The sequence below is a fragment of the Lepisma saccharinum genome, chromosome 20, assembly GCF_977018435.1.
Source record: "Lepisma saccharinum chromosome 20, izLepSacc3.1, whole genome shotgun sequence".
Taxonomy (NCBI): Eukaryota; Metazoa; Arthropoda; class Insecta; order Zygentoma; family Lepismatidae; genus Lepisma; species Lepisma saccharinum.
In genome coordinates, this window is record NC_139248.1 from 59565299 (window position 1) to 59637387 (window position 72089).

General features: G+C 38.4%; 1 protein-coding gene across 2 annotated transcripts; it reads left to right on the top strand.

Moving 5' to 3' along the window:
- The first annotated feature begins 554 nt into the window (after window positions 1-554).
- On the top strand, window positions 555-56642 carry LOC146003647 (mitochondrial carnitine/acylcarnitine carrier protein-like). Of its 2 annotated transcripts, none has more exons than XM_083141996.1 (6): window positions 555-704; window positions 7291-7405; window positions 15618-15814; window positions 37430-37550; window positions 48429-48611; window positions 56262-56642. In XM_083141996.1, the coding sequence occupies exons 1-6, from the start codon at window positions 702-704 to the stop codon at window positions 56447-56449; spliced, it is 807 nt and encodes a 268-aa protein (XP_082998122.1). In that variant the 5' UTR covers window positions 555-701; the 3' UTR covers window positions 56450-56642. The 2 variants fall into 2 exon arrangements, with proteins under 2 accessions (XP_082998122.1, XP_082998120.1); XM_083141994.1 differs by lacking the exon at window positions 555-704 and adding an exon at window positions 739-959 and having other exon boundaries at window positions 56262-56640.
- Window positions 56643-72089: the final 15447 nt, after the last annotated feature.

The window sequence follows — 72089 nt, forward strand, 5'->3', positions numbered from 1 at the left end:
GGATTTACGTTGTTGAATTCCTTATACAATAAGCTATCCAACGATATATGACACGTATTCCTTAGGAAAAGGACGTAAAGTAGAGTCTTAACTTTAGATCGGAACTAAGTTCCTTCACCTTGCCCATTTCGAACACGCTGATAGATAAGACGATAGGCCTACAACCTACGCCAGCATTCCGCTTGACGGGAAGCGCGCCTGCATGTTCTAACTTGTTACGAAGTTGCAAACTGCACGAAATCGACCGAATAGCGGTGGCGCTGTATGTGAGTAAGGGAAGATTGAAACTCTTGCCTGTAGGAATAACAATGTTGCATGAAACAGCGTGTTTTTCTCTTTTTCACACAAATTATATGCTCTGTTTATTCACTTTGAACATACATTTTTATTGACATTTGTTGGTGAAACCTTCATTAATATTAATTTCCAGGTAGATGTGACATTTTTTTCCTCGGAAATTCATGTGTACGAATAACAATGTTATATACTGTATCAAAAATGCTTCTTATCACAGCAAAATTAAGATCTTGCTAATTGTCCTGCGACGTGCTGTAACTTGAGTCAGCGGACCATTATTATTTGTTTTATAACGAATTTCGAACCTGACTGTCTACCATTACAGCTATTTCATATAGTTTAAACACACACACACATATTAAGCAACATATTGCACTTTGCAGTCTTTGTCTGGTGCAGGACTAATGGTAAGACCCCGGAAAATTAATTTTGTGGTGAAATTGAAAGAAATGAACGAACGAACTATTTATTATCTTTGATGTGTAACATATCGAGAGATTTACGGTTATGAATAGTTGCAAATATATGAATCTACTTATTAATTTGTCGCATATCGTGCCAAGATGAGTGAAAAGCCAGTGAATCCAGCAAAGTACTTCATCTCTGGTGGTTTCGGAGGCGTTTGTACTGTTATTGCAGGTCACCCACTTGACACAATAAAAGTGAGAATTTGAACATATCTAAACTAATACATAAAAGAGCTTTGTTACGTAGGAACATGCACACTTAAAGTTGATATAATTTCTACCATTTATTCCTTACAGGTACATATATTTAAAATTAGCATAAACTAGCCAATGGCATTGCAGGTGCATCTCATCTCAACGCTGACTGATCATACATCTCAAAAATTTCAACCTTTTTTGTTAATCTTTCAGATTTCGCTGTTTTACAAAGCCTGAAATATATTTCAAGATGCAGAAAAAATGAATAAACGAGATGTTTAACACTGATGTGTGACTAGTGTCTGTTCAGTTCCTCATAAGCTTTCACCATTTTTTAAAGAAGCAAATTTCGTTGTACACACAAAAAGACGTGCAAATTTAAAGAATAATGAGAAATTGCGGTAACGTTTCCGATTGTTTTATGATTTCTTCTAGCACAAAGACTAATTATCATAGAATTTTGGAAATCATTGTCACACGAAAGTTGAACCTTCCTTAAAGTAATGAGCACTGTTTGGACTCGAAAAAAGTTATTTATGTTGAAAAAAAACTACTTGAAAATTAGCTTACACACTTCTCATGGACAAGATATTCTTCGTCGACAAGTGACAGTAAATGTCATAGAAGCGTGGGAATGAATGTAGAAGTAAATCGGAACCTTAGTAAATGCATTTAGGGACTTTATGTTAATGCTAAGGGAACCAAACCTAACCTGCCTAACCTAACCACAAAAGCATATATTGAACAAAACCTTAAGTACAGGGCCTTGAATAACGTAGTGTGGAAAACGACCAAAAAAACTGGTTCCCCAGACGGATGAGAAACATAGATGGCAGTGCGATCAATGTCGGTGCTAATTTTCTTATGAAAGTAATGCGGCTTTGTTAGTTTTTGGAATATATTATGTAGATTTGTTTGTCTTGAAAGGGGGTACGTGAATTGATGGAAACAGTTATATTTGTGGAGTGATTTGCAGTCACGAAATGACATTAATTTGGAAAGAAAAGTAAAATAAAATTAATAAATAAATAGCATGCGTAACACAAGAAGAAACATCGCAAAGTGATTCCGGACGTCGTGTTGGATTGTGTACTAGAGTTTTATTTTTCTGTATTGTTAGAATATAAATAGTATCCTGAGAGATATTTCATACCGAGGCGACAAACCACAAGTGTCGCTTGGAAGCGAGCAGTCTGTAATCAATGCAGACTTTCGAACCGTAGGGACACCAGCTCTGACTGCACCGTTTCCTCAAGGAGATTTTATACCAAAGCGACATGCTACAAACCATACGAGGATTTCACACCAAAGCGACACTGGTCCTTCGGTCCAAGGCAACTTTCACACCGAAGCGACACATGTTGCTTGGAAACGAGCCAATCAAGAGCAACATTTCACATTGTAGCGGCATGTCGGGAAGCACAGGCCAGCGTTCGGTTGGTGAAACCCTCAAGCGACAAGTGTCGCATGCCCCTTGTTGCTTTGTTGCGCAATCTCCCTAAAGCAAGACACTCATTGCATTGTGCATGCATGAACAACAAACCACGGCAACATGTTGCAAGCTATTGAGGAAATGGCCCAGTTTGAGCGATGCACAAGCGACAAAGCGACACATGTGACTTATCGTGTCGCCTAGATCTGTTGTAATGTGCGGTTTTTCGTGTCGCCTATCTGTTGTTCGCACAATTAGCAGCGAATGCTTGCCAATAGACTGAAGGCACCATGTCGCTTGTCACTTAGTTGGGAACTCCCCCTGTAGCGCGTCGCTTCGGTCTGAGCACCCTTCCTTTAAGGAGCTTTCCGACCAAAGTAGCAAGAAGTAAGAGCGAATACTCCACATGAACGTGTCATTTGCTGTTTGAACCCTCATGTGCAATGAATGCTAGTTTACAGTCTGGAAGTGTGTGTCACTAGTGTGACAGTGTGAACATCCCGTGTCACTTGGTTTGAAAGTTTCCTTACACTACGAAAGTTTTGTGGGGTTCCCCTTGTCATTTCATGGAATCATCATTATCATCATCGCCGCGATTAGTTTAAAGCGGAAGAAAAGAGACAGTAAATATTAAAAATACAAATGCTTCAGTGTGTGTATCTTTAAAAGGAATGATGATGAAGATAAAAATAATGAACCTAATTCATACACAAAAATTAGTTGCCAAGAGCATTCCACGCATATTTTTTCTCCCGTATTATTAACGAAAGTATGACGATAACAGGACGTGGTCTAGAATGTTCGTTAATAACTTCACGACCACTGTACCAAATATCATAGCAATTATCACATTCATAGAAATGCTTCATGTAAAAGAATCAGACGTTGCAGCGAAAACTCCATTTACTTCCATTATAAGCAGACGAATACTAAGCACCGGGTTCAATACGAGTGCCTCTAGCGGATCATTTTCGAGTGGAACCAGCTAGAGCATGCAGAACTGAGCCGTTTTCCACACTACCTTATTCAAGGTGCTGTACCTTAAGTAATCGCTAAAACTCCGCACTATGTGTTAACAGACATACATCGAAATCGAACCATGTAAAAATTGCATTCGTAACATGATGAAAGCGCAATAGAACTAAAGGAACTTGGGCCGAAATGGCTATCAGCATCACACATTGCAAGACGTCCAATTACTGTCATCAAAACCAACACATCTAACCTAACAATGTAAAATTATATACACCTTAAAATCACACCACATTTCTTGCCAAATAAATCGATCGCATGTCACAAATTTACATGTATACCTTGAAAATATACACTTCCCACTAGTGTGCAGGAGTGAAATGTGTCAAGTGGTACACATTTTGCAAAGCCTGAAATTTATTTCAGGATGCGGAAACCACAAATAAGCTAAATATTTTCCCCTAAGTGTGACTAGTGCATATCCAACTCCTAGTATCCTACACGACTTTTTTTTAAAAAGCACATTTCATTCTACATATGCAAATTTGAGTAATAACATGAAATTACTATCAGTATCAAAACTAACTGCAGTTCGTAGACTTGTAAAATAGTGGGACAATTCGACACTTTTAGCCTTGCAAGCATGCTTCTGAGCTTCACCTGTACAATAAGGGCAACACCAGAAGATAACTAGCCATAGCTGGGTTGCTGATGTTACATCAGTGTGGTCAACTTTCAAGAATTGACACTAATGATTAAACATATATATTATATATACTAAAGCATAACATAAGGTAAAGGTAAGGCCATTTTGGAGGTGATGTGATCAGCTTCATGCTCTGGCCACCTTTACCCCCCAGGGTTGTCTACAGGTACCCATTTGTTTGAGGCTGGGTGAGTCCCGGAGTTACTTTATGTGGGGACAAGGCTGGAAAAATTTAGGCCTTAGGTCACCCACTCCCTACTGACTAGACCAGCGTGGCTCATCAAACCAGTCTCAGGACTAAAAGCAAACACATAACAAGAATTCATCACAAGAAGTTAGCAACAATGTCATAATGTCAGAAATGATAGCACATAAAGTCACTAATTACTCTTCTATAATGCATGTCCGCAAGGTAAAATCTGCACCAGGCATTCACATGAAATGCCATGTCTTCATTAACCATGTAAAATTTTCCACTTTTTCTTGGTTGTGGCCTCCCCGATGGCGCAGTGGTAGCGTCATCACCTTGTAATCCCAGGTTCGATACCCGGTGGAGGCACATAGTGGTTTGTATCCCACTTTAGAAACTGTAGGTCTAGTCCGAATTAGCCTTACTGTGCATAAAGTGGACTTAAAACACCAACTCAGTCAATCAATCAATCTTGGTTGTGCAGACATAGGGTCACCAGCACTGCCTCTAGGTCCTGAAGCAGTGATTAAACACTAGAGTTTGGTTGGATGTGTTTTCGCAATAATTTTTTACGCGAGGTTGGCAACACTGATGAAGTTGAGCATGCGCAGGACCATGCCCTAGTATTCTGTGCTTGCAACAGAGATAGAATTGTCAGAGTGAGGTTACGTACGTGCGAGTAGCAGTAAGGTGAAATGGCTTTTGTAATACAAAATCCCGCCAAATGTGAAGTGAGATCTGTCATACGATTTCTGAATGCCAAAGGACAGTATGCACCTGACATCCATCGGGAATTGTGTGCCATTTATGAACCGACAGTGATGAGTGAAGGAAAGGTCAGGCAATGGTGCAGAGAGTCTTGGGAAGGGCATTCAAATGTCCATGACGATGAGCGTAGCAGAAGGCCTACTGTTCAGACAGATGATCTGGTGGAACGCGTTACTGAGAAAGTGCGTTCCAATCGCCGGTAACAATACCTGAACTCGCCAAAGAGTTTCCAGAAGTGTCTGCAAAAACAGTGCTTCGAATTGTGACTGACAACCTGGGGTATCACAAACTGTGTGCAAGGTGTACCAAAAATACTGACAGACGCTCACAAAGAGAAAAGAAGGACAGCTCCACGTGATTTTTTGGCTCGCTGGGGGGAGGATGGGGAAGACCTCTTTTCACACATAGTGACGGGGGATGAAACGTGGAGTCGAAGCAGCAGTCAATGCAATGGCTGCACTCTTGTTCTCCTAAAGCAAAGAAATTCAAACAAACACCATCACACAAAATCATGGGAACCATGTTTTGGGACCAAAAGGGTTTGATTTTTGTGGAATTCTTGGAACCAGGACGAACAATTACAGCAGAGGTGTATTTCGAAACACTGAATAATCTGCGACGTGCCATCCAAAATCGGCGGAGAGGAATGCTATGTTCTGGAATTTTTCTGATCCATGACAACAACCGCCCACACACAGCTGCTCGTTCAGTTGAGACAATTCAAAGATTTCGATGGGAAACTATTCAATCATCCCCCTTACAGCCCCGACCTTGCCCCCAGCGTTTTCTTTCTATTTCTGCACCTGAAAAAGTGGCTTGCATCGAAGTATTTCAACGACAGTGACGTGCTCAAGACATCAGTTCTGGACTGGCTACATTCTCAGGTGGCAGAGTTTTACGCAGAGGGTATATGTAAGCTTGTGCCACGTTATCAGAAATGTCTGGAGGTTAATGGTGACTACGTCGAAAAATAGCCAAGTTATGTACTTGCTTATCAATCTCAATAAATTTCTTCTATCATTTTCTTGTTTTTTAAAAAATATCGGCCCTTTTTTTTGACATTTTTTCTTCATCATAAGGATAGGATAAGTGAATAGTGGTTATGTGAAATTAAGGAAAAGAGACACTTGGAAAGCAAAATCCATGCTCAGTTATAGTGTGTTGGTTCACTCCTTCATTCCAGGGTAAAAGATTGCAATTATTTTTATTTATGTTCTTTATGGATGTTTTTAATTATTTTTAGCTTGCAGAAATGTGTTACAGTAATTCCTCAGTAATCCCGCAGATATCAGACCAGAGGACTGCCAGATTAACGAAAACGCCGGGTTAGTGTTGTAAAAAAGATTAATAAAAGAAAAACTTACATTTCTGCACTGTAGTACAGTGTATTTGTATTATTCCTTTGAGGGAACAGGTCTAAAAAAGTGTCAATTTTCTTTTGTTTCTTTTCTTGAATTGCGTGTGCAACAATGACGCATACTGATCGCTATACTGAGCCTAGCGTTTACCTCGTGACAAGGTCTTTGACACCGATATGCAGTAACTTGTTTTCCCTTTCACCCTCCCCACTCGCTCTAAACCAGACTACTGGATGGGCCAGAATTGCAAAGTTCCGGTTTGTAGAGGGACCACTGTATTGTGAAATAAAGTACGTCATTACCTTAGCGAGTTACTTTAACCTGAAGCAGAACAGCCTGAAGGCTTCGAGCAAATAAATATACCACCCAACACAACATTCCACAACTACAGCTATAATTTTACATGTTAGGATTGTTAGATTTGGGACCAAAAGTTACCTTAGAAGTGTTCTTTCACAATTTAAGTGTGCATACATATGGTTTTTACTAATAAAAGCAGCGAAAGTACTCTGAGATGGCAGGTTTTAACTTATACAGGTCATACTTTAGCATCAAATATCTGTTATTTGTGTTTTCTGTGTGCTGCAATCCATTTTGTACTACATAAAACATCAAAATCTGTTGATTTAAAATAAAATGAACATAATTCTCAAGGAGGTATAGTGGGTGAACTTGTGACTTAAGTATGAAATCTCCTTATGTGACAGCATCAGTGTAGAGTATTATTATTATTATTATTATTATTATTATTATTATTATTATTATTTTACTTTCACCAAGTTTTAGGTAAAGAAAGCACAGTCTATACACATGTGGTCATTCAATTATTAGGTACCGATATATCTGACACAACAAATGACATGTAGCATTATTTCTATGAGAAACATCTCTTTTCTTTAAAGGTGAGGCTGCAGACAATGCCTAAACCTGAACCTGGACAGCCACCTTTGTTCACGGGCACTTGGGATTGTGCAGCAAAGACTGTGAAGAAGGAAGGAGTTAAAGGATTGTATAAAGGTATTAGTGAACTTATTGCATGCAAAATTAAAAGAATGATATTGTGCAGAGTGTGCCACCAAAAAGTATCCCCAGACTGAAACAATAAGCAAATGGATAATGTATAACTGCTACTTCGTTGTTATCATTATTACAGTTGTTATAATATTTTTTTTTTTTCATAAAGGTTTGGTAACATTCTTGTCATAAGGGTCATTCCACAGAATTTCATCACCAAAAAATAAAAACGGTTGCTCGACCATTTTTTATTTTCTTCATATTTGGTATGTTGAACCCCTTGGAAAAGAGAAGTCAAAAACAGTTTTTAAATTTTTTTTATCTGTTGTGGTTTTTAAGTTACAGGGTGTCGAAAATCGCAAAATTGTGCAGTTTCACGAAAAATCAGCTTTTGCAAAATATTTAATATCTTCATAACGAATGAAGATATTTTAAAAATTCCAAGTTTATTGGAATCTGCATATCTTGCAGTACTAAAAAGTTACATGGTTAAGTTTTGTAATAAAAAGCAAGCTATGATCAGTGTGTCAGAATTGTGTAAAATCACTGAGTTTTGGGTTTTTTTTATTATGAAAGGGGGACAGATAACATGTTAATTTTATGTTGTAGTAGTATGTTAGTTAATTTACCCTAAAAATAAGCAAGTTGTTAACTGCTCCCCTTTCTGAGATACAAGAGCTTAAATATCGGAAAATTATCAAAAAACAGCTTTTTGACCCCCCTGTAACTCAAAAGGGGGAGCAGGTAGGATTACCAAATTTTGAAGATGCTTCACATGTGTGTGCATGTTCAAAATCTCAAAATTTGGTGTTGTTATTCAAACTACTTCTGGAGATACAGGCATTTTCCTTTATGACATTTCAACGTCAATTCGTCATGTCTCCTGGTATAAGAAACAGGAAAAATTCTAAAAATAATGTTCACACCTTAGAGGATGGATTTTTAAGAAATAATGTCACACATTGAATTGACTCACATTAGCTGCAGCAATAACAAGACAATGCTGTATAGAGAATGAAGACTGTATGCTTCATGGTTGTCCTAATTGTCCAGGGACTGAGTTGTTACACCAGTACCTGTGTGAAACCATGGATGTTGACAATGAATTGCTTGATTCACCTGTTAACTACAAACAGTGGACCACAACTGAATGTTGTGAGCTACTGTCTATGTCGGATACTGATGAAGATTTCATAGAAAGGTTAATTAACAAGATTATGAAACTTAGAATGCATCATTATATTGCTAAAAGGCAGTCACAGTGCATAAATGATAGAAAAAGTAATCTCAAACCACATGAATGCATAGTACAAGGAGACTTCTCTGAGAACTTCACCTTCATCCTTCAGGATGAGATTCAATCTTACCATTGGGTAAATGCACAGGCTACAGTTCATCCATTTGTTCTGTATTTTAAAGAGGAAAATGATGCCGATATCACAAACGCAAGCTTCTGCATTATAAGCGACTGTCCGAACCACACAGCTGATACAGTCTATACTTTCCAGAAATATATGATACAGTTTTTAAAGAAAGCTGCTCCAAATGTTCAAAATGTCATTTATTTCTCGGATGGAGCAGCTAGTCAATACAAGAATCGAGAAAATTTCAATAACCTCAGTCACCATTTTGAGGATTTTGGTCTCAATGCTGTGGCATTTCTTCGCCACATCACATGGTAAGGGGCCATGTGATGGAGTCAGTGGAACCGCTAAAAGACTTGTTGCAAAGGCAAGCTTGCAAAGAACACATGAAATGCATATCACCACAACAACAAAAGAAATGTTTACTTTCTACAGAGATAATATACCAGTGGTAAAATATTCATATGTTACTAAAGAAAAGGTTGAAGAAACAGCTGATTTCCTAGCTGAAGGATTTCATTCATCTATTACAATAAAGCATACTCGAGGTTTCCAGTTTTGTCCCTGTTAATAAGACCACTATCAGAATCCGTCAGACATCATTTTCTGCAAACTTCAAAGATATGAGAATTTCTATTGAGGAAGACTGTGGTTGCAATGTATTATTTGAGTCTGTTAAAATAGGCAGCCATGTGGCATGTATTTATGATGGAAAGTGGTGGCTGGGGGTCGTCAAAGATATATGTGAACATGAACTGGACTTCCATGTACACTTTTTTCATCCTTGTTGTCCAAGTACAAGTTTCAAATTATCCAAGGATGACTATGTGTGGGTAAAATCAAAAAACATTTTGAAGGTTTTATCACCATTAGAGGTAACAACACCTTCAGGAAGAGTACATTACATCCAACCAGAGATGAGTGAAGCAATTGAGAGTTGCTTAAATTCAAGACCATGAAATAATAGCCCCCTACTTTGTTAATGAAGAAATATACATTGTTTTTACCATTAGTTATGGCTTATCACAATTTTGTACATTTGCACAACTAAGCCTACCTACTCATCAATAAAAAAACACTATTATACATTTTCTTTTTTGTTTAACAAAATGGTTATTTTATTAAATTGAGATAAGTCCAAGTTGTAGAGTATGAGTGCTTATTGAACTGGCTGATTAAAAAAACACCTAAAATATTAATGTAATTTGTATTATATGTTTTCTTTGTGTCGGAACAGAAAAAAAAATAAAAATATTTGTACTTAAACAAATTTTTTTTGAGTTTTATTTCTCAAGCGATGTAACGAATTGACGTTGAAATGTCATAAAGGAAAATGCCTGTATCTCCATAAGTAGTTTGAATAACAACACCAAATTTTGAGATTTTGAACATGCTCACACATGTGAAGCATCTTCAAAATTTGGTAATCCTACCTGCTCCCCCTTTTGAGTTACAGGGGGGTCAAAAAGCTGTTTTTTGATAATTTTCCGATATTTAAGCTCTTGTATCTCAGAAAGGGGAGCAGTTAACAACTTGCTTATTTTTAGGGTAAATTAACTAACATACTACTACAACATAAAATTAACATGTTATCTGTCCCCCTTTCATAATAAAAAAACCCAAAACTCAGTGATTTTACACAATTTGTTCTGATATTTCCGATACACTGATCATAGCTTGCTTTTTATTACAAAACTTAACCATGTAACTTTTTTAGTACTGCAAGATATGCAGATTCCAATAAACTTGGATTTTTTTAAATATCTTCATTCGTTATGAAGATATTAAATATTTTGCAAAAGCTGATTTTTTGTGAAATTGCGCAATTTTGCGATTTTCGACACCCTGTAACTTAAAAACCACAACAGATAAAAAAAATTAAAAACTGTTTTTGACTTCTCTTTTCTAAGGGGTTCAACATACCAAATATGAAGAAAATCAAAAATGGTCGAGCAACCACCTTGTGATGACATTCTGTGGAATGACCGATAAGAGATGCTTCGCCCTGTTTAAATTAACATTAAAACCTGACATGGAGTACTGTGGAGATGGGCCACTCATTTGTGGCCCTTCCAATATATTTGTATTGCCTTTCCTGCTGTTTTTCTCTAATTGCAACAATGAGGATGAACGATGATTGGATGAAATTGATGAAGGGATACACGCAAAGAATACCCATGCCATGCTGGGATTCGAACTTCATTGGCAAGCTTGAAAATTGGCCACTTAAATCCCATGCGATCAAAGAACTTACCCAGACTACTCGTCTGTCTCCAAACGTGGGAGTCTCGGAAGTGCAAAAAGCAGTGTTGCGACATGCATTGTCCATTTGTAAATGGCATCTTCTGCTGTCAACATTCACTCTTCACTGGCAGTTCAGGGAGACAGGGAATGGGAAACCCTTTCATTTCCTAACTGCCAGCAGACGTTGTCTTAGGCATGCCTTGGACCCTGAACTGTTTCTCCAAGGCATAGTACACCATTATAATTTCCTGTCACTATGACAACGAAACTAACCTGATTGATTCAGAGATCCATTTGACTGTCCCTGCGAAAGGCAAAATAGAATTCCAAGTTGGTTCTTTGATCATGCGTGCTTTAACATCCGTGACCACCAAGCTGGCTAACAGAATAGTCACATGGCTATAAAATACCTATGTTATATTCAACATAAAATCTAATTAATTTTTTTTTTAAAAAAATAGCCATATCTGACACAACTTCAGGTGAAAGAGAAACTTGGACCATAAATGTTTGTGTAAGTCGAGATGATATTGCTAATAATGTAGCTTTGTAGTATACAGAGTGGTCACAAAGTGGACGTGCCCCCCCCCCCCTTATTTTTGGCACTATGGTGGTTATGGTTGAATGCTTGATGTGGACACATACTTGATGGTTTAGGAGTGCCAGAACATCAGTATGGAGACAGTCATTTTCGTAGCACAGCTGAATTCTGCACCATGTTCTGGCACACTTTGCATTGCAAGTGTGTCCATTACCTGAATAAGACCTTTCTCGAGCGGTGGATTGGACGAGGTTCTGAAGGGCCTCCAAGAAGTCCCAGAGGTGGTTCATCAGTGACAGAGTCAGAAATAACCGGTATCGCACAATGCAAGAGTTACGAGCACCTGTGGAAGATGCCTTCTCACTATGACCCCGGTGTATCTCTCCAAAACATTTGCCAGAACATGGCACAGAATTCATGTGTGCTATGAAAATGACCATCTCCATACCAATGTTCCTTTCTCTTAAACTATCAGGCATGTGTTCATAGTAGCAATCAAGTGGTTCAACTTGTATCTTGCAGACAGACACCAGAAAGTACAAATGCCTGGCACTCATCTATCATTTTCAAAATCTGTGCCAATAAAAACTGGTGTTCCTCAGGGATCAATATTGGGGCTATTATTGTTTACTTATACACATCAGACTTATCGAGAGCAATACAAACATGTACATTTCTATGCCGATGACACACAGATATACCTTACCTACCATGCCAATTACACTTTGATGTGATGTTATGGTCCTCAACGATGAATTGCAAAGAATTTCCACTTGGTGTGATTCCAATGGACTGATATTAAATCCCAACAAATCCACATACATGTTACTGGGGAACAGACAAACAATTACGAACGACAAGTATAACGACATGGTCTTGAAAATACGTGGGACATGGATACCGCATAAAACAACATCTAAAAACCTGGGTTTGGTGATTGATAGTTCTCTTACTTGGACAGAACACATCAATGGACTGTGTAGAAAAGCATTCTACTTTCTCAGAAATTTATATAATTATCTAACCAAAAAAGTTAAACTGAAGCTCGCCGAGCTCTTATTGTGGTCACTCTTTGATTACTGTGATATAATTTATGGCCCTGGGGTCTCAGTCAGAGATAAAAGGAAAATTCAGTGATACAAAATTCTTGTATATGATTTGCATTGAATATAAGAAAATATGAACATACCCTGCCTCATTTGAACACAAAGAAAATATTAACAATGGACAGAAGGCATCTGCACTATATCACTTTCATAAACAAAATTTTAAAAGTAAATAAACCAGATTATCTATTCAGAAAAATTAAAATAGGCACTCAAATACACTCCTACTCCACGCGAGGGCATTACAGTACCGCCTCCTTCAAATCATCATTCTCGGTAAATGCAGTATCATCCTGGAATAGATTGCCCGTAACAATAACTAACCAATCATCACCACTTGTTCTTAAATCCAAAGCAAAGGACTATCTACTATGTAAACAGTTTAAATCTAGAAGCACACATGAATAAAAATACATCCCAAAATGGATTAATGTCAGTGTAAGAATTTGATATTACTTCATGTCAAATATTTCTATTCTTGCCTGTCAATGTAAGAATTTGATATTACTTCATGTCAAATATTTCTATTCTTGCACCATCAAACATTAACAAATATGCATTTACGTGTACATATGTGTGTGCTTCTATATACCGGGTGAATCACCTAAAACTTGCACCCCAAATATTTCGTAAACAAAAATAAATATTGAAAAACTGCTTTCCTAGATATACCAGGTGTGCCGGTTAATAATTCTTAATTGATCCGTAAGAAAACAAGTCTATCTGGGGAGAAAGGTAACAAATGCTTTATTCAAAGTATGCGCCATCGCTAGCTATACATTGTGCCCATCTGTCCGTCAAATTGTGTATGCCCTTCCAGAAAAATCATTCACATTTTGAGGTGATCCAGTCAGCAAGCCATTGTTCGACATCTTCGTAATTGTTGAAGTGTTGCTGGAAAAGTGAGCGAGACATCAATGAAAACAAGTGGTAGTCTGAAGGGGCTAAGTCTGGTGAGTATGGCGGGTGGGGCAAGATTCCCAGCCAAGTGCAGAAATGATGTGTATGACGCCTTTTGCTGTGTGTGATGAGGCATTGTCATGCTGCAGAATCACTTTTCCATGTGTTGTCACCCAATCTGGGCACTTTTCAATCAATGCATGGCTCAAATTGATGAATTGTTGACGGTAGCAAACGGCATTCACTGTTTCACCTGGTTTCAGATGCTCATGGTATGCCACACCCTTCTGATCCCACCAAATGCTCAGCATTGTCTTCCTTCGGAAGCGATTCGGTTTTGCGGTCGATGTTGAAGGTTGTCCTGGGTCAACCCATGACTTTTTGCATTTTGGGTTCTCGAAGTAGATCCATTTTTCGTCCCCAGTCACTATCCAATGCAAGAAAGACTTTCTTTCATGCCGAGAAAGCAACACTTCACACACCGTTTTTCGCTTTTCCATTTGTCTGTCGTTCAGATAATGTGGGACCCATTTTCCTGCCTTCTGGATCTTTCCTATGGCATGAAGACGATCAGATATGGTTTGGCAACCAGCATTTAACTTCTTTGCCAGTTGTTGTTGCGTTTGCGTATCGTCTTCGTCCAACAGTGCTTGGAATTTTTTCGGCTGGCCCGGGCGATCTTTGTGTTTCAAGTCCAAATCAACGTACACACGCGTCTTGCGTTAGGACATTGTCATCGTATCCACAAGGATACGATAGCTTTCACTCGCATTTTTCTTTTGATTGAAGAAGAAAAGCAGGATGTCTAATGCTCCTTATTTGGTTTGAAGGTCAAGATGTTTCCCACACAAACCCAATATCACGATCACTCGCACTCGGTTGCACATCCACGGCGTTTTGACAGGTACTGTCCTGGCAACACACTGACATAACAGTTGAGACTGTGCACCAACCCTTGCTTCCAGCACCATCCAGCGACGAAATTAAGAATTATTGATTGGCACATCTGGTAAAGGCATGAGAGGGGCTCATGAAATTAGTGGACATGTTCAACTAGCTAAGGAAGTACGATTTTCAACACAAACTTAGTTTTTTTTTAATGGAAACCCCATTTTATTTTTAGCTCATTTGAAAGTACGGAAAACATCATTAAGAATGGTGTTTGTTACATCGAAATACGTCACCCAGTGTTGTTTGAATTTCAGTGGCATATTCTAAAAAATTGGCTTGGTTTAATGCAACAATTCTTATTTATTTTATACAGTGTGTCATTTTAAGGGCACCCACGGACCAGAGAAAGATATAGAGGACATCAAATTCAAAAACAACTTTTCTCAGTAACATTTTTCTCATTGGCATGTCGTTTCGCTGCTACAGTTGTTAAAAAAGCCCATTTTGCTGCCTGAATGCTGGCAACCCAACACAGCAGTTGATCGCATCTGTGACATCATTTCCTGCTGCAAAACAGTGGACGGCTGTGTTACAAGGAAGACACAAATTATATCTAAAAAATGACAGCCTACCAACTACATTAGGAGCTATAAAATGAAGGTAGGAATGTGTCCAGTAGACCGAACATCCAGGTTAACATGGCCTACCAGCCAGAAGCCCATCAATTATCCCAGGGAAAGAGGGAGGGGAACCAACAATACGAAAAATGATAGAAAAACAACGTATTCAAAATGGAGTGGCAATATCGGATTTTGTCCCTTGACCTACATGTCAAATACTGTATAATTATCATCAAGAACAAATTTTATTGGACTTACAGTTTACATCTGGCTGTTTACGCCCAGCTACATGTCAAATATTTGCAAATCTCATTGCAAGGTTAATATCTACAGGTTTGTATATTCATTTGTTCTGATACATGTGTTGTGGTATTGTGGTGCTGATATTGGAAGTATCCGAGGTTCACGTTCTTAGTAAATTTTAGCCATCACATGCCAATATACGTAATATTAATAGAATAAATGCATCTAACAACCATTATGGAGTGTTCCAGCTCTAAGACAGAAATTCCCCAACTTTGGAATTCATTAATTTCTTTGTGTTTGTAGGAATGGGGGCTCCATTAATTGCTGTTGCTCCAATATTTGCCCTTAGCTTTTTTGGGTTTGGTCTTGGTAAACGTCTCCAGCAACGTGATCCACAGGAAATACTAACCTTGCCACAGCTCTTTGGTGCTGGTGCATTTTCTGGTACGTTTACATCAACGATAATGGCTCCGGGTGAAAGGATCAAGTGTCTTCTGCAGGTAATTTCATGGCAAAATTTGTTTCTAAGTCAATTTTATGCATATATGTGTGAACGGGAATTGAACCTGCAATTTAATGAGCTCCAAACTAGGGATGGCAAAATCTGTAAATGGTAAAAATAGAGAATCCAGAGTTTGGAGGCAATCCAGATTTTGGGACGATTCAGATTTCAGAGGGAATCTTGACATCTGAAAACTGACTTGGTGACAAGGTCTCTTACCGGTGTCCATTGCTCCTTGTATTTGCAATAGACCACATGATATTGCTCCGACTTCATGGCTTCAGAATTTTCCCCACCTCTGGACTTCAATTTTTCTAGCACAATGATGGCTCACCATGAAAATTATTAGTGATTCTGCTGGAAAAAGTAATGTATTTAAATTGCAGGTAAAGCACTGTAAATAGAAAGTTCTAGCTTGTTCCATGCTTGAACTTGAATGTGTTCTGCTGAATAACCAAAACGTAGCATGCCTAGATGATCATGAAATAAGGAGACAAAAGTTAAAATAAAGCACATTAAAAGATTCATTAACAAATTTTACCGGTAAAAAATGTGGACTAATTATTACGATCTTTATTGCCTTCAAAATCCATTTTTCCTCTGGAATCTGTTTTCCCTTCAAAATCCAGATAGGAAATTTTCTGAATCTGGATTCTGGATATTTTTGACCATCCCTATTCTAAACCACTATGATACACAGAGGTCCATATTTCATAGAAAAATAAACTTCATTTAATTGAATGTGTTACATGCTAATTAATAAACTTTAGCTAGACTGTAGCTGGAGTGGTCATCATAGAACACTATGATGCAAGAAATCCTGTGCAAGGCATGGGGATATTATTGCACTTGTCCCATAGTCATTTTAACTGTCTATCATTCATCCTCATTACCACAAATAATCTAACAAGGGAAGTTATCAGACTTCCGAGGACAATAGTCACGAAACTTGAAAACGTGGACAAACATTGGAACAAAGCAACAGATGTAACGTTTGGCATTTTTAAATCATTTGCAACCCCCAGAACAGGGCGTAGAAAGTGGTGTGCATGCCTGCAAGATATGCAGCTAGAAATGGGCAAACAGGTGAGTTTCAAGGCAGTCCAGTGCCAACAGAGACCACGTACCCCATCAGCAAGTTTCACTTATCACACACAGAAGTAATGTGGTGGGAAAATGCAATGCTGCAATCAAAGGTCCTACATCCAACACGAGCAGGTAATGATGGCACTGTACTCGCAGGCAGAAGTATTGCACACATCATGCACAGCAAAGTTAATGTCCAACACATTACAGAGATTGGCTACAACAACATGACTGTGAAAAAGTAGTATCAAGATACTCAGTGATAAACATTTCCATTCCCCACCATTCATGGAACAGTACTAAACTTCAAAATTCTTATTTTCATGTGTTAATATTGCTAATTTGTGAATTTTATTACCCATTTTTCTTTGGGGTGTTAGGTACTCCTCAGACTCCTTGTAGCATTGGAGATATAGGCAATTAGTGAGGCTGTTAGCAAAAAGGTTCTGTAAAGTTCAACAAATAACTGTCCAGCTCTGTTGTCAGTTCTTCACTACTATTTATTGCCAGGGAGGGATTAAACATGACTGCCGGTGTTCCAAGCTATTAAAAACTATAACCTTTAATGTAGGCCAAGACAGTGCAAGAGAACGAACACACTTCTACACAGAGAGATCAAGAGTCAACGTGCATAGTTTTTCACCTGCAGTGCGAATGCAGGACACAGTGAACAAACTATTAAAATCTGTAGAATTTGATATATTCACAGATTCACATAGTGCACTGAAGAAAAAATACATCAACAAGTGCATAAATTAGTGTAAATATTGTATGTATAGATTTTCATTTTCATTCTATTTTTTCTTTTTTTTTCTATGCATAGTATATTATGTTCAACATAATTGGGAGATGTATCCTGTGCTGAACTAATAAATAATAATAATAATCATAATAATAATAGGTATAGGCCTGACAACTCTGCACTGTAAAAAGACATGTCAAGAAACAGCAATATAAGGCCATGGATGTTCCCAAGGTAAAATATTCCGGAGGTAAAATAGTCCCCCATTCGGATCTCCGGGTGGGGACTACTTTGGAAGGTCCCTGGACTAAGGATAAGATCTACATTATGAATAAGGATATTAAATTAGGCACCTGGAATGTTCTGAGCCTTTACCAGCCTGGGGCATTTCAGTGTACAGTTAATGAGATAGTTAAGTATAAATTAGATGTAGTAGCTGTCCTGGAAGTTAGGTGGCCAGGAGAAGGGAATAGTAAAACTAACAATTATACTTTTTTCTATGGTGGTACTGAAAATCATAATTTTGGAACAGGCTTTCTCATAAATAATAGAATTATCTCGGCTCTTAAAACAGTAGAATTTATTAATGATAGGATATCATATGCAGTTTTACAGGGTAGGTGATGTAAAATTATTTTAAACATACATGCTCCAAGGGAAGATAAAGATGATAATACTGAAGATGATTTTTATGCAGAGTTAGAACAGGTCTTTGATAAATGTTCTCAGTATGATATGAAAATTCTGTTAGGTGACTGTAATGCACAAATTGGCAAAGAAGAGACATTTAAACCCACGATTGGTAAAGAAAGTCTTCATGAATTAAGTAATGCTAATGGTATAAGATTGATTACTTTTGCAACGTCAAATAATTTAATTGTGAAAAGTACCACTTTTCAACATAAAGATAAATATACCTGGTCTTCTCCAGATGGTAAAACTCATAATCAGATAGATCATATTCTCATTGATAAGAGAAGGCATACTAGTATAATTGACGTTCGTACACATAGAGGTGCTGACTGTGCCAGTGACCATTATTTAGTAATTGCTAAATTAAGAGAAAGACTCGCAGTGATAAATCATAAGCAACAAAATCTAAAAGTTCTAAAATTTGATACAGGAAAGTTTACTGATGAAAGAATTAAGAAAGATTACCAAATTAAACTGTCAAATAGATTTGATGTTTTGCAGGATTTAAATGATGATGAAAATATAAATGAAACAGACGTAAATAAGAATTGGGAGCACATACGTAATGCAATACAATCAGCAGCTAAAGAAAGTATAGGATACCATAAACCGAGAAAAAGTAAGCCATGGTTTGATAATGAATGTCATAATCTAATAGAAATAAGAAATCAGGCTAGACTTAGGTGGTTAAATAACTCTGATGATACAAATCTAAACAATTATAATAGAATAAAGCGAGAAGTTAACCGCACGTTTAGAAGTAAAAAAAAAGAGATTACTTGAAAAGTAAAATTAACGAAATTGAAACAAACAACAAAAATAAAAATATCAGAGATTTATATAAAGGTGTAAATGAGTTTAGAAAGGGTTGGCAACCTAAAGTAAATTTGATAAAAGATAAAGATGGTGATTTTCTAGCTGACCCAAGCAATATTCTAAATAGATGGAAGAACTACTTTAATGACCTTTTAAATGTTCATGTAGGAGATAAATCAGATGTAAATGAAGTCCACACAGCAGAACCTTTAGTTCCAGAACCTAACTTGACTGAAGTTAAAGATGCTATTAAAAGGCTAAAGAATAACAAAGCACCTGGCATTGATTTAATACCAGCTGAGTTAATTAAATATGGTGGAAATTCATTAATATGTCAAATTCATAAATTAATTTGTTTAATATGGAATAAAGAAGAAATCCCTCAACAGTGGAAAGAATCCATAATTGTTCCTGTGTTTAAAAAAGGTGATAAAATGAACTGCAATAATTACCGTGGAATTTCTCTACTCTCAACAACATATAAAATATTATCTAACATTCTTTTAACAAGACTAACCCCATATGCTAATGAAATTATAGGTGATTATCAATGTGGATTTAAACGTAACAGATCAACTACAGATCAAATTTTTCACATCAGACAGACACTTGAAAAAAAGTGGGAATATAATCAAAATGTCCATCAGCTATTCATTGATTTCAAAAAAGCATATGATTCGGTCAAAAGAGATAAATTATATAATATATTAGTCGAGTTTGGAATACCTAAAAAGCCTGTTAGTATGATAAAAGTATGCACCAGTGAAACAGAAAGTAAAATTCGTGTGGGTATTAATGTGTCTGACAAATTTACAATTCATGATGGGTTAAAACAAGGAGATGAATTATCTCCATTGTTCTTTAATTCTGCCTTAGAATATGCTGTTAGGAAGATTAAAGGAACTAACGAAGGACTAAAATTAAATGATATGACTAAGTTGTTAGCATATGTAGATGATGTAGACTTATTAGGCGATGATATAAATACAATTAAGAATAATGCTAAAATATTTTTCAAAACTGCTAAAGAGATAGGTTTGGAAGTTAACAAAGAGAAAACTAAATATATGCTTACAGGCGGAAACCAAGTGTTAGGTAATAATCAAAATTATTGATAACAACTCGTTTGAACCACTTTCCAAATTCAAATACTTAGGAGTAATATTAACAAGTGAAAATTATATTAAAGACGAAATAAAAAGTAGGCTCAATTCAGGAAATCCATGTTACTTCTCTCTTCATAAACTTGTCTTCTAAGAAACTAAAAGTTAAAATATACAAAACAGTAATTTTGCCTGTAGTATTATATGGGTATGAAACTTGGTCCCTTACATTGAAAGAGGAACACAAATTGAGAATATTTGAAAATAAGATCCTTAGGAAAATCTTTGGACCTAAAAGGGATGAGGAGACAGGTGAGTGGAGAAGGTTACATCATTTAGAACTACATAATTTGTATTCATGTCCAGATATTATTAGAATAATTAAATCAAGAAGACTTAGGTGGGCAGACCATGTGGCACGAACGGGAGAGGAAAGAGGAGTTCACAGGATTCTTGTTGGGAAACCTGATGGTAAGAGACCTATAGGAAGGCCAAGTCGAAGATAGAGGGACAACGTTGAGGTGGACCTAAAGGAAATCGGTAGAGATGGAAAAGAGTATATAGATCTTGCCCAAGATAGGGACAGATGGAAGGCCTGTGTTGCTGCAGCCATGAACCTTCGGGTTTAAGAAGGCTAGAGAGTTAGTTAGTAATAATCATAATAATAAATGTGGCTGCGGTGGCTCAGTCAGTAACGCATCAGACTACCATGCTAAAGGTCCAGGGTTCGATCTGCAGCTGGTTCAAAACCGGGAACTTTTCTAACGTTGGAAGCTGCCCCGGTGCCCACCCAGCGTCGAATGACATGGGTATAGTGGAACCACAAGGAAAACGACTTGCGAGACCTGCGATTCCTGTGCACCGTACCCCCGCAAGTAGGGAAGGGGGAGAGTGGACCATGCTTCCTTATGGCCCGAGGTGGAGGGAAGAAGGGAAAGCTGCATGGGGACTTTACGTCCCAAGGTTTTTTTCCTTGTGGTCGATCTATACCTGGGGGAAACCCTGGGGCTAAAGGTGGTCAGGGGCATGATGCTGATTACATCACCCCACTCACGACCGGGTCAAGAAAGTGTGGGGCGTTACCCCCATACACCTTCATGGCATGGTGCTAAGGGGGATCACTTTACCTTATTTTTTTTTTTAAATCATGATAATAAAAGGCCCCACAGTATAAATACCGTATTTCACTGCATAATCATTGCACCATATTTTTTCAGTCCAAAATTGGTTTGTAACCTTTCATTGCATAATTGTCACAACTGCTCATCAGACAACAAAACTAATGATAGTGATGCAGAATCTTCAGACACGGAAGATTAACCGTAGAACACTACCGTACGTAGAAGTTACGTATGCTTTACGCTCAAATCCCTCCCTTACCTCTCACCTTGCACCCACTCACCCCTCTGTCTAGCAGTGCCTCGAGTAGTTTGTCAGATGTGAGACAGCACTGTGGTAAGGAGGGTGCAAGCGCTGAACGTCTTGATTTTGTTTGTTATGATGTGCACTGTATGTAAATTTTACATAGCTCTAGTAAAACGAGAAAAATCTGTCACGTAATTTTGACATTTGTAAATTCGATTTTGATAGATTTTGAAAAGGTTGGCCGCGGTGGCTCAGTCGTTAACGTGTCTGACTACCATGCAAAAGGTCCCGGGTTCGATCCCTGGCCGGTTCAAATCCGGGAACTTTTCTAACGATGGAAGCGGCCCCGGCGCCTGCCCAGCGTCGAATAATATGGGTACCTGGGGGAAACCCTGGGGAGTAAAGGTAGTCAGGGGCGTGATGCTGATCACATCACCCCCACTCACGACCGGATCAAGAAAGTGTGGGGCGTTACCGTTGATGGCGTAGTGCTAAGCACAGGGGAGCACTTTACCTTTACCTTTAGATTTTGAAAAACAAAAGTTTTGAAGCATGCACTATTTCTTGTAAAACTTTAAAATTACTTTCATTTCTTATTTACAGTGTTATAAATATTATTATTGTTTGTTTTTCATTGTTTGAACTTTTTGCCTTCATTCTTAATGGACGTTGTAACGTGTTGGTCGCGTACTAGAAAAAGGGGGGCTAAAGTCTTATGGGAAGCGTGAAGAAACAGGTCCGGGATCAATTAATGTACGCGCTTTAAATTAAGCAACAACCAACAGTTACAAGTCGCAAGTTGTTGAGGTTATTGGCCAGCGTTTATCACCGCCACCTCAGTCTCAAAGGAGAACCAATGATAAGACTGTGTCCAAAGAACAAGAAAAATATAATCCTCCGTTCTGGTCTCACCTTTAAATCAATCAAAATAAATTTATAGGTAATGATGGGGTTCACAAAACATCGTGGAAAATTTCACTCAGGTTTGACAATTCTTTAAAGTATCCTGCAATACAAAAAATACACACTAACTATTCACAAAAATCCGCAGGATCAATACTACTCAATGAAGTTCATAACTTCCTTTCTTACCAATAGCAACTTCGCAGCTTCACTTTCTTATGTGGAAGGTTCGTGAACAAAATGTATAGAACAGTATGCAGATTTTAAAGATTTGAGTCAAAAATTTATTAGATTCAATCTCGAACAAGAAACGATTAATATCTCAATTATCAACAACATGAGAAACATTTCATCATGAACAAACCCAGTTTAATTACATTAGAAAATCTCTCCAATTGTAACTTTAACAAATCTTCTTTCGATCTACCGCCCGTCATTTGACGTATCAGGAATATGTATTACAAATTTAAACGTTAACAGCAACATGAATTACAATCATAATTAAATCCTTTCCCTTGTACACATTGTAAAATCCACTTGGGCATCAAACCGAATATTTACAATTAATTAACAAATGACTCACTTTGGTCTGTTATCCTTTTGTCACAATAAATTATACAATTCTCCCCTTTTTTACATTTGATGCTCCCACTACTATAATTTGATATTGTGCCACACTAATATTAATTATTTCAACATTTAAGAATTCGCGACGATGGATGGGAATTGTCACGCGTATGCCTCGCTAAATTTCAATGTTACGCGAACGTCGCAAGTTCCATCATTTTCATTGTCGCATCACAATATATTCAACAAGTCGTGTCACATTAATTAGCCAACATGCGTTAGTTGCAATTTAGAATAGTTTAAACTTTCGTCGCCCGTTCTTCCTTCGTTTACTCATTTAAGTTTTTGACTCAATCGTGATAAAGACACGGGATTCTAACCCAGTTCACGACTTGGACTTCGCAGAACTAAGAGAACGTATCGACACTGTACATACCTCCATTAAACTCCTCCAAAATGTTCCAACCTCCAATTCGACACTGCAAAGGGCGGTCAGTCAAACAGAACTCTGTCTTCCTTCTCGTTCTAGCATCAGAACATTGGGGTAACGTCTGGAAACGTCCATCAAATTCGTCCCTCGGCTATAACTCTGGATACAGGTCCACGTTGCTGGAAACTGACGAAATCTAACAGGGCGTCGTTAAACTTCTCTCTCCAATCAAATGCAACTTCCTTGCAAGACGTATAAGGTCCGTTCCAAAAAGATAGTTCTGTCTCGCGTTGACGTGTCGAATTTCAGAGAGAGTAGCAGTAACATAGCGTGCAAACTCAATCAGAAAAAAAGTTTAAGTCTCGCCCGCGAAACGACTTGCACACTTAAACCAGCACCATACTCTCTGCCTGCCTTCCTCTCGTGACCCAAGCCAAGCTGACAGTTTCGCGAAGGTGTGCGAAGTCGGAACTGATACTTCCGTTTTCTGTGTCTGCTCGAGAAGCGAGCGCCGAGCGAGAGGTCAGTGGAGGCCTCTAGCGTGGACTAGTATAATCAACCAAAGACAAACGAGACGCAAGGCGTACGAAGAATGAGGAAGTGTGACGCTTTTCCACGTGGAATTATTACGTAATACTTTTTTGTACGCAAAGCGTAGGAAAAACGTCACAAACTCCCCCACGTAGCAAAAGAAGAAATATATGCCGATTATAGAACAATTAGAATATGCAAAATTTAACAAAAAGGCACATGGACTATAGCAACATTCAATAACACCTTCTGGGAGCATCTGATCTACACCTATACAATTAGTGGTCTATATAAAAGAACCATAAATATGTGACTGTAGACAAACAAGTATCAATGAATATATATATATAAGCACACACAAACAATATGTTTGAGACTAGAATATAATAATATCTTGACTAGACACAGATTGGTAAACAAGTTACACACACTAATTAATGTACATAGTAAATATGATACCGTGATAATCATGAAAAATGAAGCATGAAAAAGAATCGATTGCAATCGAAATGACTCCTTGAGGTAAAATGTTAATATGACAATTTTGATTACCCTCGTACAATGGGTATAAACATAATGTCGAAGAAAAAAAAAGGGGGGAACATTTACATGAATTCGAACACTAGTTTGATCATACAGTGACAGTAAAGATACCAGATACATAAGAGATGTCCATATAACATTGTGTGGCGAAAGAATTCTGAGAAATAATACCAGAAACGATGCACTATCCAATGGGTAGTCCTAAATAACAATATGTTGGCTTTATTTTTGCATTGGTTGACGCACAAAACGATGATTTCCAGGGTGGCACGCTCAACACATAAGTTCCCTCGGAAAACATGAAAAATAAACAAAAAAAAGAGAATTAGAAGAGAAGAAGAAATAGAAGATAAAAAAAGGAACAGGAAAGGGGCGAGGAAACCTAAGGGAGGGGAATAAAATAAGAATTAGGAGCATCAATTACAATATTGAATTTGTTAAAGATTTAGGCAAACATCCATCATATATATATATATAGCAAAATAGTATAGGAGATGATTTACTATAACATATTATTGTCAAAGAATTGGTGATTCAACTTGATATGAAATGAGAGGCAAAAAGGCCCAAAAATATTACACACAAAAAAAAATATACATAATATTAAGCATGTGAATATAGTACTCATTGAAAAACTTGTACGCATCCATTAATTTTTTTTACATAATAAATACCTCTTCAATAATTCTTATAATTCTAATACAAAATATACGATGAAAAGTTCAAACCTGAGTCAAATACAAACAAGATTCTGCATTATCTGCGAGAAACAGGTGCATAAGACGCATAACGAGTAGAAGGAGGGCGACGTCGACAGTGGGAATCAGAATGTCCTGATTGACGACAAAAATTGCAATAAAAAGATTGGAATGAACGTGAAGAACGCTGAGGGTTTTGATCCCGGGTGGTGACTGTGTGAAGTGGAAATTCCACATGCCGGTCAACACGACCTGATGGGTTTTGGGTGTATTCATTTTGCATCTCCAAGGGAGTAATAGAATGGGCGAGAGTTACCAACTCTGACATAGACTGTGGTCGGGATTGAAATAGCAAACAATTTGTGGAGGTGTTATTTAGGTGTTGTAAGATGAACGTGACTAAGATATTTGAGTCCCAACCCAATGCCAAGGCCTCTGCCGAATCATGAACGTCCGACACATAAATGTGGAGAGTCTCCCACTCTCGTTGAGGGCGGGTGACGTAAGTATTCACTAATGTATTATATAATGACATAGGGACGGAATGGCGCCATATGTAAGTTTTCATATCTGGCCAGGACATTGAAGAAGCAAGAGCAGTTACCCAAAGAGTTTGGAGGACTCCCTCGGTACGGCGAATAGCGTTATGAAGTAACCAAACTAATGGATACTGGTGAGACGTTACAAGAAGTTGGAGGGCCAACATAAACATAAATAAGGCCGTATGATTATGGCCATCGCACATGACCAGGGCCTTCACACGGGTGTCTAAGTTCTTCAACATAATCTTGTGTAGAATACGTGTATCATCGTTTGAGTGGGAAGACAAAACCAAACTGGGTGAGGAAGGAACCGTTACGGTCGCTGCTGTCGTAACAGGCAAGGGGGAAGAAGGCATGGTGGGAACAGTTGAGGTGATAGCCGTAGTAACTTGCAACGACGGTACCGGAGAGGTGGCCTGAGCCGGATGTACAACATGAGGACCCGTCAGAGAAGGAGGTGGCGGTAAAACAAATGGAGGAAGTTGATTCTGTTGGAACGTTACTAGATCTACAACGTCGCTCAAATCTGGTGGCGGCATAATAACAAGAAAATACACGTACAAAAAAAAGGGGGGTAAATCTATCATCCGTAAAAAAAGGGGGGCTCCAAAGTTAACACAAAAAAAAATTGTTAAGCACCAACAATGTATGGTCACAAGGGAATTTACTGAACAAGAAAAAGTTATAAATCGGAATGTTGGTATCACCAATACTACCAAAAAAAAAAATAGTAGTGTGAGGAAGGAAAAAAAAATTTGTGATATTTCTTGTATATAAATTAATAAAACCTGCTCTGATACCAGGAACTTTGTAACGTGTTGGTCGCGTACTAGAAAAAGGGGGGCTAAAGTCTTATGGGAAGCGTGAAGAAACAGGTCCGGGATCAATTAATGTACGCACTTTAAATTAAGCAACAACCAACAGTTACAAGTCGCAAGTTGTTGAGGTTATTGGCCAGCGTTTATCACCGCCACCTCAGTCTCAAAGGAGAACCAATGATAAGACTGTGTCCAAAGAACAAGAAAAATATAATCCTCCGTTCTGGTCTCACCTTTAAATCAATCAAAATAAATTTATAGGTAATGATGGGGTTCACAAAACATCGTGGAAAATTTCACTCAGGTTTGACAATTCTTTAAAGTATCCTGCAATACAAAAAATACACACTAACTATTCACAAAAATCCGCAGGATCAATACTACTCAATGAAGTTCATAACTTCCTTTCTTACCAATAGCAACTTCGCAGCTTCACTTTCTTATGTGGAAGGTTCGTGAACAAAATGTATAGAACAGTATGCAGATTTTAAAGATTTGAGTCAAAAATTTATTAGATTCAATCTCGAACAAGAAACGATTAATATCTCAATTATCAACAACATGAGAAACATTTCATCATGAACAAACCCAGTTTAATTACATTAGAAAATCTCTCCAATTGTAACTTTAACAAATCTTCTTTCGATCTACCGCCCGTCATTTGACGTATCAGGAATATGTATTACAAATTTAAACGTTAACAGCAACATGAATTACAATCATAATTAAATCCTTTCCCTTGTACACATTGTAAAATCCACTTGGGCATCAAACCGAATATTTACAATTAATTAACAAATGACTCACTTTGGTCTGTTATCCTTTTGTCACAATAAATTATACAATTCTCCCCTTTTTTACATTTGATGCTCCCACTACTATAATTTGATATTGTGCCACACTAATATTAATTATTTCAACATTTAAGAATTCGCGACGATGGATGGGAATTGTCACGCGTACGCCTCGCTAAATTTCAATGTTACGCGAACGTCGCAAGTTCCATCATTTTCATTGTCGCATCACAATATATTCAACAAGTCGTGTCACATTAATTAGCCAACATGCGTTAGTTGCAATTTAGAATAGTTTAAACTTTCATCGCCCGTTCTTCCTTCGTTTACTCATTTAAGTTTTTTGACTCAATCGTGATAAAGACACGGGATTCTAACCCAGTTCACGACTTGGACTTCGCAGAACTAAGAGAACGTATCGACACTGTACATACCTCCATTAAACTCCTCCAAAATGTTCCAACCTCCAATTCGACACTGCAAAGGGCGGTCAGTCAAACGGAACTCTGTCTTCCTTCTCGTTCTAGCACCAGAACATTGGGGTAACGTCTGGAAACGTCCATCAAATTCGTCCCTCGGCTATAACTCTGGATACAGGTCCGCGTTGCTGGAAACTGACGAAATCTAACAGGGCGTCGTTAAACTTCTCTCTCCAATCAAATGCAACTTCCTTGCAAGACGTATAAGGTCCGTTCCAAAAAGATAGTTCTGTCTCGCGTTGACGTGTCGAATTTCAGAGAGAGTAGCAGTAACATAGCGTGCAAACTCAATCAGAAAAAAAGTTTAAGTCTCGCCCGCGAGACGACTTGCACACTTAAACCAGCACCATACTCTCTGCCTGCCTTCCTCTCGTGACCCAAGCCACGCTGACAGTTTCGCGAAGGTGTGCCAAGTCGGAACTGATACTTCCGTTTTCTGTGTCTGCTCGAGAAGCGAGCGCCGAGCGAGAGGTCAGTGGAGACCTCTAGCGTGGACTAGTATAATCAACCAAAGACAAACGAGACGCAAGGCGTACGAAGAATGAGGAAGTGTGACGCTTTTCCACGTGGAATTATTACGTAATACTTTTTTGTACGCAAAGCGTAGGAAAAACGTCACAACGTACAGGCTTGTTAATCAAGACATTCTTTTAAAATATTCTGTGTTTAATAAGACCATGTTTATGCATTTTTAAATGAAGAATAAAACACTAATATAAGGAAAATAGACAAAATAATGTTAAAAAATAATAGTCATTTTGTTTTCATGATGTAGAGGTTCCGTTGAAAATCAATTTCTTCATGTACGTAAAATTTACGTAGCGTTAGTTACAATGTAATATGGGGACACAATAGTGTTCTAGGGTTAAGATATGTAACCCAGACTTCACAGCACTAGCAAATTTTCTCAAGTGTATTATTTCAACTATAATGCACAAGCGAGAAAACGTTCCCTAGACTGTCACGAAGAAATGATATACGTCAATTTGGACTATTCAATTTCAACATATATTCACAAGTATTCCGAGCATCCTAATCTTGCACCAAGAACAGTTGAGTTAATAGATGACTTTTAAGTACCGGTAACACTGGTATAAATTTTTTGTAAAGCAAGCTTTACATGATGGTCACACCCCACATTTTTGCAATAAAAAATTTGCATAGAATCTGCTATGATTATGTAGTGAAATACGGTAGTCCCTCGACTATCAAAATACACAGTACAGCAGATGACAGAATTCAGCACTTCCTGCAACCTTCGGTTTGAAAGTGCACTCATCTCCAATCATGTCCCAAAAAAAAAATCAAACTGCCTTTCTAATTGCTGTTCCATATACTAGAGCCCTCTGGAGCCCATTCGAAGCCTCAGATTATGGTGAAACTTGCTATATATATATAATAAGTAGTTCAAATTTGCACCACCAGTTGGAAATGTGGTGCTCAGTAAAAAACATGGAGTGAAATGTTTAATGGATCATTGATCAGCATGATGCTTATAAAAAAAGTAAAGTGCTCCCCTGTGCTTTGCACTACGTCATGAAGACATATAGGGGGATTCGAGTTATGGCCCCACACTTTCTTGATCACAGTCGAAGGTGGTGGTGATGTGATCAGCACCACATCCCTGGCTGCCTTTACCCCCCCCCCCCAGAGTTTCCTCCAGGGTATAATGATCCTGAGATTATACTCATTAATAACACAAATGTTTATTTACTCGGTGTATATGTAACCATTGTTATTATGTTCATTTATTTTATTTACATGTTCAATGTTACATGTGTTAATACCTGCTTTGATAATTGTGTTTATCAGTAGTCATTTATTATTATTCTGTTAATAAGGCCCTGCGTGGTCGCAAAAAATATGTAATATTTATCTTATAATTGTATATTAACGTTTAGCACATGTTTAATATAATAATATGTATTTATCGTTGGTGCCTGGAGCACGTAGTTCAATCTACTGCCGTAGAGATGGCCTTGCCTGCTCTAGCATGGTTCCACGTAGTTTGCGTGAATGGCGCTAGAGGCGCTACTTCAACCGAGGCTGTATAACCAGCCGCGGAGCAGATATTCTTCAGTTGGCTTTCAGATTGGCTCACGATAAGATCTCTTACAAAACTGACCTGGAAGAAGGAACACTCCACTCTTGCAAGAGGCCAAGCATCCTAAGGAAGGAAGGAAGGAAGAAAGGTGCTCTACGCTCTTGCGAGAGGCCGAGCACCCTAGAGAAGTTGTCCTCCACCTGAGGGCGAGAGAAGCTGCACTCTGCCTTCCAGTGAGAGAGGTTGAACTCTGCCACTGGCAAGAGAACCCATTCCACTTTTGAGTGAGAGATATCCCACTCTGCTTATTGGCGAGAGAGATAAACTCCACTTTAGAGTGAAAGGACCCACTTCGCTTGCTGCGAGAGGTTTCCTCCCCTATCAACCTGCGGCACCTCGCCAGGGTAGTGTGGCATTGGGTTTCTAGGCAACCACCCAGAAGGAAAAATTACAGGTCAGATAAAATACTACTGTTATCGTGAGGGCAACCTTAATACATGCCCCTTGTTCCCCAAAAGCCTGCAGCTACAGAAGTCGGCACAAGGACAGCACATTCCTAGCGAGAGTTGGAGCTACGTTTTAGACGGTAGAGGGCAGCAGGAACTGTGTTCTGTTCTCAATTTACTGCAGTTGCAGAAGCTATTCTCCCCCCCATTGTGTGGCAGTACTTAGGGCAGTGAGTGTAATATCCTACGTGGGCATGTTCTAAACTTACAACATTTACAGTGTATCCAGCTATAGTCATTAAACTTTCTCTAACTTTAGACAGTGTACTTTTTCCTGAACCCTGAGTGAAGTAGTCTCTCATGCCACCGCTGGAGAAAAGGTTAGCATAATGGGTAAAACTTTGGAGTGCGTTTGGTACCACTGATTGGTCGTTGCCAAGCTAGTAGACTTGCATTCCGCTGATGTACTCATGTAGGTGTAGTAGGCACCTTTCTCGAGCAGGACGTTGCAAAGTTATTTGGCGCTTACAACATGGGGCCCGAAGTGTATATTACGAACTGTGAAAGTTGAAAGTGATGAACCTAAGTGAAAACATGGAAGGTGATAAATCAGGGAAGAATCTCTGAAGTAGATCTAAGAAAACAATGGAACTAGAAACTGAATTTCCTTGCTGTAAGAACCAGGGAGAGCAAAAGGACTCATTCCAGTGTAGCCAGTGTCATAAAAATTTCCATTGGCACTGTTAAGGTAAAGAGATGACTAATATAACTGAAGGTGAACTTTTGTGTCAGTCGTGTTTGTCAGTGCCTGCTGTAGACTCAGATCCTAAGCCTAGTTTCTCTACTCAGACACCAGCAGCTCCAGGCTTACTAGAGTGGTTGATGAAGGATAAAGAGGAAAGGAAAAACTAAAAGATTGAGGAAGAAAGACAGCGAAAGAAAGATATTCTTGATGTTACTCGCTTGATTGAATCACTTGAAGAGAAAAGACTGCTAGAAGCTGCTGAAAATGAATCTAAACGTGAAATTGAAAAAAAAAAAACTGAAAGAAAACAATAGCTGCAAGAGCTTAAAACTATAATACAGATTCAAGAAGAGAAAAGAGAACTTGAGAAGCGAGAATTAGAAGAGAAAAGAGAAATTTAGAAAAAGGAATCAGAAGCTTGAAGACAAGAAGACTTGGAAATGATTCGCAGGTTGGTGGAAAGTCAAGAAGAGACGAGAAACCAAGAGAAGGAGGAGGAAGATATAAAGCGTAGGGAGGAGTTACAGGCTCTATCTGGACAACTAGAGATTCTTAATTCTAGATTACAACAAATTGGCAAAATAACTGAGAAGTTACATGAGCATGTTAGTGAAGCTGTCCAAAGAAAGATAGAACCGTTAATGGCTTGGCAAAGTGAAATTAATAAACAAATTGGTTCTTACTTGGAGCTGGCCCAGGCTTTAGCTGAGAGAGAAAAGAATAGTGAACATCATGAGGAGAAGGTGAGAAATATTGAAAATACAGTAGAGTACCTTCAAGCTTTTATTCAAGTGTTAAATGACAGAACTGAAGTCATAGAAAGAGATGTCCAAAAACATCATGAAGTTGTTGAAGTTGCCACTTCCACTCTTTGGGATGAAGTTGAGAGGACAACAGTAGATAAGATTAAAAATCTTCAAGTACAAAATCAGAAACTGGAATTAAGCTTAAGGCGAGAATTATAAGAACAAACTAGGCTATTTGTTAGAAGAGTGGATGACTTGCAAGTGCAGTTCCAAAATTTAAAAATTCAACCTGAGCTTACTCATGGGATAAGATCTCCCATAGTGACTCCCGATAGAAGCTTAAATCCCGAAGCAGAATCATTTGAATTTCCAGCTACAGTGCGAAACCCATACTGTATTATAGATAAAGATATAGATAAAATTATAGAATGGAAAAAGAGGCCTCGCGATGGTTATAGTTCAGATGGTTCTCCTCCAAGGAGATAGTCGCACTTTAAGATGCCCAGAATGGCAGATATCACTCATATACCTAAATTTAAAGGCGATATAGAAGCACAATCTGCTGAGAAATATCTCACGAGAGCTCAATGTTAGCTTCGAGCTCATGCAGGTACCAGAACACTATCAGCTTGAATTACTTCCCTGAATTTTTACTGGAAAAGCAGAACATTGGTTAGCAGGCAACATGGATAACTTTATTGATTATACCAATTTCTGTGATAGGTTCAGAAAGGAGTTTTCCTCTAAGAAAGCTAAGCAAAGACAATTGGCAGCTGTCAGAAATCGAAAATATTCTCGCTTGATGGATGAAAACATGGAAAGCTTTGCTTGGAGTGTTTACGCTGCATACAGGAATCTGGCGGAGAATTTCAGTGAAAGTGAAGTTCTTAACTTTATTATTGGACAATTGTCTTATCGGATGAGAGCCTTTGTCTAGCCCATGCTCCTAGGACTGTGTATGAACTAACTCAGTTTTTGAAAGACTTTGACATCTACGATGAACCAGAGCCCTGGAAAAACAAAGAGGATTCACGAGTAAAGGAAGTTAATGAAGCTAAAAATTTTAAAGTAAGGAACATCGAAACTAGACCTACTGGAAGAGAGGGCCCTAATGGTAGGCCTTGGAGATATAATAGAGGAGGTGCACGATATGGTAATACTCGAAATGATGATCAGAGGAATGCTTTCCTAAGAAACCGTAACCAAGGTAGGAGGTCACCAGGACCTAGTGAAAATAACCAAAACTCTGATGTTCCTAATTCTACTAGACCAAATTCTCCTCGAAACTTGGAAAGGCCTCCTGAGATAAGAGAAGACCTGACATCTGAAAAGGAGGAAGCTATTGATACGGCTCGTGAGTTCCATCAGAATCAAAGGTCCCAATATTGTCAAACAAACTAGGACCTTGTCTTCTTGCTTCGTTCCCATTTAGGCAAGGGACTTCGAAGGAGTGACTAATTTCAACTATAAGAGATGTTCAAGAATTACAAGTTAATTTCCAGTTAACAGAGACAGAAGAAAGTTGGTTACAACAAGAGTTTAAATCTGCACGTGAGTCCAGAACTAAATACAGATCTCCTATTATTCAGGCCAAACTAATGCACATTTTGGTGAATTGTGTTATTGACACAGGTAGTGGGTGCTCAATCCTTAGTCATTTGGTGTGGACTAAGTTAGTGGAAAAAGTTCCAGGAATACGGATTTAAAAAAGTACCAGAGGTAAGGTTGGTTGATTTCTCTGGAAGTCACAGGAAACTAGTTTATGGAAGTCGTAGTGTTGAATTGGAAATAGGTGGAATGAAATTCAACACAGAAGTGTTTAACCTCAGATGTTTCGGGACAGACCTTCTATTAGGAATGCCTTTTCTTAAGCAGCATGAAGCCGAGATTAGCTTCAAAGATAATAAAGTAATTTTATACTTTGGAAGGACTCCTGAACATGAAGAGGGAAATCCCTTAAATATAGATATAGTACTCTACGTCCAAAGGATCCAAGAAGAGGATGATGAATGGATGAATAGCCCTGGGGACCTCAAAGAGAAGGTCGAAACTATAAATATATTGAATGATTCCCAAAAGCAGGGGTTGTTGCTATGCTACGCTACGCTATTTAGAGGTGTTTTCTGAAAGAACAGGAACGATGAAAACTGCTGAATGTGAAATTATGTTGAAAACTTCTGAACCTGTCCACCGAGCTCCATATCCGGTATCACTTTCCAAGAGAAAGCCTTTGGAAAAATAATTAAATCTATGGAAGACGTGCAATATCATACAACCTTCCATCTCTCCCTACCTGAATCCTTTACTGGTAGTCGACAAGCCTGATGGAAGCGTAAGACCGTGTCTAGATTTTCGGCAGCTCAATGCTATAATGATTATACCAAAAAGTTCAGTTCCACCCATTGACGAGAGTCTTCAAAGATTCAAAGGTTCTCGATAATTTACAAGTTTGGACCTGTCCTCAGGATATCTACAAATTCCTTTAAAACCTGAGTGCAGAAAGTATACTGCCTTTTCTTATAAAGGTCGGCAGTACGAATTTTTGAAGATGCCTTATGGCCTGTCTAATGCTGTCTCAACTTTTGTTTCGGTAATACATAAAGTTTTTGGCCCCGAGATGGAAGAATATCTAACTGTATGCATTGATGATCTAATTTTCAAGCAGATTTCCTATCTCATTTGAGACATATTGAAGAGGTCCTCCATAGATTGGAAGAAGTGGGTCTCAAAGTTAAATTAAGAAATTGTGATTTTGTAAAGGAAGAACTAGTATATCTCAGACATCTCATCTCTGGAGACACAATTAAGGTAGATCCCAAGAAAAACAAAGCCATCCTTAAGTTCCCTCAACCTAAATGTAGGAAAGACATTAGAAAATTTTTGGGATTGGCCAACTGGCGAAGGAAGTTTATTAAAAACTTTTCGGCAAAGACAGAACCACTAGTGAAGCTATTATCCAAGGCTTGTACATGGACTTGGAGTCAAGATCAAGAAACAGCTTTTAACCAGCTCAAAGAAGAATTAGTTGGTACCTCAGCCTTAGCTCAACCTAATCTGAACCAAGAATTTTGCATTCAGAGTGATGCCTCTACTAAAGGTTTTGGTTGCATACTGTTTCAAGAAGAAGGAAGTGAAAAAGCCATCATCCAATATGCTAGCCGAAAGCTAAAGGATAATGAGATGCATTATTGTATTCACGAGTTGGAATGCTTGGCAATATTATTTGGGGTAAATAAATTTGAAATGTATTTAACAGGTAAAATCTACACAGATCATAGAGGTCTAATTTGGCTACAAAATTCCAAGAACTGGAACTGTCACCTTACTAGATGGTCATTAAAATTACAATGTTACTCTTTCGAAATAATTTACATTAAAGGAATGGATAATGTAATTCCCGATGTACTCAGTAGGTATCCAGCAGAGGATAACCATATAGAAGAGAATCCCAAGTTTGTTCATGTAAATTACATATGGCAAGAACGAGAAGAGCTAGAGAATGCTGAGAATTGGACCAAAGCACAAGAAACTGATAATTTTTGTCAGCCTATCATTAAACTTCTAAACCAAAACTCTCAAGAAGACTCTCCTTTAGAGGCCAAGTTGCGAAAATTATACCAAGTTCATGTGAATTTATTGTTCAGAAAGACTTCTGGTGACGAAATTTCGTGGAAATCATGTGTTCCTGAGCAATTTAAAACCAAAGTTAAAAAAGACAACCATGATGAGCTTGGACATTTTGGCATGGGAAAAACTATTAAAAGGGTTAAACTCCGATACTTTTGGCCAAAGTTAAAGCAAGATATAGCTAGGCATATCAGGAACTGTCTTACTTGTGCTAAAACTAAAATGGATAAGTTGGGCATTCTTAAGGGAAAACTCCACATTGGTCAAAAGGAGCCTCATGAACTATTGTCAATTGATTTAATAGGTCAATTACCTATCTCACAAGGTTACCAGTATCTTGTACTATCCCTTGTGGATGTAGATACCAAGTTCGTATCAGTTTATCCATTACGTCGTGGAACTGCCAGAGAAGTAGTAAATGTAATGGAAAGAGGTTTCTTTACTCATTTCCCTAAAGTAAAAGCCATCTTATCCTACAGAGATGGCCTTGCCTGCTCTAGCACCTTTCCACTTACTTCGCATGAACGGCGCTAAAGGTGCTACTTGAACCGAGGCTGTATAACCAGCCGTGGAACAGATATTCTTCAGTTGGCTTTCAAGTCGGCTCACGATAAGATCTCTCTTACAAAACTGACCTGGAAGAAGGAGCACTCCGCTCTTGTGAGAGGCCAAGCATCCTAAGGAAGGAAGGAAGAAAGGTGCTCTCCGCTCTTGCAAGAGGCCAAGCACCTTAGAGAAGTTGTCCTCTGCCTGCGGGCGAGAGAAGCTGCACTCCGCCTTCCAGCGAGAGAGGTTGAACTCTGCCACTGGCAAGAGAACCCATTCCACTTTCAAGTGAGAGTTATCCCACTCTGCTTATTGGCGAGAGAGATAAACTCCACTTCAGAGCGAGAGGACCCGCTTCGCTTGCTGCGAGAGGTTTCCTCCCCTATCAACCTGTGGCACCCCGCCAGGGTAGTGTGGCATTGGGTTTCTAGGCAACTGCCCAGAAGGAAAAATTACAGGTGAGGTGAAATACTACGGTTATCGTGAGGGTGACCTTAATAGATGCCCCTTGTTCCCCAAAAGCCAACAGTTCCCTGTGAAAAGCCTGCAGCTACAGAAGTCAGCACAAGGACAGCACATTGCTAATGAGAGTTGGAGCTACGTTTTCGATGGTAGAGGGCAGCAGCAGCAGTGTTCCTGTTCTCAGTTTACAGCAGTTGCAGAAAACTTTGCAGTGCGATTGGTACTACTGATTGGTCATTGCCAAGCTAATAGACTTGCATCCCGCTGACGTACTCGTGTAGGTGTAGTAGGCACCTTTCTTGAGCAAGACATTGCAAGGTACCCACTTTGTACGATGCTGGGTGGGTGCCGGATCCACTTGAACAGGTGGAAAAAATCCCGGTTCTTCCCCACCAGAGATCAAACCAAGGTATCTCGCATGGTAGTCAGATCCCCTAACGACTGAGCTACTGTGGCACATCTTATGCTTCCAAAGGGTCATTCATGTTAACGGGATGCATATCTAACACTGCCATACTGACATAAACTAAAAATAATGTTTTGCATGTCCAACTTCAGGTTGTTGTTTCAGCACCACATTTCCACCTGGTGGTGAAAATTTGAACTATTTTTTTTTCATTGGCATCCGCTTGTTCCATGGTCTCCATATCCTCTATACCAAGTTTCAAAGCAATCTGTTGCTTCGAACGGTCTCCAGAGGGCTTTGAGCAGGCAACTTTAATTATAACCCCCTCATACTACACTCAAAGCATGTTTAAATTCACTCCATGGACTTTTATGAACTGGTACTCATAGTTTTTGTATTTTACTATCCATTTTGAAAATATGTCAACCTGTATGAAGTTTCAGATTCACAACCACTTACACACACACATTTCATTTTTCAGATACAGCAAGGTGGGACAGCACCTCCAAAATATGCAGGCCCTGCAGATGTTGCTCGTCAGCTATACAGAGAAGGAGGAATCAGAAGCATATACAAAGGATTTTGTGCAACTCTTCTGAGAGGTATCATACACTAATTTGTTATAATTTAAATACAGCATATATTAGTGTCAGTCAATCTTCACTTTTGTTGTAATTTACTTTAGGTTGGCCACACTGCTTTCTGCATACACACGTCAATAGATTTGACCAGGGATAGAGAAATACAGGGTACCCGGTCACCAAATTTTCATCCAGGGCCTGGATTTTCCAATTCATTTTTAAGATGCTTTTTTTTTTTTAATATTTCAACTTTCTTATGAAATTTTCATTATCATGTATATCATTAAATCAGATTAATAAATATGCCGGTTATTTTTTTTTTCACTGTTGCTAGGTGAATTTTGACATTGCTGAAATATGGTAGAGTATATTAAAATGTATTGCATAGTTATTCATACTGTTACCAGTAGAGCATGTATTCTTTAGGAATTACACTCCTGCACAGGAATTAATTACTTTTAATCCAATCTTGTATTAATTGAAGGGCTCGGGTGTAAAACATGGTAAATGACATTTTGGTCATTTCTGAGTTCATTAAGAAATAAGGTCATTAGAAGCTATACTGTAGATAAATTGTTTTCATGTTGTGTTTACCAATTTCAGAAGACTTCACAGAGTCCAATGCAAATTGTATGACATGGCAATTTCACTCGAAAATTGAAGGATGGCACGTTTTACTTTGAAACTCAAACTTACCATGTTCTACACTCGAGCCCTTCAATTAATAAATCAGATTTCAAAATGTGTAGCTTTATCTTAGTTGTATTCATGGTTTACTTATCCCGTATTTGCAAAATACAGTAGTAATAATTATTGTGCTGATCCCTGAATTCTTTTTAGTTTTGTCTACCCCTGTATTTGACCTTTTTCACTTCTTTTCTTTCCTTGCTGTTGCAAGAAGTATTGAATCAAGTAATTATATGCATCAATTTAGCAGGATTTTTGCTTTAAATATTTGAGAATTACATAGAATATCACTTCACATGGTAAAAAAAAAGTAAACTGCTCCCCTGTGCTGTGCGTGTGGAGTTAGGGCACCACACTTTCTTGATCATGGCCGAAGGTGGGGCTGATGTGATCAGCACCACATCCCTGGCTGCCTTTACCCCCCAGAGTTTCCTCCAGGTACCCACTTTGTACGACGCTGGGTGGGTGCTGGAGCTGCTTGAACAGGTGGAAAAAATCAAGGTTCTTCCCCGCTGGGTATCAAACCCAGGTCTCTTGCATGGTAGTCACATGCCCTAACAACTGAGCTACCATGGCTCTTGTGCAATGTAAAATGAAACTTCGAATAATGCACAACTTCCAGGATAATTAGGCTCTTCGAAAGTGTCTAACAGCATTTTTGCACAGTCCGTGAAAGTCAAAATGCATTAAAAGTATCGCCAGTTATTGGTAAGTAAATTCCAACCCGATACTTTCCGATACTGATACCAATGGTATCAGCCGGTACCAATACATACCGGGTGGCCAGAATTAAAGTTACCCAACTCAGAGCCCTCTATAGCCTGTTTGAGGCATCATAGAACACTGAAATTTGGTGAATCCACTGTGCAGAGCATGGGAAAGAGGATGGCGTTAAAAAAAAAAAAAAGTTCAATTTTCCTTCACCAGGTTGAAATGTGGCACTGTACTTCCATGATGGGTTGTACAAATAACCACGTTAAGTGATTTAGCTGAGTTGTTAATTAGAAAGACATTTGTTAGTGGCTGGAAGTTGCAAGAAAATAATCTCTCGTTTATTGCAAGATTGCAAGGTAAAGGCAAATCCATAACCAATTGGAGCAGTTTACGTCATTATTACAACCCATCATGGAAGTACAGCACCATATTTCAACGTGGTGGCAGAAAATTGAACTATTTTTTTTTATCGCCATCCTCCCCACAGTCTGCATAGTGGATTCACCAAATTTCAGAGTTCTACGATGCCTCAAACAGGCTACAGAGGGCTCTGAGTTGGGTAACTTTAATTCTGGCCACCCGGTATGTATCGGCTCAACCCTATCATTTACATACACTACTGACAACAACATTGAGCATGACCATGCCATGAATGAATACTGATGAAATGTCAAGTCATCTGCACATTAACCCCTTATATTGTGATGAAAGTTTTTGGTGCATTTCGCCTCCTGGTACCTTCTGTGAACACAAAAAAGAAATCACTATTTGCTGTTTTTTGTGCAAATAGAGAGCTGCAGGGCTATACTTCTATGTTTAGCCTGCAACAACAATTAAAGAAAATGAATGATGAAGGTAAAATATGTGCTGAAACAACAACAAATGCACACCCAGAAAGCAGTATGGTAATCCTAAAGAAAATTACAGCAAAAGTGCTGATAATTATTGACTGCCCCTCGTACATAATAACACTGTACAGGACACTGCTGTTGTGTTGCAAAGCAGGAAGAGGTTTGAACTACCCCAAGTGCCTCCCATACAGCATAGTGGTAAGCTGCCACCTTGTAATCAAGGGTTTCTAGTGGCTCGGATTACCACATAGTAGTAGTCTAGTCTCTATTGGCCTATCTGTGTATGAAGTTAACTTAAAATTAACTTTGAACCACCCCAACACCAAGAAATGTTTCATGATGTACACAATGCTCTATCATAGTGGAACATTGAGATTAATATTTCTGCCGTTAAAGCCACTCAAAATCCTCGAAGAGATGAGAGATATTAATTAACCCGCGATTGGTCGCGCTCACTCGAGTCACGCCATTGGTCGCGGGTGAGCATGGTGCTCACATTTGCTGTTTCGGTATAGACAACCACTTTCAGTATTCTTTAATTGTATTTTTTGTATTTCTAGATCTTTTTATATTATTTTCTCATTAATACATTTATTAACTTTTTAAAAATCTAGTCATCTGTTTGTTATATTCTACATATTTATTACATTTTTGTTTCAACATGTTAATTCGTTTTCAGAATTTAGACACACACAAAGAAAAGATACATTGTTGAAAATAACTTTAATCCTGAAGCTAATCTGCTCTTACTAGACTTTACACTAGGCAGTTACTGCAGACTGCGACAGTGTGTTCACCACATATTGCCTCTGTACATTTGGTTCATCTAGCAGTTTTTTTTTGCTATTCTTCTTTTTGGGACAGAAAGCACATTTGACTCCCTTGTTGTTCTGGTTTGGTTGGTGTACCGGTTCAGGAAGCTGAAGAATCTGCCTTATCTTCATCTTCAGATCACTGTGTATGCCTGTGATGGCGAGTCTCGCATGCAAATGGTTCCTCGTTAGCTCAAGTGCCAAAGATTTCAAAAACTTGCTTCGTGACATCTTCTCATTTGAATTCAGTTTGTAGATGATCTGTCCGTTTATAGCACCTATGTCCAGGAGAGTAAAGAAGATTCTCAATGGCCACCGGCAGCAAATTCTAGCAACGGTGTATTGTGCCTTCAATTGGAACGTCTACACCACCTTTTGTGTTGTACATGGTGATGATCTCTGGTTTTCTCTTGTCACCCGTAGCTTCATCTATCTCATCCGAATCATGCATGCTGGAAATGAGGATGACGTTCCTGTTCTTTCTTGGGACATAGGACACAACCATACTATCTTCACCAAAAGCAATGAGACTACTGTTCACTGGACGATTCTTGGTTTACTACTTCAGGAGGCCGCTCAGTCTTATTCTTTCTGATCGTCCCAACGACTGTCAAATTATGAGTACAAACAAGTTTATTTACCAGAGGCACTGAAGAAAACCAATTGTCCATGGTCACATTTCGTCCTGAGTCCTTGATAGACTCAACTAGTCTATCCACGATACTTTCTGCACTTGTGTCTGTCCATCTGGCTGTTTACTAACAAACACTTCCATTTTTGAAGCATAATACATCCTTGCTTCTGCCATTGCAAAAATTTTGATTCCATATTTCACGGGTGTTTTAGGCATGTATTGCCGAAAACTACATTTTTCACAGAATGACTCTTAACATCTCATCAACAGTGGCATATTCCCCAACACTATAGTAGCTGGACCCTGTGGCCGAGTGGTTAGCACATGGCACTGCGACACCGAGGGTCCCAGGTTTGAATCCCGCTCGGGCTTGGTTGTTTGTGAATGTCCATTCATCAATTCCATCACTCATCCCCCATCTTCGCAAATTAGCCAAGAAGCACAAAACGCGAAGTAAAATAAACTAAATCAATCAATCAAATCAACACTATAGTAATCAACACATCATTGTACAAAGTCCTCTAACTTTTCTTATAGGTGCAAGCCTGTCCAGGGCTTTCCTAGCTTCTCTTGTCCTGGCATCATTGAAGTGAAGATCTCTTAGCACTAACAACACTCGCCTGTAGCCCAAAACAGTCCTGAAGAACGCTGGCACAGTTCCATCTGTGATCCACAAATCCTCAACACACTGGTGAGAAGACTTCATCATTCCAGCTAAATAGAGAAGACCTATCACAGCTCGAATCATCTGGATTTGTATCCAAAGCATGTCTCTCCCTGCTGTAGTTTTCTCTGAAAAATTTCAGTTTTGCATTAGTGTATTGCCTTATTTCTTCAATAAGTTGATCAAGAAAGAGAAGGTGGAAAACTTTGTGAATAGTTTTAGCATTTTTTGCAACACCACGGACTTCAGGTAGATGAAGAACTATATTCCTCCTTCTTCTACGCCGATGTTGTGATGGAGGATGAACGTTCCACAGCGAAACTTTGTCTTTTCCAGGATACTGCACCCTAAGATATTCTAAATCTTTATCCTCGTCTTCTTCGTCGTCTGCTGACACTTCAGAAGCACTATCATGGTCACTATTTTCTGCTTGGTGGACATCTGAGTCACCAGAGTTTTCCAAATCAGAAGGGAACTGTAAATCCACCTGGTCGTCTGTGTCTTCTTCCAGCCACTCGCTGATTAATTTATCTGTATTAGACATTTTAAGAGTATTCACAAGATAAAATCAACTAAAACCACTTAGACACTTCTCACACTGGCTATTAACATGACAGAAGAAAGATGATGAGACAAGAACTCACTAGAAATCACGCAGACCTATTGACGAAAGAGAGCAAAATGCTTAAAAAACTGTAACGTCATTGGTCGCGGTGGTCTCCTTCACACTGCCAATTACGTTATCCAATACAAATGTGATCACACCACTCGTAACTCTCTAAATGTCAGCTAGAGAGCACCACTGTTCAAAATTTCAAATATTGTTAAAATGCTGCTAAATTAAAATTAAAAGTGAGTGCCACGCTGACCCGCGACTGATCTCGGGATAAATATTCTTGTTTTTCCATTGTATCTTGATTGTCAGCATTTTGTCTTTGCATGTTTTTCTTCAAATACCTAGAAAGATATCACTTCCCTTAGTAACTGGGGCCAGTGGTTTCATATTTCCTTTCTTAAAAACAGATAATCTCATATGGTTAAAAATAATTGTTGCCACGTTACAATGATTGAGCACACCTGTATTTTTTATCTGAAGGAAATCGTGCTTGCATTTACTGTATTTGTAACACACGTGGGGTAAAGATTTTAAAAATATTTAACTTTTGTCTTTTTTTTTAACTTTATTAATTTTGGAGAGGCTAGTTTTCAGAGAATGACACCTGAAGCAAAGAACACAATAGGTCACATACAGAGTCAAGTTTTATTCAAGCAGTTTTACATAGTAGCATAAAAAACTTTTTTTAAATGCTAGTTATTTATGCTAATATCATTTTATATGTTTCACCATGTGAAAATTTTAACTGTAATCATAATCTTCAAGTATATGTTAACTAGCTTCATAAATATGTTTACCTTGAAATTTTCTGCCGAGGTAATGGGGAAGGAAATTAGGAGGGAATTTAATAGTTGAATTAAATAATAATTTAATAAATAATAAATGACAATAATAGTTGAATTAAGGTTCCTGTGTATCTGAATGGTTAGCACCGTCACCTTTGGTGTAAGTGGTCCTGGGTTCAATCTCAGGGAGAAGCTTCCATATTTCAGTGTTGACCCAGTATCATGGTTGAGGGGCTGCATGGAACCAACAGTACAGGGTACCGGGCTTGAAAGCCAGAAAACTGCAGTGATGGGAACTTGATGCACTTGTAATCAAGGGAGGGTGTAGGAGGTGATATTTTCTAGACATACTCAAACATTCCCTAAATGTGCCTTCATGGCATGGTGCTATGTGCACGGAGAACTTTACCTTACCTTACCCAAATGTCAACCTCTGTTCCACTTAGTACACTATGGGCTGCAGAGTAGCGAGGTTCTGTCATCTGGGCTCGCAGCCAGTATAATCTTCTATGGGACTTGTGCTGTCCATACATATCTGTGATTGGCCTTTCATTAATTTCATCATATCCCCATTTATCCCCATCGTTCCAACTAGCCAAAACTAGCAAACTGGCAGAAACACAAAGTAGAATACATGAGTCAATCCTTGCAATCGAGGGATTCCAGATCCCAGTGAAGGCACATTACATACTGGTTTGGATCCCACTTTATTTCCAATGGTGCAAGGCAGAGGCGTGCATGTAGCCGGTGTTACCGCAGGTAACAGCAAAATTTAAAGAATTAAAAATGTTAGTTTCAATAAAAATGACAACATTGTTACGTTAATGAACACCGTTGCCGTCGAGTAGATATTGCCTCGGACACTTTTTCTGCAGCCGACAGAAGCGAAGAGGGAGGCCGTTCCGCTACCCTGAAGAGGCAACAAGAGAGAAGAGGGTGCCAATGCAAGGAAAGAGCGGGGAAGGACTTTGGGTCATAGTGTGCTATGGGGTTATTCATATGCCTGTTAAGGGGCCCTGTTGTTGTTCGTACCTACCGGATCAGCCAGTGTTGTCACATTGGATTGGCAGAAAAGAACTAAATCCCGCCTAAAATAGGAATACCATTTCTCTGAAGCAAAAAGAGCTATACTGCAGAGCCAAGGCTGGATTGAACTACAACTCAGACCAGTTACGTAATAGACAAAAATATAGTTCCTTGGTGTGATTCGTGATTTGGACAAACCTTGCTCCAAAATACTAAGTTGACAACAGTAGTACGTACAGCTGGGCGCTTCCCTTCCACAAAGGAGAGGAGTTCTGTCATCTGCTCAGTGCTCACCACACAAACGTCAAACTGACCTGAGAAAAGTGTGGATCTTCTTCTTCCCCTTCGCAGCTCATTGCAAAGAAACGGAGACAGATGAAGAATTGACAAGGGTCTACACAACTATTCGCTGGATTTTCGTGGTAACTGTCTCATGAGTGGTAGTTCCTTCTAGGAGTATTTGTGGCTAAATCACTGTGCTGATTGCAAGACAAGAACGAAATGAACAAATATCTAGCCAGAAGACATGTTTTCTTTACCGGGGAGAGGGAAAGGGGGGGGGGGTGTTGATAACGTCTAGCAGGCATAATTGTCGTACTGATAACCAGTAACACTTTTGAAAAAGTCACGCCACGCCACTGGTGTAAGGGGTAACCTTTTGAGAGAGCACCCAAAGATCAACCTAACTTCCACATGGTACACCTCGGTAACTGCAGTATTGGACCTACAACAAGTTTAATCCTCTGTAGGGCTGTGTTTTTTCCTTATATGTGCTGAGTACCCCTTTACAGCCCGTCTTTAACATGGGTAAGGAGATTTTAGTCCTCAGAGACATGTATGATTTTAGTTATGGTAAAGGGCTTGGCCACGTGCAATGTGACAGGTGTAAATAGCCTAAGTGATGACTAGACCTTGGATTTTTAGGTTCTAAAAAATGTACTTTTAGGTTCCTAAAATAGGTTCTAAAAATCCTAAAATAGGTCCTAAAATATTAAATTAGACTAAAAATATCGTCAAGTAGGTTCCAAAAAAAACTTAAAATGGTTTAAAGATCCTGAAAAAATAACTAATTAGGCACTATTGTTAAAACAAAACTTCAATGGAACCGTGAGAAATTTTAATAGATATATGTAACGAACAAAAATATTAATTTTCTAACCAAATTATCATTTATATGCATCATTTTCAAAATTATCCACTAATTATTGTAATACTAATACTTGTACTGTTAGCAAAAGTTACTTATCGATATGATAAATGAATTATGTATAATTTCCTGCACAATAGGGTGTTTGAAAAAGAACTCCCTAGTTTTAAGTATAAATTTAATAGGGAAAGTAATGAAAACTTACATCAATGAGCACATATCATGAAAGAGGATTCCTTTAATTTTTGTTCAATGTTAGTACACCTCAACGTGGGAACTATTTGTTGCCCTGCACACGTCGAGATGATATTCCACTTCTCGCCACGTATTCACCAACATTTCAGGTGTAACTGTCCCAACCGCAGCGACGATTCTTTCCCGTAAATGATTGATGTCTCTGATCCTAGCACTGTACACAACATTTTTTATGTGGCCCCAAAAGAAAAAGTCCAGTGGGGTTAAGTCTGGGCTTCGTGGTGGCCAAGGTATTGGGCCAGCCCTGCCTATCCACCTTCCTGGAAAGCGAGTGTTAAGAACCGCATGCACCTGTTTACTGTAATGAGGTGGGGCGCCATCTTGTTGGAAAAACACAAGCCCCTTTTCTGCCTCAATATCGTCCATTTGGGGAAAGACGTACTCTGTCAACATGTCATGGTAAACGTGCCCGTTTATTGTTTTTTCTACAAAAATGAAAGAACCAACCACACGATCTTCCATCAAACCGCACCAGACATTAAGTTTGGGAGAGTCACGTTGATGCTGAATAACTTCATGTGGATGCTCTGCCCCCAAATTCTACAATTATGACGATTAACTGTTCCACTGACATGAAATGTAGCCTCGTCAGAAAAGAGAATGTTTGGTAAAAAATTGTCATCATCATCAATTCTGTGTAGAAAGTCAACAGCAAACTCATACCTTTGGATTTTATCAGTAGGTTTCACTTCATGTAACAGTTGCAATTTGTAGGCGCGCAACTTTAGTCTTTTACGAACAACATTATACACTGTACCTTTAGGCACTCCTAATTGTAGACTACGTCTGGCCAATGACTTCTTCGGGCTCCGAACACACGAAACACGGATCTGTTCAACAACATCTTCGGAAGTTCTCGGTCTACCTGGTGATTTACCTTTTAAAACACTACCGGTTTCCTTGAAAGACTTTAGCCAATGACGGATAGTTTTTGCTGTAGGTGGTTCACCACCATACTGACGTCTAAAATTACGTTGCACTGTTATAACTGACTCAGTTTTCACAAACCAAATAACACACTGTGCTTTCTGTTGCGGAGTACACATTGTTGCTGAGTTGCTCTGCACTACACGAACGCCGGAACTGAACTGAGGGAATAAAGGGAAAAACACAGCACTGGTGCCGTCTCAAGGTCAAGCAGACCTACCAACTGCAAGGGTGCCAAACTTGGAGAGTTGATGAATCAAACACCACAAACTAGAATACTGTATGTCACTTTGTACAGATTCTAGGACACATTAAAACTAGGGAGTTCTTTTTTCAAACACGCTGTACATAACAATATTTTTCACATTATCCTCAGACAAGACCCAGCCTTTTATCTGTGAGGATCATCTTATATGCTGAAAATGATCTTTATAAACAGATGCTTAGTCAATGGTGCAAATTTGAATGCGAGAAAGCACCAAAAGTAACCAGATCAGGAGTTTGCACTTTGGACTGCGCCAGAAATGTTGTTAGAGCTTCAAAAAATATTATGGACTTGGGTGGAGGGAAATCGACAGAGAGTATTTTTCAAACAAGTTGGTTATTGAATATTTTCATTACCAAACAACAAATACCTCTTGTGTGGTGTAAAAATAATGTAAAACCTTAAAAAAAAAAACCTAAAAAAAAGGTTTGGTTTAGGCACAAAAACCTAAAATAGGTTCTAACAGGCAAAATAAGTTATTTTAGGCACTATAAAACTTCATCAGTTGTTGCGTTTTTTAATGAAACACTGATGTAACTTTTTATTTCCCATTTACCTGCAAAGGAAAAAATAGGTTAAAAACCTAAAATCTGAGGTCTAGTGATTATGCACCCACAATTTTAATGTCAACCAATCAAATAGTATTTCCTGTCCTGGTTAACCCATCTGAGCATAAAGTGGATTTATTACACACTTTTAATGCACTCAACATGTGCCATCCAGTGAAAAGCCACTTGGCAGGTCTGGGCCTAGGCTGATGTTTAGTTTTTAAACAGAATCATTGTCACTAATATTAGCTTGCAAAATAATATAATACAGTTATTTTAAGCAATTTTTATTTTTCCTATGACATTCCGTTCTGGTTTCCCAGTACTTTTTCAAACTTACACCAAGATAAACATATGCACAACACACATTTTGCATGACTAGTCTCTCTACATTCCTAAGGAATGTATAGTTTGTGTTCTTGCTACTTCCTAGGAAAACTGGCTTTTTCACCTTACTGTACTTCCCAGGTATCACAACTTGTAGTTTCTTTCCCTCCTCTTCCAGATGTCGTGGGCCTTCACTTTTTCCTTTAACTGGTCTGACAAGTTAAAATCTTCCAATTTTGTGCTGAAAATTTAAGGTGGCCCTTGAAACCTAACCAATTTACTTTCCACATGTTTTTTTTACTAACTCCACCCATTTTGTTCCAATTTCCCCTTCATTTTTGTTAATTTTCTCTATCTTGCATATGCAGATGGGCTTCGTTTCTCACACTTTTCTCTCTCTTTCGTTTTCCCTACTCTCATTCATTTGTACTTTCTTAATCCTGTGCCGATATCTCAACATGTGCTCACTCAATGTTGTTCTTGGACCTACAAAAGTGGTTATGCTAACCTTTAAGAAGAACATATTTGTTGCTTAACTATTCAAATTAAACTGAATATGCAGTGCAATGCCAGACATGACACCAGGCTTTGATGAGGAATGACTTGTGTTGGATATAAAAAAGTTATTTATTCATTTCCAGATGTGCCAGCAAGTGGAATGTACTTCATGTTCTATGAACTTGTACAAAAGCTTCTCATTCCTCCAGGGCATGACAAATCAGAGGTTGGGATACTTAGGACAATTCTGGCTGGTGGCTCAGCAGGCATGGCAAACTGGGCTATTGCCATGCCGGCTGATGTTCTAAAAAGTCGACTTCAAACAGGTATGTCTATTTTTCATGAGTGATGAGAAAAGAATTTCATGCAAGCATTTTTTCAATTTTTTTTTGTACTTTCCATTTAGATTTTTAAATAATCTGGGCATACAAAAATAGAAACACTGCTTCGTTATTTGTCACATTTGTTAAGGTCAAATAACTGGAATACTTTCTTTTGGCCCTGGACTGGCTACCAGGCTAGAAATGATGGTTGCCAGGCTGGTTGTAACGACCAGACCATGTTCTAATTACAACTTGCTTTTCTATTTGAAGCTGTGGAAACAACCAATCAGAGTGAATGTTTGGTCATGAAAAGATAATCTGCGAGAATAGCAGGGAAAACTGGTTTTTGCCTCTGTTTTTTTAAGTGCTGGTTGTGCAATTCTTTGTTGCTTGATGAAAGAAAAAAGTAGCAGAAATGAAGTACATTTGTAAAAAAAAAAAAAAAAAAAAGTGAAGTGCTCCCCTGTGCTTAGCACTACGCCATGAAGGCATATAGGGGGTGTGGCACGACCTTGATCCAGTCATGAGTGGGGGTGATGTGATCAGCACCACGCCCCTGACCACCTTTACCCCCCCCCCCAGGTTTCCCACAGGTACCCATGTTATTCAACGCTGGGTGGGTGGCGGGGCCGCTTCCATTAGAAAAGTTCCCAGATTTGAACCGACCGGGGATCGAACCCGGGACCTTTAGCATGGTAGTCAGACACGTTACTGACTGAGCCACCGCAGCCACCTGAAGTACATTTGTGTTCATTAATATTTAGGAATTACTCCATAGCAATGAGATTTTTACACACCAGATATTATTGCCCATACTGAAAATCTTTGTTATTAGCAATGTATTAAATGTTTAACTTATTTAGTTTAATAACAATGAGTGGTGCATTCTGAAAATTTGACCAGATTTACTGCAACAATTATTATTATTGTATATATTAATTATTAGGGTGGATCAAATGAAAACGGAACAGGCACCACAGAATGAAATCACAAAGGTTTATTTCAAATGTAATCTCCAGAGTTACACAAGCACTTGTCCCACTGTTTCACAAAGCAGTGAATACGCTGCTCGTAGAACTCCTTTGGCTGAGATCGGAACCAGTTGCAACCATTGTCCATGAGGTCATTGTCCGAGTGGAAGCGCAGACCCTTCAATGCGTTTTTCATTGGACCAAAGATATGGAAGTCGCATGGCGATAGATCTGGGATATACAGTGAGTGTTCCAAAACTGTCCACCCAAACGTCACCAACGTGTTCTTTGTAACAGCTGACGTATATGGCCGTGCATTGTCATGCAGCAAAACCACTCCAGAGGACAACAGGCCCTCTTTGGTCTTGATTGTTGCTCAGACGATACTGCTGCCAGACCACCTACGCATATCACATGCTCACGTGCGACTATCTAGGGTGAGTTCATTATGCAGTAGGGGTTTCCTTCCTTACCTCCCGCTCTACCTCTACACAGGGTTGTCACCACACACATACATAAATATAACCCAATACATCCACTGTTCCGTTTTCATTTGATCCACCCTCATATATATAAAAAAAAACAGCTATGCAGACATGTAAGTAAAACAAAACAGAAGTTCAACAACCTCAAATTTTCTGGCAATTTCTACATATGTAAAGAAAGTTGGTTTATCGGCAGTAAACCAGATTACATGGGAGAATACGTCACTGATAATCTTATTTGTTAATGAATGAATACTGCAAGGCTTATGTATGAATATACCTGGGCTAATTAAAAGCAAGTTGAGTACACCTTCTTCTTTGGAGCCAAATGTTAGCCCATACTTCTCTTTTTCTTAAACTTCAATTTTTGCAATTGTAAGGAAAATAGCAGCAGTGGCTATACTACTACAACATTCTTCTTCAAATTTGTTAAAAATGTTAAAAACCACACAAACAGCACGATAAAAACACTTTAGGAGTTCTTCCAAGCTTTCGATTCCATCTTGGAATAATCATCAGAGCTGGTCGAGGGGCGACGGAAGGGACACAGTTGAAGTTCCACAGGAGCCATCGGACTAGCCCTGATGGTGATTCCAAGATGGAATTGAATGCTCAGAAGAACTCCTAAAGTGTGTTTTATCGTGCTGTTTGTGTGCTGCTTTTTAGTGTTTTTAACCAATATGTTGCCGGCACATGACGTAAGAAGTTTTTTACTGTCATTTTCTTCCTCAAGTCAGCCATCTGTTTTGTTTTGTTTTTTCTGCACAATGCCTTGTGGGGACAAAAAGTCTGCCAACAACTACGGTAACAAGAATTGTGCGAGGTGAAAACTAGCATGTGAGAAAGTACCACACCACTAGTCCAAGTCCAAGCAACAAATCTAGCCTCATGTGATTCAAGCTTTTTTCAGTATTTTTCTCTTTTACTAGTTGGTCCCTATTACGAGGCGTATTCGTAAAGTAAGTACCGTTTGCAAATATTGCCGCTGTAGCGCTGCAGTCACGACCGTGTGAGTTCTCGCTGACGTCCTTCATCCGTTAGTAAGCCACAGGCAGTCGTGGGAGCAGGTCATGCTTTTCCTTCGTAGGTTTATGAAGGTTTGAAATGTTCAAGAAAATCAATCGGCCCGCCATCTGTGAAGTGTGGTCTATGATTCATTTTCTCAATGCAAGAAACGTGAAACCGGTAGACATCTACCGTCAACTGTGTGAGGTCTTTATTTTTGATGTTTAAAGAAAGTCGTGAGACAGTTCACGATGAGCCAAGGAGCGGTCGGCCATCTGTTGTGATCGAGAATTTGGTGCGTGCGGTCGACATGGAAATCCGTGAAAACAGACGCTTCACAATATCGTCGCTTTCCATAGAATTTCCACAAATTTCAAGAAAACACTCCTCTACAAAATTGTGACAGATCGCCTGGAATATCGAAAATTGTGGTCAGCGTTTCGACGAGGATGATGACGTCGAAGCAGGAGTGCATGAATGGCTTTCATCACAGGTGGGAACATTCTATGACGATGGGATACAAAAACCAGTGCCACGCTATGACAAATGCTTGAAAAATGGTGGAAACTACGTAGAAAAGTAGTTTAAGGTCTGTAGAATGCAATGCAAATAAGAAAAGGTACAAAACTATTTTACTTTATTTCTTACACCCTTTCGGTACTTACTTTCCGAATACGCCTCATATGTCATCTTTCTTGTACATTCGGCACTTTTTTGTTGGAGGAGGGGCTGTAAAAGACACTGGTTCGGGTGTTCTACCAATGCACTGTGAAATTATCAAGGATATTGCTTAGTGTTGTAACTTAGTTTATTTTATTTCTTACTCTTGAATATGTATTTATTATTTACTACGTATGTGTGTTTTTCCTTGCACCCATATACAGTTGAACCCTGATTTTAAATTTCTGAAATCTACACTACACCTGTGTAATGTGTCATATTCTCATACAACAAAATGTAAGAAAATTTTTCCTGTATTTTATGTTGTTCTTACTTTAAGTTTTTAACCTGATCCCTGTGAAAAGGATATATTGAAGGTTCCATTGTATTCTTTCATTCTGCATAATGAAAGTCATATCAAATTACAGTGTGTGCACAAATTATTGGTCAATTTTGTAAGACTATATATTCACCAATACTGAACAGAAATACATAATACTACTATAAACGTTTGAAAGATGAATAATTGCAGTTTCGCACAGACCTTAAATGCATTCAACAATGGCCGGTGTTAATTTAGATCCTCCTGGACATCATATGCCAAATCAGATGCACCCCATATTGTTGGTAAATAAATTCTGTCCCTACCCACTTGCAAGTTGTTGTATTTACCAGTTTTCCAACATATCCAGATACACCTTTCCCAATGAGTTATTCTTGCAACGACTCTAGTCAACATATTCTCCACATGGCCATCCCGGTCTCCGGACCTTGCAGTGATTTCTTCCTGTGTGGTTTCATCAAGCACAATATTTGTTTTCCTCCACTTCCACAGACACTGCCAGAATTCCAAAGGTGCATTGACACTGACTGCCATCAGAAACATCACACAAGACATGCTTGAGAAGGTTTTGCCAAAAATTGAAGTGCCACCTGGACATTTGTCTGGCACACGTTGGGTGAACATCGAATGCACTTAAGGTCTGTGCAATTATTCCTCTTTCAAATGATGGTAATATCATGTATTTCTGTTCAGTATTGGTGAGAACATGGTCTTAAAAAATTGGTCAATAAATTGTGCACACCCTGTATTTTGATACAACTTTAATTATGCAGTATTCAAAAATTATGGAACCTTCAATATATGCTTTTCACAGGAATCAGGTTTAGAAACTGAAAGTAAGGTTCAATCAATTTCAAGCCTCCAAATTTTCTGGGTTCGAATAACTTTCACATCATGAGTTTTTGTTTGTTCTCCTCTATTTTGTGCTGCCATCGATGGTAGAGTGCCAATCTCTATGCTGGAGTGTTTAGCACAGCGTGCTTCAACACCAGGAATACCAGGTTTGAATCCCAGCCTGTGAGTGTCCTTTCATCTATTTCAAACTATCATCACACCCTCATCTTTACAATTAGCCAAAAGTAGTAGAAAAGCCAAGCAATAAACCAAATCAAAAAATCAGTATTTGGTAGAGTAGTTAGCATGGCATTCTATGACATCAGGGGTCCCAAGTTAAAATTCCAGTCTGGAATGAATAAGTTGAAAAAATGTTGGTGTGTCGGCACATGTGGCCATCATGCACCCTTTAAAATATATTTGGTCTAGGAATTAATTTGTGCACCTGGACAAGAGATGGTGTAATGAGCGTATCGTCCCACAGTTCCGTGTAACCACACATGCGTTGAAAACTCCTGTCAGCGTGCATCGTTCGTAGTATAGGGCAGTTGATTGACGCGTCAACAACAGCATTTTGTAGCCAACTGAACATGGTGCAGTTCGTGCCAGATAAAGTGTTTTTGCGGGGTGTTCTGCTTCATTACTTTTAACATGCAGAAAAGTGCTACCGAAAGTCATCGTATTTTGGTGGAAGTGTATGGTAACCATGCGCTAGCTGAGCGAACGTGTCAGAAGTGGTTTGCACGGTTTAGAAGTGGTGATTTCGGCCTGGAAGACCAAGAGCGACCTGGACAGCCAAAAAAATTTGAAGACGAAGAATTAAGAGCATTGCTCGATCAGGATTCGTGTCAAATGCAGGAAGAACTTGCAGAAGCATTAGGCGTTGATCAAACAACAGTTTCCAAACGCCTCAAAGCCATGGGAATGATTCAAAATATGTCACATTGGGTTCCACATGAATTGAAAGACAGAGACGTTGAAAGACGAAAAACCGTTTGCGAATTGCTGCTTCAAAGACAGAAAAGAAAGAGGTTTTTGCATCGCATTGTTACTGGCGATGAGAAGTGGATCCATTACGAGAACCCGAAATGAAAAAAGGCTGGGGTGAAGCCAGGTGAACCAGGTCCATCACAACCGAAACGAGATATTCACTGTGCAAAGGTTATGCTGTGCATATGGTGGGATATGAAAGGTGTGGTGTACTATGAGCTGCTGCAACCGGGTGAAACTATTAATGGAGAACGTTATCGACGACAATTAATGCGTTTGAAGCAAGCTCTGGCCAGGAAACGACCAGAATGGGAGAACAGACATGATAAACTTATTTTTCAACATGATAACGCTTGCCCACATGTCGCAAAACCGGTCAAAACCTATTTAGAAAATGTCGGATGGGAAGTTTTACCCCACCCACCGTATTCACCAGACGTTGCTCCTTCGGACTACTACTTGTTTGATTACATGAATAACGATTTGATTGGACAGCGGTTCACTTCTTCAGAAGATATCGAAAAATGGGTCTCTGACTGGATCGCTTCAAAGGATGAGGACTTTTTTCGCCACGGAATCTGTAACTTGCCTGACAGATGGGCGAAAGTGGTGGCTCGCGATGGACAATATTTTTCTTAAGGTATTTATGTATTTTGTGTTTGAACTACAGCTTCAATGTGTGCGTAACAACCGCACGAATTAATTCCTAGACCAAATAGGTCAAAAGTCCTCTTATCTAAAACCTTTGATTTAAAGTTAAAAAAGGGGTGTAATGAGACCCTTGAGAAAGGTTAAAAGTTTTTGATTTAATATTAAAAGAAAGGGGTGTAATGAGGCACTTGATAAAGGTTAAAAGTGCAAGGCTGTAAAGGGACTTGCACATGACCAACACAACACATTAAAAAGGTAAGGATAATAAAAACTTTCTCAGAATCAGTGTAAAAGAGCAACTCCTCTAAAAAAACTAAAAACATTTGTTAAAATTCTGTTGTTATCACCATAGGCATCGCCAGAAATTTTAATACGGGAGCTTGGGCCATGGATAAAACTCAAATAGTAGAAATAATAACAATAATGATTATGCTTACGTTTATTATTATAAAATAGTAGCCATTATCAACTAATAGAACAAATTATTATTATTATTGTTATATCATTGGAGAGATTTTTCTACTCGATCTGCCAAATGATAGAATATCCAGCACAACTGTTCTTGTTTTATTTTTTTACATTTTGCACACTTAATGTACCGAAATGTATAGTTACTCTATTTCTATATTAAATGGCATCCCCGATGGCAGAGTGGAAACGTCGTCGTCTTGTAATCGAGGGATCCCGGGTTCATTACCCGGTGGAGGCACATGGTGGTTCGGATCCCACTTTAAACTGTAGGTCCAGTCCCGATTAGCCTTTCTGTGCATAAAGTGGACTTAAAACAACAAATTAATCAATCAATTAAAACAATCAATCTTTATTAACTTTTACATACTTTTTTTTTCTTCAAAAGTTAGTAGGACATTTTAGCGATAGTGTTTTTGTGCCCTTTTACATACAAGTCTATTTTTTGTAATTTTGAAAACTGTGAAACTATTTGTTCGCATTATTAATTCACTATTACTTTAAATGGCAGAAGATGAAAAATACACTCATTCCTGTATTTCCCTTTCATTTTTTTTTCGATTTAACATATTTTTTACTTCCTTGTTCTGTTCGAATAAAATAATTAACTGAACCATATTTATGTTATTAGACCCCCCCCCCCTCCTTCCAACGTCCATGGTTATCACATAATATGGATGATAAACAGTTGTGAAGATTAAAAGTTTGTCTGAAGAAACATTCAATAAAAATATGCCGAACTCTTAAAATAACATTACAGAGACAGGACAATAGGAAGATCCAGCCCTTATGCAAGTGGCCATGGGTGAGACAGCTGTGTCCAATATGAAGCCAAGTTAAAATTACTTCTTCTCGATGGGAGGGATGGAACAGGAATGCCATGCACCAATGGTGCACTTCATGCCATGAAGCTTTTTCCCCATTACCTAATCCCACTCTTCCTACCATGTGTTACGAAGGAATTAATGAAACACATTCTGCAGATCTCTGGCTGGCAGAGAGTGGACAAGACATTGGTGTTCTTTGTGAGTGTTCCTTCATCATATCATCATTTATCTTCATTGTTGCTATGAGCCAAAAGTGGCAGGTGAAATAACCTAATTCAATTAATCATCCATTTTGTGATTTTGTGGAATCATATTCATCTTCGTCATTGCAATTAACCTAAACAGGTAGAAAATAGCATCAAATAACAAAAATTATAATTAAAAACTGCAGTGTAAAATATTTGGTTTTCTTTGTACAGCACCAGAGGGGACATACCCAAGAGGCGTTCGTGATGTATTCCCTGCTCTGATGAAGGAAGAGGGCGTTATGGCATTGTACAGAGGATTGGCTCCAGTCATGCTTCGAGCATTCCCAGCCAATGCAGCATGTTTCCTAGGCTTTGAACTTTGTCTGGCATTCTTAAATTGGTTAGCACCTGGATTATGAGTGCCACATGTGTTCAGTGTTTGTATGCTTGTGCATGTGTTTGCAGGTTGGTGTTTATAGCAGAAAAATACAGCCATAAAGTTTTGTGATACAAATTTATCAGATGTAGTTTATTTAAACAAGTGTTATTTCCTTGCATTGCATGTTTTTATTCTTGAGAGACATAGCTTACCTACTCACCACAAACATTTCACAGTGCTAGCGTGTGTAGGTCATGAGTTAAGACATGAAATGTGAGAGTGTGTTTCATATCTGTGAAAAGATGTCATGTCCCCTAACCAGTGGCGCAGGAACGGGGGGGTACAGGGGTACATTGTACCCCCGCAAATTTTTGAAGGGGGGTACTGTACCCCCCTAAATGCGTAAATCGAGTTGTACCCCCTGTACCCCCCTTTGGTAATTTGACAGCAGACGGAAGGTGCTACTGTTAAAATTATCTATTATCAATTCGCCCAATAAAAAAATGTATTATTGTTTATAAATTTTAAGCATTATAGTCCTTACCACAGAAATTCAAAACATTTAATTGTAAACTTATTATAGGTACTACATTGTGCTTGCTACTATGTAGTTAGTTCATTGACCTAAGTTCTTGGAAACCTGTTTAAGGAGATGAAAATTGTTTAAAATGTGTGTGGAACGATGGAATTAAATTGACTCTCAGACAATTACGCTGCAGACGATTGCTGCTTTGCGTAAGGGGGGGGGGGGGTACACAGTTCTAAAGCAGTGGTCGCGTCGATTCGAAGATAAGATACAAATCTTCATCAGAAGAGTATATGACTGACCCCATTTTCTTTTGAATATTTATAATGGTATTTTCCGAAACGGAATACTTACACGAACGAAACAAGACACGACAGACCAACTTGGGGGGAGGGGTACAATGCACTCCTGTACCTCACCCATATTTTTCATAAATTTGTAAGAGGGTGTTGGGAAAACTATACTTAAACCTATATATTAAGATATATATTTTTTAAAAATAAAAAATAGTGTGCCGATTAGCCTATCTGAGAATGAGGTGAATTTGGAATAAGTTTTCATAACTTCAGAGTGAAAACCGAAAGTAAATTAGCACAAACAAGAACGAGAAGGACCTCACCACACAGGAGACGAGATGAGGCTGTGACAATTCTCGACTCATCGCATCGCGATATCATTCCTAGGTGAAATGAAATCTTTCCTAGACATTTAAATAGGGTGCAGTTTGCGATTTTATCAGAGGGGGACTATTTTTTGCCTATGTATTAGGTATACTTATAATTGGACATTAATTGCTTAAAATCTTATTGTGATATCCAATGCAACACAAACACAATGCCATTTTATGTTAAACTCTAAAGTCAAATTGTAAGAAAATTACATTAGTCAGATGAATGCACGAGATAAATGAGACTCACTGCAGGTTCTATTGGTAGATTTTGGATTGGATTGACAAGGTCTCTGGGAGTAAGATGGGAATATTTGATTGATTGATTTGGTATATTTTACTTCGCATTTCTGCCACTTTTGGCTAATCGCGAAGATGAGGATGAGTGATGATGATATGATGAAATTGATGGACACTCAAAAATAACACCCATTGGCAGGCCAGGATTCGAACCTGGGACCTCAGGCGTCATAGCGCGCTATGCTAAACCCTCCGCCACAGAGTCCGGAGAGGTGGGAATGTGTTTTGGATTTTCTTTGTAGACGCGAAAATCTTTAACTGTGACGCGCATATGCTTCTGCTTACATTAAAGTTTACCATTTCACATAAACGAGAAATTGACATGTCATCCTAAAACACACGCATGTATCTGCATTTAATACCACTACATACGAAAATAAATCTTGGCCGGCTCTTCACATTGTCCACCAAAAATTGTAAAGAAAGAATAAACTTTTGAGTGCATGGATTTTCTTGCTACTTATGAGAGCTGAAGGATTTCGGTTTTGTAAATGTACCGAATGATATTACTTTCAGTACTCGAAGAGCGTCATTAGGTACAGCTAATAATTAATAAATGATTTGTCAAATTTTTCACAAATATTTCAAAGTTAGACTTCTTACGAGTTGATTGGGAACCATCTGAACTCATTTTTTTTCTTTTTTAATACAACACCCTATAGATGTCTGAGAAAATACGAAACACATGGCTTGTAAAAGGTATTGGATGTGGTACACATCTGCCATAAATTGTTTAAAGATATTTTTATGCGTAGCTATAGGACTTTTAAAATTAGAATGAACGGAACTGAAGTGGAACTCTACATAATGTAGTTTCTATATCCAGTGGGTGGGAGATGATTATTCCTGGTTGGGGTGGCTCAAGATCCCCCTCACTCCTGATTTTCAGTTCCGTGAAATCCAAATAAGCCCAGAATGAGGCCCAGAGCTTAGCCTTATATGTTTCAGAATTGTTATCTGATTTTAAAATCTGTTTTTTTTTAAAACTTAAATTCTAACAAAAACAATGAAAAATATTTATGCATATTTTGCATTAAATAACAGGACATTCGTGTGTGCTGTTCTAAAAGAGAATATTTCACGTGGCTTCATATTATACCTAGGTATGAAGGAAGTTTTTGTGGGGGTCCAGGGGGTCCGGACCCCTTCCCCCCGAAAGACTTACCAAGTAGTAAAAGTAATTTATCAAAATATAATTGTTTAGCATTTGTTATACTCAATTTCCATCAATGCCAATACCATGCTTGAACAGCGTAACAATTAAAAGTTAGGGTGCGGCAGAAATATCTCCCGGATTTCATTTGTGAATAACAAAGCAACGATAGATGTTATGCAAAACTTTATTGCACAGTTGGAAAGAACAAGGTTTACCATTTTGTTGCACATTTGCAAAGAACAAAATGTTCCAATTATTTTTTGTCAAAATTGCCACAAGTCACCATTTTGTGTGACATAGTTGACTTTGTTTTAAAATGATATTGTCCAAATGCCGATCTGCACAGTGTACGCATTTCTCAAGTCTCGCCCTGAAGTTCTGCATTACCCTCCTACTCATGTCTGGTCGGTATTGCCGCTCTTTCCTGTCTGATACCATCTTTCGGATAATTTGCCGTCCTCGGCCTTCCTTGGTGAACTTTAGCCTTCAGGTACTCCCACAGAAAGAAGTCGCAGGGTGCGAGCTCGGGGGAACGAGTTGGCCATGGAAGGTGACTTCGAAGTGAGATCAGCCGCCCTGGAAACATTTCACGTAGCACGTTCATCGATACGCGTGCTGTGGCACCATTCTGTTGGAACCACACAGCCAAATTGCCATGTTCGTTCGATTGCGGCTGCAGGAAGTTGTGTAACATCCATACATAACGGTCAAAGGTTACATTAACTGCGTGCCGTCTTCCTCAAAAAAGTAGGGGCGTTCATGGAGTTGTCTCGGTACATATGGGAAACAAAATGGTAATCCTTGTTCTTTCTAACTGTGAAATAAAATTTTGCATAACATCTATCGTTGCTTTGTTATTCACGAATAAAATCCGGGAGTTATTTCTGCTGCACCCTGTATACTCGATGGTTTTCTCCGCTGAACTTATTGGAAGGCAAGGAATTTGGCTCATACGGCTTTGAAGGATTCCAAAGATTTATGCACACTACTAATGATAATATCCATAAAATATTAATCAGGAACTTTACTTTTCGTTAATTGGATCTAACTCTTTTTTTTGTTATTCAATAAATATTCAATTCTTTTTCTATCTGACATTAAATTCCTTGCCAGGGCAGTTGTTTTTGTGCAAATCTTGGCGATCTTAACTACACGTACGCTAGATAATGAATACTTGCTGTTATATTTCTATTCTTTTACTATCTTTTACCTATTCATGTAATAATAACAATACAATATTAATTAATGTACATATTTAATTAATTAATATATTAATATAATTAAATATAATTATCCTAATTATTATCATTGCGACACTTGATTGGACATTATATATATATATATATATATATATATATATATATATATATATATATATATATATATATATATATATATATATATATATATATATATATATATATATGTGGGGGGGGAGGCTGAATTTTGTACCCCCCCAAATGAAAAACGTTCCTGCGCCACTGCCCCTAACATTAAGTTTTGTTTTAAATTCGGAAAAAAGTGCATGTGAAATATTTGAAATGATTCGAACTGTATATGATACTGAAGCTATGAGTTGCAAGAATGTTTTCAAGTGGTATGCAACATCAACATTTGATGGTGGCAAGGAGACCATTGAACATAATCCACAGCCGGGAACAGTAAGATCAATTGGAAATGAAGACAACATGTGGAATGTTGCTAAAATTTTTCAAACCAGCTGATGCGTCTCTTGGCAGACTAATTGAGGAACTCACTGACATCCCCCAAACCACTGTCCATCGCAGTTTAACAGAAGAATTAGAATAGCAGAAAGTGTGTGCAATATTGTCCCTCACTTGTTGTCAGACGACCAAAAAGACACCAGAGTGGAGCGAATTCTTAGCCAAAATTGCTTGACCATCTACCCTATTCTCCTGATTTGGCTCCTGCAGACTTTTGGCAGTTTTCAAAATTGAAGTTTACCATCAAAGGAGAACGTCATGGTTTAATTGAGAATATCCAAGAGCTTGTGACACAGCTTCTGAAGAGGATTCCTGAGGAGGACTTCCAGGACTTCTTCAACCAGTTTTCCAATTGTTTCCAGGGATGTATTGATTCCAAAAGAGACTACTTTGAATAAACAATAACAAAATCACAACATAAATAATGCTTACACTGTAATTCATATCAGTCACCTTTTTACTGGGACACACTGCGTATAACTGGAAAAATCTTATCATTTTAATGGGCTAAAATGACATTGTAATATAGTAAAAGATACTCACGTTGTAAAGTTGTAATCTTGTATTTTGCTACATTCACTTCGGTTCTGCAGGAATACACTATGAAACAGGAGCACTTACATGCTGGAAACTGTAGTGTTATATTATTTTCTTGTAGTTTACGGTTATTACAAGCATAAGAAAAAAGTTTTTCGTTGTGCCGGAATCATCTCCAGCATTTTCCTTCATTCCATAGAATGTCCAATTGTTAATCAGCTAGGTCTGGATATCATACTCTACATCAGATATGTAGGTGATGTGCTAATTATTGCTAAAAATGAGAACACCATCATGGACGTATTTAAATTGTTAAGTGAATCACATCGTCGCATAAAATTCACTTGCGAACCCATGAATAACAATGTAATTTCTTTCCTTGATCTGAAAATTAAGACCACTGACACAACAATTCAAACATCAGTCCATAGGAAAAAAATAACAGGGGAAAAATACATCCATGCCAATTCAGAACATTCTCTTATAACAATGGATAATATATATTTTTTTTTTCTGGGAGCACAAAGACTATGTTCTAATAATAAGGATATCAAAAAAGAAGAAGAAAGGCTTTTTAATATAGCAACAGAAAATGGCTTTCACACCAACAGAATAAACTAAATCAAAAAAACAAGTCGCAAGAAAACTAAAGGAAAAGAGAAATACAGACAAAGATGAAAAATCTGTTGAAAAGAAATTTGTGTCCATTTCATTCCACAAGGGATTCTCACATAAAATTGCAAAAATTTTTAGAAAATTTAATTTCAAAATTGTTTTTAGATCACCAAGAAGTTTGTAATGTACATTTAATGAATTCAAAATGAGAAAAACTTGTTATAACTGTATCTTTAGTCAAAATATAAATAAATGTCTGATGAAGGGAGCGTGTGTTCTCCTGAAACGTCACAATGAAAAACTGTTTTCTTATGCTTGTAATAACCGTAAACTACAAGAAAATAATTCTACAATGCAAGCAATGCGTACATACAAGAAAAACTGTAGTGTTATATGTACAGGGTGGCTCAATAAGTCACTTAACACCCTCAGTACAAGGCCACTGCGGCATGGAATTTGAAATTGGCGATGACCAATCATTGCCTGGCCAAGGAGGAACCACATTGACGCCACCCACACGGTCGGTGGCCATCTTGATGTCCGCCATCTTGAATTCTTCAGAATTTTAAATGGGAAGGTGGTCGTGCGACATATCAAAATGGGCTAGAATTTCACGAGAAATGCAATGGTGAAGGTTTTTTCGATGTATCTTTAACCAGTAAAAAGTTATGACTGAATTCTTGTACCAATTAGCTCCTTTTCGAGGTGTTAGAAAAATGCCTTAAAATTTGTTTAGTGCATCGGTAATGCATCGAGATCAAAGTGATGTCTAGGGAGAGACGTTCGCATGCCATTGCACAAGATTTTAATCGGATACATCCATGAAGAGCTGCTCATTATGAATGGTTGTCGCGAACAATTACCAGTGTGACGCTTCCATTGAATTAAAAGTCCTTCACAGTGAAAAGGCTAATGTTTATGTTCAGAAGGAAGTTTATAAACAGAATATTCGATGCTTTTTATCTGATAACCCATTTTTGACAGATCAAAGCTGAATGGTTAGTGTTGGTAAGTTAATGGTGTGACGTGCTGTGTGGAACACGATTGATTAATCAATTTTCCATCAACGGAACCTTAAATGCTTAGGGCTACTTGTATTTGTTAAATAAACAGTTTTTTTCATCCTTGCTTATGGAAGAAGGTACTTTTTACAGAACACCAGAACACTTATGGGAACGTTATGAACCAGTTTTTGTCCAAAGTTAGTTATCAGATGACAAGGGTCACATATTCTGTTTATGAACTTCCTTCTGAACATAAACATTAGCCTTGTCACTGTGAAGGACTTTTAATTCAATGGAAGCGTCACACTGGTAATTGTTCGCGACAACCATTCATAATGAGCTGCTCTTCATGGATGTATCCGATTAAAATAATGTGCAATGGCATGCGAACGTCTCTCCCTAGACGTCACTTTGATCTCGATGCATTACCGATGCGCTAAACAAATTTTAAGGCATTTTTCTAACACCTCGAAAAGGAGCAAATTGGTACAAGAATTCAGTCATAACTTTTTACTGGTTAAAGATACGTCGAAAAAACCTTCACCATTGCATTTCTCGTGAAATTCTAGCACATTTTGATTTGTCGCATGACCCCCTTCCCATTTAAAATTCTGAAGTTTAATTCAAGATGGCGTACATCAAGATGGCCGCCGACCCTGCGGGTGTCGTCAATGTAGTTCCCCCTTGGCCTGATAACGATTGGTCATCACCATTTCCATGTTGCGCGCTGCAGTGGCCTTGTACCGGGGGTGTTAAGTGACTTATTGAGCCAACCTGTATAAAAGTCCATATTAAAGTTAAAATGATTCTAGTACTACATGCAAAGATGAAGGTTAACATGTGGTGTTCCTATGGAAGTTGTGTCCTGTCTCCCTAGTGGTTCTGTTCCGTAATTTAACCCTGAAGAAGTCAAGTGAACTTAGTAAAATATAGGGTTACGGCCTTACGATGTGCCAAGGTGCTACCTTTTATAATATTATAATATTTATACGTGATATAAGTAGAGTTGGAAGTGGTCGAAAAAATACGGAGTTTTTTCGTGGCTTCTTTGGCTGGGCTTTTTTCGGGTTTTCTCCCCAAAATGTTTCAAATCAATGAAAATATATTACTTGGCTGCATTTGTCTTATTTCACAGCTTTCATTTATCTGTCTACTGTAAATAGATGCCCATATATAAATTTAAAGTACAACTTTCAACATGGAATTCATAGTGCCCCCTTGTCCTCTGCGTAAGCAGTTTGCAAAAATGATGGCTTTTTTGAATGGGTAGTTTTTCCCAAAAATTATTTTCAAATTTCAGTAGGTTTTTAAACACATTTACATAGTATATACACACACTCACATAACTTGAGTAGTTTTGCATATATAGAAAATAGAATCTAACAGTATAATTTTCAATGTTTCATTTGTTTGTTAAGTCCACTGTATGCACAGATAGGATCATCGGGACTGGACCTACAGTTTAAAGTGGGATCCAAAACATTGTGCAGTGTGCCTCCACTGGGTATCGAACCTGGGATTCCTTGATTACAAGGCTACGAAGTTACTACTACGCCATGGGGGAGGCACTTTTCAATATTTGGATTTGCACATAAAGCAAAAGACAAAGAAGAAATCTTGCTACATCTTTTAACACACTTAATCAAATGTATCTTTGTTCATGATACAGTTTCTTCTTGAACTATGTCTATAAACGAAAATCTAGTATCAAACTCCTTTACATTTGTATTTGGTGTAAAATATTTGTATTCTGGCTTTCAAGTGTCATCATCATCTTTCACTGTTTCCTGCATCTGGCTGGGTCGGCATAGAAGTCAAGCCTTTCCATTTTTTTCCTGGTCTTCCACCACTCCTCTCTTTCCACAGTGTTCCAATCTTGTCCTCTTCTCCTAACACTCTCCACTATCTGCTGTCTCCACCAACATCTTGGTCTTCCCCTTGGCCTTATTCCCACTCCTTGTGCATTGTAAGCTCTTACTGGTAGTATTTCTGCATCCATCCTCTTCATGTGTCTGACGAACCTCATCTGTGCCTGATCTATCCTGTCCTGAAGCTTCAACACACCCACTGTCTGTCGGATCTCCTCATTCCTTATTCTATCACTTCTATATACCCAATATACTCCCTAAAAATTTCATCTCCACTGCCTGTAACTTTCTTTTGTCTCTGTCATTGCCCAAGTCTCTGCTCCATACATAACTATTGGCACATAGTATGTGTTGTATATTACCTTCTTGTATTTTATAGGTACATCCCTGTTCCATATTAATCTTTGAACACTTTGATATAGTCCACCACCCATTTGTCCTCTTCTTACCTCCTCATCTATTCTTACACTTCTCTCAGTTATGCTTCCTAGATATTTGAAGCTCTCCACTACCCTCAACTCTTCCATGTCCATCTTTATTCTTGGTTCATTTCTGGCTCTGTTTCTTGTTGTTATTAGCACCTCGCTCTTTTCTGCACTGAATTTCATTCCTGCTCTTCTGATTTCCTCATTGCAACTATCAAGCTGTCTCTGTACTTCTTCTTCCCTGTTCCCCCATATTACTAAGGCACCAGAAAACTACAGGGCCTTCATCTCCTCCTCTCCTATCTTCTTCCCCACCTCTTCGTTAATTGCATCCATTGTAATTATGAAGAACAGTGGGGAAAGAGCACTTCCATGTTTTAGTCCATTACTTATACTGAACCACTCTGTTCTTTCCACTGGTGTCTTCACACAGCTCAGGTTGGCCTTGTATGTGCTCTGCACTCTATACACTATCTCTTCCTTAACTCCTTTCTCTCTTAGAACCTTCCAAATCTTTGTTCTGTCCATGCTATCGTATGTCTTTTCTATATCTAGGAATGCCATAAATAATTTCCATACTCGTAGTGCCTTTCCTGCATTTGCAGATCTACTGTTGATCTGCCTCTTCTAAATCCATACTGTTCCTCTCTCTTCTTCAGCTCTGTTACTTCCCTTATTCTTTTCTCTAATATTTTCTCATACAGCTTTGCTGAGTGACACATAAGTGTTATTCCTCTGTAGTTTTTACATTCCTTTCTGTCATCCTTCTTCAATATGGGGACTATTAGTCCCTTTGTCCAATCTCTTGGCACTTCTCTCTCTTGCTCTTGTTCTTCCAAGTTCTCTTCAAAATCTTCATTCTCCTCCCTTGTACATCCTGTTTGTGGGGCATACACTTGAATTATTTCTATTACTTTTCCTCTTACATTCATTTTTAGTTTCTTAATTTTGTCATTTACCCTTTCTACTTCCTCACTTAATCCACTTCTGACTACAAATCCAACCCCACTTCGTCTGCCCTCTTCAATCCCTGCCCAGTACAGTTTATAGTTTTTCCTCAATTTCATTTCTCCTCTTCCTTTCCATTTCGTTTCGCTCATTCCAAAGATGTCGATCCCTCTTCTCTCAATTAGATCCACAATTTCTTCAGTCCTTCCTGTCAGTGTTCAATATTCAATGTCCCTATTTGTAGCCCGTGTTGTCTCCAATTTCCAGTCCGGCTTGCTTCTTTCTTATCTCGAATTGTTTATGTTTTCGGCTGTCAGCTAATCGGGCCTGTCACAGCCTACACCTGAGTGCTGGGGCTGCCACCTGTGGGTTCTCAGGTACACCCTTGTTTTCTGTCAGGGTTCCAACTCAGCCTTTCTGGATCCCTCCAGGCCCACAAGGCAGTGGGGGCAAACACTTTTATGGCGGTGTTTATTCGCCATGACACAAGGCTGTCGATGGGTGTCTGTGGTATTTGCTGAGTATGTCCATGCCATGATTTTGTCGATTTTGTCCTTGCATAAGTTATTATGTTTCTTGTGTAGAGAGGCAGGTTCGAGACGTCTGCAATATTGGTAGTTTTAATTTGTACAACCATTGATGCAAGGCTACCAGATGCCTCAAATTAGTTGGGACAGTCCATTCATTTTAATCCCTGTCCCAGCTTTTTCGAAGCAGTCATGATAAAATATCCATTTTCTTTCTTTTTTTTTTTTTTGTTAACTCACATTTAGACATGTTCTTTATTATAATAATAATTGCTAATACGTATCATTTAATTTTTATACATAAAACATAGAATTATCAAGCTGTACGCCTTGTGACAGCCTTTGTCAGTAAGTGACTGTGTTTCTGATTGTTGGGTCGGGAGAGATTGGGGGGGGGGATCATTTTTTTTCTCGTTACTTTGGACCATAATACTGCAACTCTACAATTGCATTTTAGCTCTAGTACCTACTCCAACAGAATTTTGCCGACCACTGTGGCAGAGTGGTTAACAAAGCATCCTACTATGCCAGGGGTTCCAGGTTTGAATCCCAGCCTGGGTATGGGCGTTGTTTGTGTGTATGTTCCTTCATCAATCATCACATTGTCACGATTAGACTTGGCAGAAAAGTGATGTAAAATGACCTAATTCTATCAGCCTTATAGTTTAAGCCTCGGCTGGATGTTTCTCTCAACAGCTGAAAACTGCTTCTCCTTCTGTTGACAAAATCTCCTAACATATGCTTCCAATTTCGATGATACTCTGCAAGGCTTTTCTAGAAGGATACACGGAGAGATGTAATGAATAAAAAATCAATTTGGGATTCTAGTTTGGCGTACAAAAAATTGGAAATTCAGTATTAATTGGATCTGAAAGCAGCTTTAAATGGGGCGTTCGAAGAATTTTAAACCATTTTAGCATTTAAGTTCAATATTGTGCATCTTAGTGTCGTGAATTTATATAGATAATTCCAAGCGTTTGCGCAATATCTTCAACAGAAATTACATAATTTTATTAAAAAAAAGACAAGTATTTAGTTCCCACGCCTTCTGCAAGTTCGAGGATTTTCCGCTTATGGCGCTGCTGTTGATTCTGGGCAAGCAAGCCTCTGAATGTGTATTCTCCCATCTGCGGCACCGGTCATGTGCCGCTCGGAGCGGAGGAGGGGGAGGGTTTCACACCGCAATTTGTAAACTTATCTTGCTTTGACATCTGGTTTATGTTTTGTCCGCGCAAAGACCTTGGAAACTCAGGGAAGTGCATTCATTCCTTCAGTGCTATATTCCTTGCCTTCAGTGGGTGGCTACTTTCAAAATACAAGACAGACAGTCTTGCAAGTAGAGGAAGTGAATCGCCATCACTTAGTTTACACAAATTACGTCGGTTCGTACAAGTCTGATCCGAAACAAGAAAGCCAGTTATTTCGTTGACTTACTCTGTGATGCTCTCCGATTTTTTTTTTTTACATATCTAGGTTATATGATTCATAATGGGAATTGAAGAAAATGTAGGATGGAAGAGGGTGGTTCAGATATTCCCATTTTCGCATTTTGACTTTTGTTTTTACCTAATACAATAATTATACTTATACTAAATCTTTTGCGCCGCGGTGAGACCCAAGAACTGACTTATTTTAATTTATTGAGGCTCAAAGTAAATAATAAAATAAAAATTTAAATTAACGTTCATATTATTATTACTATTATAAAACGTAAAACGCAAAATTTAATAGGACGACAATGCTCTGTGTGAGTTTGGCGTGGAGTAACAACATTTTAATAAATTTATTTCCAAACCATGAATTTCATCTGAAATTAATGATCTCCCCGATCGCATAGTGGTAACGTCATCACCTTGTAATCGAAGGTTCCCGGGTTAGGGTTCCACTTTAAACTGTAGGTCCAATCCCAATTAGAATATCTATGCATAACATAACATTAATGTAAGATCATGTAAAAATTGACAATTTTGATTGACGTGTCGGCGTTAAATGAACCTAAAAATTAAAAGACAAATTATACAAAAATAACAGAAAATTTATGTTACTGGTTGGAAAATGTAGAGGCTGTGGAAAATGAGACAGGAGACACTTACCTGGAATCCCCTTCAATTTGAACAGTGACTTGACATTGGTAACATTAGCTAAGAAAGCATTCATTCATGAACTGACATTCGAGCCTATAGGACTTATGACCTTGCGGTGCATCACAGTCAGAAATCTGGTGAAATCTTAATATTTAGTTTCAAGTGGGATCCAGACCACTCCTTCGGAAGCGGCGTGCCTTCACCGGCTATTGAACCCGTGGCCCTCTGATTACAAGGTGTTACCATTAAGCCACCTGGTAGGCCCTCCTTAGTAATGCATAATATTTGAATACAATTGAATTGTGTTCCTTTTCCAGCAGTTTAGCCAGTAAAATTTTAAAATTTCGCTTACACTCGAAACTAGGGCGACATTTTTTTCCGCTTCATTTGAGCTGGAATGAGACTTGGGAGAGTCTAGAACTTGTAATACAGAAAACTAACTTTTATTTATAACTCTTTTATCTCTCTGTGTGTGTAAAACCATAGTATCTTTTTCACGATTAGGTCTTGTTCCATTTTCCCTCCTGCGTTCTTTGCTCTCTCTCCCTGGCTCTTCAGATATAGAGCTTCCTTCATTTCTTGCCCTTCTCTTTCTCTCTCTCCCTCCACTTGCTCGTTCTCTATTTCGCTTTCTACCTTTTGCTTCGGTTTCTCATTCTCTCTTTCTATAGTTTTCTCTGTATGCCTCTCTTTTTGTTTCTCTTCCTTCCTTTATCTCTTTATCGTTCTGTACTGTTTCTTTTCTTTGTTCCTTTTCTCACTCCATCGTGAGTAGAGTTTATCTTCATTTCTCTCAATCCGCCTCTCCCTCTGTTATTATAGTCTCTTTTGGTTGGTTTTCCTCTTCCTTTTCCTCTCTTTCAGTCTGTGTTGCCTCTTTATTTCCACTGGAGGCACATGGCACAGTGGTTCGGATCCCACTTTGAACTGTAGGTCCACTCCCGATTAGCCTTTCTGTGCATAAAGTGGACTTAAAACCACAAATCAACCAATCAATCTTTATTTTCACTTTCATTCTCTATCCTTTGGTTTTTAAGCATCATGCTCCAGCCTCCTTTAGCCTCCCCCGCCCCTAGGGGTGTCGTCCTCCACTGGTACCTATTTATTTGAGAATGGGTGAACCCCAGAGCCGCTTTATGAAGAGAGAAGGCCGCAAAAATCCGACCTCACAAAACACGCCCAGGAACCTAATCTTAGTTTCCAGCAGGCCAGTAAGACGCCCAGCCGACTTTACAAAGGGAAAACTTCCCTGTTATTGTCCTTCAATACTTTTTTTTTTTCAGAAATCAACTTTAATTTCTATATTTTCATTCCAAAAAGAATAGTTTCGGAGAATTAGAGATTATAAAAAGGAATTCGCCTTGGCTTTTCTGTCACTTTGAGCTGAGGACTATTTAGGGGGGAGAGATCCAGAGGGCACTGGCATACGCAGAGGGGTGCTAAAGGAGCTACAGCCCCCCCCCCCCCGCGAAATTTTTAGAAAATAAAAAATTCAAATGAAGGTAGTAATAAAGTCGAAAAACTCAAAATGGCCCCCAATAACCATTTTTGTGTTTGAATTACTTTTAAAACGAAGGTTTAAATTGGTAATTTGAGCTCATACCAAATGAAAATAAAACACCAACACTGAAATTGATTTACGGCAATGTATTCTATGATTCCACCAAATATTTAATCTCCCTCTGTTCAGTAAAGGTTAGATTCATGACACGGAACCCGCATTCACATTCAGTTGTAGATATTGGTACAATTTCAATTGAATTCACATAATCCTTGACCTTGAGTGAGGTGAAAATGTGTCTTGGCTGACATGATTCCATAAAACACGTTCTTAATCGTCTAAATGCCATGTGTGTGCATTTAATAAGACCATATTAAAAAATAAACCTGTCTTCAAAGCGGCCATTCAAATTGTGCAATTAAGATTGAAAACAATGCTTTCAAACGTATGGTTTTCCTCGATCGGGGACCACCTCGACTTATTTTTATAAAACATAACAAAATACTACAGATCTCAACAAGCTTTCAAAAACACTGGGTGGGCTCAAAAATTTGAATTCACAAATCACATAAATTATTGGGTGGGCTCGGGCCCCACAGACCCGTATAAATTGGTGTCACTGTACACAGTCAACGTAAATTGCATAACGAGAATTTTTTGTATGTAGCTATGGTGTAGCTTAATTGAATTCAAATGGAACATCATAAGTACGATACAGTTTACAAGTGGGTTGGAAATAATGATCCCCGGTTGAGATGTATCACTCATAACTAGAAATTTGATGTTTCAAAACAAGATGGGGGGAAAATCCCTCCTATTGTCCCTTCAAATGACACCCTGCATTAAAATTAATAGATATTCGCTACTTTCAAATGACAAAATTCTGATTTTCAGTTTCATCCTCTTCCAAATGAGCACAAAACGAGCTTTATATGTTTCGAAATTATCTGTTTTTAAAATAACCATAAATTCTAAAAAAATAATAATAATAATAAATAAAATGTATTTATATAAAAAAACAGGAAATCTGTGTGTGCTCTTCTAAAATTGAATTTTCAATGCCCCAACTTTATGTGCGTGTGTGTATAACATATATATATACACAGTACAGACACACACACACACACATACATATTATATATATATATGGAGGACGAATTTTGTACCTTGCAGATGAAAAATGTTCCTGCGCTACTGTTTATGCACCATCCAAGTTCACAAGTTCAGCCCCCCCAAGATAAAATATATAGGAAAATATAATTATAATCTCTAATTCTTCGTACGCCAGTGCCAGAGGGTATCAAGTACTGAAATTAAATAATAAAAATATACGTTTTTAGTATTTGTTGTATAATCGAAGGTTATTTATTTCTGCGGAACTTATTGGAAGGCAACGATTAGCTATATTGGGAACATACGGTTGTGAAGGCCAGTGTCAAAGAAGATTTATGCACACTGGAACTAACCAAGAAATTTACTTTTCGTCTACTGGATCCAACCTTCTATTTTGTTATTCAATAAATATTCGATCCTTGATCTATTTGACATTCATTTCCAATTTTAATTTTTTTGCGATATTAACTACACCTAAGCTAGATAAAGAATATGTGTTGTTATATCCCTGTTCTTACACCGTCTTTTTGCCTATTCAAGTAATAATAATAATACATTATTAATTAATTTACATATTTCATTAATGTCATTAATCTAATGTGAATACTTTAATTTCATCATTTATATTATTATTATTTCTGAGACTTGGTTCGGATCCCCCCCCAGAAATATATTTCTTGATACG

Bases quoted from the DNA above. Each gene is read 5' to 3' on its own strand.
- LOC146003647 (XM_083141994.1), top strand. From the start codon at position 861: ATGAGTGAAAAGCCAGTGAATCCAGCAAAGTACTTCATCTCTGGTGGT. The intron at 960-7,290 runs GTGAGAATTTGA...TTTTCTTTAAAG, and splicing joins ACCCACTTGACACAATAAAA to GTGAGGCTGCAGACAATGCC. The intron at 15,815-37,429 runs GTAATTTCATGG...TTCATTTTTCAG, and splicing joins GGATCAAGTGTCTTCTGCAG to ATACAGCAAGGTGGGACAGC.